Here is a 72,089-nt window from a genome sequence, read left to right on the forward strand (position 1 = left end):
AGATATAAATAAAGGCAGTAATGCTACAGAAAAAGATAAATATTAGATCACTCAAAACTCTGGTAGTTCTATCAAAATAGAGATACTAATGAAAGAATTCTGCCAACTGCTAAAGGACATGTTATTCATGTCATATGTAAACTATGGACACTGTTTTGCCACTCAAAAATATGCATCAAATTCTAGTACTAGTCTTCCATATGAAAATACATTTTTTTAAAAACAAGATTACCTAAATAATTATATTATGAACAATATATGAAATCCTGTTGACGTACAGCAGTGACAATGCTGACAATAGCTACCATGCACCAGATAGGACTGTCAAAAAAACACAGACCTTCTTTGAAGAATGAAAGGATATGTTGTAGGATTAGGAAAGTATTATCTAGCATTTAAGAAACATTTGTACATTCATGTATTTCATTTCAGCACGCTTTCCCTAATTGATGCTATTTTCTGAAAAGTCATTCAGATGCGGTGTTCTATTTGCTCAAAGTCATATCTCCTCATAATTAGAAACACCTCCACATATTTACTACATGAAGCACTTGCACCAATATGCTGATAAATACAGCTCTCAGTGTAACATGTCCTAGTTGATATAATCCATTTTATTTTCATTTTTGCACCTTAGATGTCAGGAAGCAGCACTGCAAAAAAAATAATGGTATTCAGAAGAGTCAAAATTAACAAGAATTAACTATAGAAGTGCTTAACCTATGAAGCACGCTGCTTGCCAGACAGCCAACAGAAGAATATAAAGACAAAAAACATTGACAATGACTCCTATTTTGCTTTATGTTTCCCTATATATACACTTAGGAAGGTTAGTCACCAACAAAAGTTGCATTCAGCTCCCAATACAGATGATAATAGTTCTACCAAGACCATCAGAATACCTATTTGCTATACAGTAGCTCAGGTTTATTTTAGACCAAAGCTTCTACAATTACTACTTTTTCTTCTCAATTGATAGTTAAGCTACTTTTAGATTTTTTTTTTTTTAAGTCAGACAGTACGCCAGCTTCAAGTTTAAAAATATTTACATATATTCATACATATGTATAAAATACTAAAACCTTAACAAGAGGCCTATAAAGTGAGGTTCACTGTCTCTGCACTTAGTTTGCCACCACTTAGACTGTGAATCATGGCAATCATATTGGAGTGTTTGTTCAATTCTTCCTTCTGTAGTTTTACAAGCGCTTCTTTTTCTTCCAAACGTCCCTCCAACTGGGATTTTTGAACTTCCAGAGAAGATGCCTGCAGAAACAAAGAAAATGTTAGCATTTCCTCCTTTACCAATTGAAAAACATACACAACACAGTGAAAGCTGAGTGGCCTGGTGGTGAATTTAAGTAAGCCATTAAAAAGCACCATTTTAAAATTACAAGCTTGTTTCAGAGATTTCTCTCTCAGCTAAACATTTGGTGCATATGAATGATTACAGCTACTACCACACTTCAAAAAATTAGATAACATGGGGGTTGGTGCTTTCCCATGGTCTCATTGTCCTATTTAAGCAGGAGTGTTCACAGTTAAGCCATCCACATTTCATTTCAAGCCCTGCACCAGTAAATATTTACTGAGAACAAGGGAAATATTTGCTATACACTGGATAATATTGCCTGGAGAGATTAGACAGGGAATGGAAATAGAGCAAATGCTTTCCCAGACTGCACACTTTGCACATAAAAATGAATCTCTGCCTTGTGAGTTTACAGGCAAGGACATATAGGCTGCACTGAAGTTTTGGGGATTTTGTTTTGTTTTTTTTTTAAAAATTACCCAGTTAGCTTGGTATAGCCAAACTGGTCCCTGTTTTGAAAAAAAAAACAAACAAACAAACAAAAACCACACCACTATTTCTCTTAGCAATAAAAGTAGATATTTTATTAGAATTTCAGAAGTCAAAAAGAAAATCAGATGCATTTTGGTGCATACACATGCAGCATAAGTACCTTAATTCAGGACACAAGAAAGGGGAGAAAGTAAGCCAATCCACATTTTATAGGAGTCAAAACTACAGGAGAGGAGTGTACTGTATTCTCTTGTTTAATATTGCACTACAGGTGCAATATTTTTTTTCTCCCAAATGTTATGGACTCACACACCATGCCTTATATAGCCTCATTAGTGCCTGACCCTAACTTCTTTTCTCTTAAATTCAAGCTTAGCTACTCAAAATTCAAAAGGCACATAATTAAAGCTGACATAATTTATTCTTGTCCACTACATTGACTGCTCTAGTTTCTTTAGCCACTTTACTGCTGAAGTATTGATTTACCAACTCCACCAGTTATACAGATATCTAAAATTCTGGTCTCTAGAATGCAGGCGTAATGCAAGTAATTCCTTACCTTGATACTCAGTTCTTTCCTTGCTTGTTCCGTCTTACTTAATTCCTTTCTAAGAATATCTATAGTTTGTTCCATATCTGTTTTTTCTTTCTGCTGAGCTTTCAGTTTTTCTTCCAGAACTTTTATTTTCTGTTGCAAGGCTTAAGAAAATGAACACATTAAAAGATGGGTTGCCAAACTTCAGAAAGAGATGGTGCATTATCCAGGAAACAAGGTTGGATTTTTTGTTTTTAGACTAAACATGGCTGCTAATAACTGAATTACTGAGTAGTGCCACCTACTGCTAAGTTTTAGTGGTTGCTTCCAGTCATTTGCAGAAGAGTTAAATTAAGCTCTTGTAACCTGCAGTTCCTACAGAAAATAGTTTTAATGGACATGCTGTAAAAAGATCCTGAAGGGACATACAATGTTGTGCAGAGATTCAATGAAGTCTGGGAAGCCACATTTAGGTATCCTTTCAGAAAACTGAAAATCTATATTTGTTTCGTTCAACTGTTAAATTATGCATCCCTTGCTAACTAGGATTTACAAGTTAATAAGATATAGCTGCTTATCCAGAACACTTAATAACAATACCTAGGTAAGTGACTTACTCGCTATTTTGCCATCTCTCTCCTGTAGCTGTTGCTGCAATTCTTTTCTGTGATCTTCGGCTTCTACCAATTGTGCAGCAGTCCTAAAATTGATCATTAAAACTTGTTTCTTTGCAAAAAGTGAGACACCAGTTTTGCATCCTAAGAAGCTAGAATGATTTTTGTATAATTTCAAATTGCTGTCAGGAGCTTCAAATCAACAAACCTACGAATTCACAGGGTTTGAGTACAGACAGATTTTATCCCTGCCCCCCCATGAAAAAGTCATTTCCCTTCTCTGATCACAGACACAGTAGAAACTACCAAAAAGGTTCATACCTGGATCTTAAAGACCAGAAACTGTTGTCTTTGGTTACGGCCACAAAGCATTCAAAATACCATGATAGAACTGAAGTTGTCATTCAACCCAAGTCAAAATTCATTGCCATTAGTGATTGAGTATGCTGGGCTTTTAGCATGCTCCTGAATTGACAATACCATTAGTAAAACCTGTTTCAGGTATTATCCATGCAAGCACATCTATGCATAAAGATTTTTCCAACACCATTCTGAACATCTTCCAGATTGTCACACAACACTCAGCAAAAATGACCATTTCGTAGGATATTTACATAGCCCATATATAGGTCTGCTACAGTCCTCACTAGTTAGGATAATATTTATTTTCCACAATCATTTAATGCATAGGTACTGTCACCTACCAGCATTACAGGTGTAAGCTGAGCACTTCATATACTCTGTGAAGCTGATCTACGTTTCCCCATTACTAGCTAGCCTACTTTCTAAGGTATATTCTAACTGCCACTTGCCTTTCCTAGGTGGCATCTGTCACTCTTGTTTACTTGTTTATCCACTTACTATCTACCAGTTTCTAAGCTGCAGCCTCTAGCAAGAGAGGGGATGTGTATTTCCGCAGTCTCCATTTTATTCGTAGAAGTTCAAGAATGTTGATATAACAACTGCTCCCCTGACACGCCCTTAAAAAGGGGCAGCTTTCATCAGAATATCTCCCCAATTACACTGAGCTGCATAGTGCACCAGTGAAAGTAAGTGTCCAAGTTTATTCAGTAACAAACTAATGGAAAAATACATCAGAACTCAAGGCAGTGATTTGGACTGTTCCGATTACTGACAAGGCCAGAGCCTGGGAGGATGAAGTGAACTTTGCAAGTAAAAGCAAGAATAGCTTTATTTCCAAACTGAATAGAAGGCCTGCCCACAAGCATATTTTAAACATATCTTTTGCAATAAAAAGTATTATTTAATACTTCTCAAATAGGAACCCTACTCCCTTAGTTATGTTGGTGAAAGGTACCTCAGACCTATTTTAAGCCATCAAAAAGGAAAAAAATTATAATTAGCCCTTCAGAAGATATAAGTAATGCTAGTTTTATGGTTGAGGAATGAAATTTTATATCACAGACAGAATACCAACCACCACTATTTCTTATATAGTTCTTAAGTATTAGTTTAGTAGGGTTGAGTTTTTATTCTGATCTGGTAACACTGCAGAGAAACCTTGCAGGCCAAAAGGGAATACATGAACATTCTTGGGTGATAACAGCGTGTAAGAATTCAACAACCACCAAAAAGACACCTCCCCACCCCCCCCAAACGCACCCAAGAATTGGATTGTCTTCATTACTCTTTTTAATTCCTACTGTAACTGAAGTTTGTGGGTATTCCTCCCTGCCCTCAACCAATACAGGAGCAAATAAAATAAACACCAAAGTCACTACTATGAATTTTTATCTAACATGCTTCAAGGATTGATTCATACGTGCATCTTTTGCTTTCTCTAACTCCATTTCTCAGATGTTACTCAAAGCACAACTGAAAAATTGAGACTAAAGTGCTATTTAGTTTTAATGTTTAATTTGCTTTTAAAAGACTGAATTCAACTTACCTGTCATTCTGCTGCTCGAGTGATTCGTTTAATTTCTTCATTGCTTCCATTTGTTTATTTAGTGAATTGCATGTAATCTGTAGATCTTTATATTGTCTTTCAGTTGTTTCATACCTACAAACGAATTAGGAGGTTATGGTTGAAGAGTACAAGTGCTTTTGAAGAGTTTTTACTTTAGTAGTTTGCAAATAAAAACACTTGACATCATTTGTGCAATCATCCTACTCAAGCTAAAAGCAAGGTGTTTTTGGAGGTGGTGGTGTTTGGTTGAGCATTTTTGGTGGTAGTTTGTTGTTTGGGTGTTAGTTTTTTTTTTTTTTTTTTTTTTAAATGAGCATACTTGGAGGAAGGAAAAGAAAAATCAAACCAAGCTTCAGTGGATCCCTTACATATTCTTAATTATTAAAAAACAGGAAGCAACCTTCCTCCAGTAGAAAACTCTCAGGAACTGACAAAAACATACCTTTAGAAATTTGACATACACAACACAAATTAGCTATTTGTAGTCATCTTTTAAGGGTCCCTTTGAGTCAGTCTATGACCTCCGTTGTCTGGTGATACTAAAACTGAAGATACTGGAGATAATGCAATGTGCAATTAATACCAGTTCACGAGGCAGATGTCATTCTCCAAGCAAATGTTTTCCTACTTTCCTACCAAAAGGAAAATTCTCTCCCCTGATGTCAGTTACCTGACTGTTTTTAAGGAACAGTATATTTAAACTGTGCAGAATATTAATAAAGCAAAAACTTGCTTTATAAACACATTTTAAGGATCAGAAAGCTATTTTATTCCTACTTTGGAGAATTTACACTGTTAGATGGTATACTGAGGGTGTTTTATTTCACATAAATTAGTCAAATACATGTTCACAGAGCCTATGCCTGCATGCAATTCAAGGAAAAAAGGAGGTACTTCCACAGTGACCATACTTATTCAAGAAGCCCCATAATGGACAGAAGTTTATATAGCCTCCCTTGATGACTCCCTTATTGGCAGCAGTATGCCTTCAAAATTGTCTAATATAATGTCTGCTCTCATCATTAAACCAGTTGCTCTCCGTTTTATCAGCTGCTTTGCCTTGCTGACACCTAGTGACAAGACCAACTCATGCAAGCTAAAAAGCCAAAGTTCTTTTAAGCCTTTATTCTTCCCAAGCATATTCTATTTTCATAAATAGGTTCTATCCTTATGTATGTTTTGTGTTTCACATGTCCTTTTTTTAGCTTAAGATCCTAAAGAAATAATGCTTATAAATAATTCGGGACACACAAGGTGCCTCCTTCCTCCCTACCTCACTTTTACCTGATTTCAGTCAAACTTGCTACCAAAGTGATCAAAGGTGCAATCTCCTACCTTATGCAAACATACTGTATTGGCTGCTTCTCCAGACTATTTAGAGCATTTCATGAAGACAGCATATAAGATCCAAGAGAAAAGCTGAAGGTATAGTATAATACTAATAGAAACTAAGCATTGTTAATTCTGTTCCTTAGAGAACAATGCTCCCTTTTATACAAGTTTCCTGAACTGGACATTCAATATCTACAACTTCAGTTCTCACTGCATTTAACATATTAACTTCTTGAATGAGAAATTTAACCCCATCAACAAGCATATAGAAGAAAAAATAAAATGAATTTTTCACTTAGAAACATGAAATAGGATGTAATACTGCCCTTCTAATGGGCTTAGCCCAGTAAAGGGCTTCATCACTTTGAATATGAAGTATTTTCTTGGAGATCTTATGCGCCTTACCTCTGAAGAAGATCAACAGAGGATTTTTTCAGTATTTCATGTTCTTCAGCAACTGTTTGTAATTTCCTGTTGTGTTGAAAGAGCTGTTCAATATCAGTTTGTGCTCTTTCAGATTCTACCTGCTGAGCTTTCAGCAAATCATTTAGTTCTTCATTTTTTCGTTCTGCATCCTTCAACATTGCAGCAAGAGTTCTCGCCTTTGAGTGAAAAGACACCCCACACCAAAACCCCCCCCAGTTATAAGCAATTCTGTTTCACAAGACACTTTAATAGGTACATTTGAGACCATAGATCTAACAATAAAACACCATCAGCTACATCAGGAAATGGATTTCTCTCACCTAAGATTAACTACAGATTATTTTGTTCGGTCTAAATTTCTTTAGCTCCCTTTATAGGCAGTGTGAGAAGAGAACAGAATAAAAAAAAGTAAAAGATAATACATATCAGCTATGGATTTAGTTGTGTGCAGCCCAATCTCTATTATTACCTTTAAAGAATAGAAATTATTCTGAGTTTTCAATGCACACCTCAAATATATATTCCACAGAAGCAAGCCTTATTTGAAAGTTCATCTCTGACAAGTGATTAAAAGGCACAAACATGAAACAGTTCTTTGAATACCAGCAAATGCTATATAGATTTCTAGTAAGTGGCTTTATCAATTTTCAAGATTACTGCCATTAAAATAACACTAATGGTTAACAAACAGTAATCAGTTAGTTTTCTTGACTTCCTATAAGGGAAAAGATATTTCCCTTTAAGGGACAGAAAACTGTTCAAAGAACAAGCCAAAGGAAAACAGGACATTTATGATTAAAATTAAGACTTCTCTAACATGTAAGCATAGCTTACAGCTAAGGACTATAGAGTTTCTATACATACAATCACAGTTAAAGCTACTCAGCTAATTATTACTCAGCCCCACCCCCGAGGCCCAGAAGGAAGCCCCTGCTACGTACCTCGGACTCAGCCTGGGCTCTCTGACATCGGTACTGAGCCATCAACCTATCAGCCTGAGCAAGAGCTAGGGCCTTTGCTTCCAAAAGGTCTTGCAGCCTAGTTTCTTTAGACTGTACACAGAAAGAACATTTTTCATTAACGTTTTCTGAATATACAGACAGCAATGTACCCATACACATTAGGTTGTACTCACTGCTAATGCCGACAGCTTCTGCTCATAGACATCCATTATGTCAGATATCCTCATATCGTTGACCGTTTCTCTCATCTGTGGAAATGTTTTCCAATTACTGTTACCATAAATTTGTATTTACTTCGGCAGGTAACATGTGCCTAAAGAGCTCAGTAGTTTTGTGAATCCCACCTGTCCACTAGTTTGAGTTCTTATTTTTATATCTGAGACTGTCTGCTAAAATTTACCCACCTGACTTGTGGAAAGTTCGTGAATAATTGAACTATTTAGGCTGAACAGGATTCATCTGCAGAAGACTATCAGTTCAGCACTATGAAAAGGTAACATCACCACTCTAAAACAGTTCCCCTTGGTCTAATCTTTGCTGGAGAATTAGCAGTCCCCACACAGGACACAAAGTAATTTGCTCTAATATTAACAGCACAAAATGCACGTGACTACAAATCCTTGTTCGTACTCTGTGGCCTTCTCAACATACAGATTATCAGAAAAGGTCCAGGAAAGCTGTTCTGAAAGGATACTATCCAGAACAGAGTTTACTGTGTTAACCCATTGACTTACTAGAGGAAGTTTACCATATATGGCACAACAAGTGCTAAGTGTTTATTAAAACATATGCCTGAGTCAAGTGAGAAAGCCACTTGGCGATTTCAGGATGTTTGTGGTTTTTTTTTTTTTTCATAGGCAGTGCTACTATAACACCAGTTTTGAACAGCTGTTCATATATGCTGATGCATGACCACGTGCAAGCTATCCCAGCTGTTCATACAATGAACACCTACAGAAAAGCTACCATCTCTGCACCATTTTGAACCGTTATGTAAGAATTTTTTTGGCATATTAACAGTAGCCCCAACATAGCTCCATTTCTCAGCTCATTTCTCTGTCCCTAAAGTAGGAAACAAGTAGTTTCTTTTCCTGCTTGCAAACTTGTCATCTCTATGTCCTTTTAGACATTATTACTATAAGAAAAGCTTTTGTAAGTTCCCTTCACTCTCTCTGTACAGTCATACTATTAAAAGTGTTTTCTCAATTATGTTTTTACCCACATTTGAGCTTCACAGAACATAAGGAACATACACAGAAATGAAGTACTGGATATTTTAAGTGAATGCGTATATTGATTTTTAAACTGAACTTCTACTAATTAGAAGGTCTAAAAAAAGATTAACTCAACAATTCATCAACAACTTTCTCCCCTCAAAAAAAAAAGTCAAAACAGCTTTACAATCTGTCACATTACTGGAAGCTGCTGCACTAGTACTCTTCGGCACCTGTAGCTGCGTGGACTTACATTATTATATATACAGCAATGCACCTACAGACTGTCACGTGCAGTCCTGAAAAGGATGATCAATGGGAGCATCCAGTGGCAGAGTACAAAGTAAGCCAATGAAGATTCACTTGACCTTTTTCACTATTCTAGCAGCTGACTGGAACTGGTAGCTTGCCAAGTTTCATTCTTACCAGTTACAAAGAGCGGAGGGTTGCAAAGCTAAGGCAATGCCACTAATACAGATATCAAGCTGTTATCAGGCACTTTCTGTTAATTTTCCCAATTTGCATACTGTTCTTTTAAGCCAAAAGAAAATAGAAGCACTAATCCATCATTCAGTCTAAAGCAGCTACAAAACAGCTACCTCACTTTGAACAGAAGAGAAATATATTCAGTACTTGACAGTATGGCTCACAAAGAAGCACATTGTATGTGGTGCCCGTTTGAGTGTCTCATTCACAATGCATGTTGCTGCAGAGGGAAGCAAAAACTTTCTTCTGAAGTAATAATAGTGCCTTTCCAAGAAGGCCACAAAAATTGAACTGCAAATGCTAGTCATCTACAGGCAAGAAAAGGAAAACATTCATATGTGTGTTTAGCCATACAAGAGATATGCTGCTTTAAAAGTATGGTGTATCATATCTATTTTATCACAGCCTATTTCTTCGGAAGCGAGGAGGAGGAGGCTCCTTGTATGTGTCCCAGCAAGTCTAAGCAGTTGTGACTATATCTGACACCTGCCTCCACATCTGACAGCTAGAAGAGTGTGAGCAACCCTACTGGAGAAAGGGATTTCAATAAGGAGCCCAGCTTCTGGCATAGCACTAAGAATCATCATTGACTTCTGCTCAGGAGCTCAGTAAAAGGAACACACTCTAAATAGGTAGGCATCTAAACTGAACTCAGCTGATACATGTACTACAGCCTGACACTTGTATTTTAATTTCTGTTCCCTCCTCAGTAAGAGAGTGCCAAATATTTAACAAGGGTATATAAATTCTACTAACTTCTAGTCCAGAATGAAGTTTTTGTATTAATTCCTGTATATTTGAAGTTGTGGATTCATCAGTTGCAGGACAGGATGAAGAACATCTCAAAGTAACATTGGTCATGGGTGACTGCATTTGGATTCTTTTTGATGTGTGCTCCGTTTCTTGTTGTCTGTAAGCATTATTGGCCGCAATGCTTTCACCAAGCCTGTATAAACATAAGGGCTATTAATGAAACAACTTGCTACAAATGCCATCGCAAGGATTGAAGACGAGAACAATTTCATAACATAATTAACTTCTTTTGTTACAAACAGATTACAGAACATTATCAAACACAACGTTAAGGTGTAGTATTAGACACATGCCCAAACTGAACAGAGACACAGAAAGTAGAAAAAAAATGAAAGCCTGTCACAGCTAACCTTTAGAAACAAATGCAGTATCTCACTGCATGGTGAGAAAGGGCATGGTGTTCAGCTCTTCTTGGGCAGAAGAGATTGTCTGTCTCTTATTAGCCTGAGAAAGAGGTTATTTCACATGCCATTATTAAACTTAACTAGGCCACTGTTTGTAATTAGGAAGATAGAGAAGGTATTTAGTAAATTTTTTTTTATTAGGCCTAAAAATAAGAAGATTGAATTATGAAGAGGCAGAGTGCTAGTAAAAAAACCTTAGTTTTTCCCTTGTCTGTGATGCTATTCTACAATACTATATTGAGTACAACCCATTTCATTTTGTAAGTTCTAACCAAAATTTAAGTATGCAGATAAAAGTGCAATAGGTTAAAATTTGTACAGGGATCACAAAAGGTTAGACAAAAGTTATTACAGTACCCTATTCCAGTGTCTGTATGTGACCTGTGGTTGGTATTTTCAAGGTAGCTACTAATGATGTGTTCCAAATCAGAGAGTAAGTCAAAAGAGCTGATTTTAGAGGCAGTCAAAAATCTTTTCGTCTCATCCTTAATTACTAAGTCATCCCAACCACTTCACTGAAGTGCTGTCTCAACTGCTTCCTAAGTGAACGAAGCTTATTTTTAACTTGCATTTATAAACACGTTACTTGGCTATTCCATTGTACAACTCCAGGCACACTGGATTGTGGAGATCTTTCATTCTTCCAGCTGGACTATTTGTTACTGGCTATTATAAAAATGTTTCTTATATCCACAGAAGGCATCTGATCTGGAAGTCCTTTCACACAATTCCCCTTTTTGTTTTTAAAAAGCTCTGCTACAAAAAGGGAAGTTTCAGATTGGTTTTCTAGGTTGCAAAGACTGTGATACAACTTAAGACTGTTTTTTCCTATTTTACTACGTCTACAGAAATAAGGACTCCATAAAATAAGAGTTTCTCAATATTTTTTCCCCTTATTGAGGCCACCTTAAATACTACCTAAACTGCCTCTGCCTTATCCTATTCTGCTTTTTCTTGGAAGTTACTGCAAAAGGGTAAGCAAAGCTTTAGGAACTGAAGAGCGACATGCATGACAAAGTTCAGTAGAGAGAAAAATCTGACAGAATATTAGGCACGCTCTAAAGTGCAAAGTTCCAAGCACAGACTTCACACAAGTGAACCCTGAGGGACAGAAGTCAGTCACTACTATGCTCTCTAGGACCTGATGTTAATTGAATAACATCAGCATTTGAACTATTTCCTCTGGCCTCCAAGATGACTATCTCTTAACTGAAGATAAAGAAGAAAAGTTTCTCTCTCTCATGAGCTCAAAGTAGCATGCCAATAAACACAAATATCACTAAGCCCATAAAAATGTCAAATTCTACTGGACTATCACAAAAATAAACTTACACAATGGCAGGAAAATCTGGTAACGGTGCAGCCTCAAACAGTATTCGAAGTCCCACTTGAACTTGCTCTCTATGGTCTGATGTTACAGCAAGTGTCAAAGGCGCAATCAAGCGTTGATCCTAAAACAGAAACTACTTTGGTCAAAACAAGATAAAACCGTCAACAACGACAAAAAACCCCAAACCACCCAGACATCACAATATCAAGGCCCATGAGCACAGAAGTGTTTTATTCAAAACTTAAGCTACATCCTAAAGTTTGCCTTTCTAATGTTCTGAAACTAAAGTCAATGAAACTCTCATTGCTATACATTAAATTACACAATTCCCATTCTTGAAAGAAAATCCTCCAAACCAGCATGATGTGTTTGACTGTCTGGATTACTTTTCCATCTACAAAGTAAATTGTTAAGGTACCATCTGACCAATAGTTACCAGAAACTGTTTTAAGTACGCAAAGTCACGAATTAGATGTATATATTTAATAGTAACCAACTCCACAAATAATTACATGGTTGTAATAACTTTTTTCTAGTTTGTTACCTTTAAACTGCAATCTTAATGCAGTCTTAAAAGGATCATTCTTACCAGGCAGCTGAAGTATGGTTGCATACGCACTGCTGAAATAAGTCACTGGAGTAAAAGCAAAGCTTTTATTTTAGAAGAATTAACAATGAAACAAGCTTTGAGAATTGTGCTCAGGGGACTATATTTTCCTAGAAGATTTACCACTTCAGAGATAAGCATGCAAAACATTCAGAACTGAAACTACTGTAGTGCAGTGACACTTCCCTTCACAGATACATTTTGTTCATAACACGTATTAAAATCATACCTGTAAAATTTTGTAGAAGGTGACCTCCATACCAGGTACATCCTGCTTCAGTCTGCTCATAAGATCAAGTGTTTTCAAAATAATATCAGCAGCAAGTTTGCTTTTAAACATACAAATAGAAAAGCAAAGCAAGCGGGAAAAAGAAAGGCAGGGTGAGATTTGTCAGACCAGCACTGATAAATAAATTCAGTCAATTTAAAATAATTAATAAATACCTTCACAAAGAAATTAAGTATGTCTACCAAAGCAACAATGCCAACACCAAGAGATATCACCGAGTTCCTTGGACATGCTGCTGAGCTTCTGCAGTATGCCAGGGATGACAACAGTGAGCACCAAAAAAACTCTTTCAAGTTGAAAGTGAGGAGGGTTTAATTGCAGGTCAATTATATTTACTGTTTTTTTGGCCATATAACTCTTGGGTATATAGACATTCAGGTTAATGACACTGAGCTGAAGGAACGTGTATTCCATTTTCAGTGCAGTAATTCTGGTTGCATAAAATCAAAATGAAAAATTAGGTGTCATGAGCAGTTCTGGTAAGCTTCAACTTGGGCAAGCTTAAATTACTGCATGAGGTTTAAGGTTGTTGTTCCACATAAGTGGAACTCCAGCTTATGCCGAAAACAACATCTGAATTTTTAAGGTACGTTTTACTTATTGAACTGATCAACAACATTACTTTCTATTGCCACAAAAATACTAAGTTTGATTTAAAAACAGTATTGATTTACAGACATTTAAATGGTACTTTCAACTACAATATGCTTTCCATTACAATATAACAACTCTCATACAAGTCTTGCTAAATTACATTTTAGATAAATTTGTGTGCTCACCACATTTTAGAGTCCACTACTTTCGTCCCAAAACCAGTATCAATCCCACTATAGGTAAATTGATGTTCTATTAGAGACATGCATTGGCTGGCAGTCAGTACCTTCGCGGCATGCATTTTCAGTATGTCATCTCTACAGAGCAGTAGACTGAGTTAAGAATAAACTTAATATACACCTATACTTAGGTATTGGCACCAAAAGGCAATGTTTTCTAATAATAAAGGACACAAAAGTTAGGATATCAAAGCACAAGAGCCTTCAAAAATGCTTTTAAAACCCAACTACATAAACTACTTAAGTCATGCTTAACTCACAAGCCAAGTAGGCTTTGGTTTTCAATTAACACATGCACTTACTTGGAAATAGACAGCTAAGGGAAACAACAATAAAATGAGTAGCATAAAACAAAGATGAAAAAAGGCAGTGAACAATCAGTCCTTAATACAAGAACTAGTTACCTAGGAGTGAACTAGCAAAGAGACTTCTCTACAGAACTCAGCTTAGATGCAGGACTACATCCTGCAGTCATGTCCTCCTTACTACATGACACTGAAGACTAAAGACTCCAAGAGGAGTCTTCCACACTGTTTTTCCTTGTTCCACTGATCTAAATTTGTGTCATATTTGGCTGGGAGCTGCACTTGACATGGCTAGGCAAAAATACTATACTGATCAAAGATGGCCACCCAAACTCCCCTTGCAATTTCAACAGAAAACACCTATTTTCATTTTTGATCTAGAAAAGTGCTGTTGAACAGTCACCACATTTTATCCTGCACCACTGTATTACAAAATTTCACAGCAATTAGAAAGCTACTTCAGGTCTGTCAAGATGACAGTCCTAAGTAAGATTAGGGCAGTTACTGTCATTAAAAGGTACTAAAATGACCCAAGATGGACATTTCTTCTAACATCTTAGAGCAGATCATGGTGGAGGAATAAGTTAACAGCCAATAGGCACATAAAAAGGATATTCATCAGGACGTTAATAGCCTTGACCATTCTTTCACACTTTTTCTTCACTAATAGCTCATCCACAATCTGTTCTGGCATCTGAAGATGATCGAGAAGAACAGGCAGCAAAAGATCCACAAAGTGTTCAGCTGAGGCACTGTTCCCACTATTAATAACATCCTGTAATAAAGACATTTTATTTTATGTCAATATTTAAAACTACAGAACAAGGAAGCCAAGCCTACTGTACCCCTTCCTCCACCAGCCTGTCTTCTAGCTTTCCCAGCCTCTTGTTATTTCAGGAGGAATTTTAACAAAGAGCATAGAAACAGCAGAAACTTCCTCATTTCTACAAGTCTGAGAAAGCAATTCTTGATAGCTTTGTATCTATCTCATCACTTCATGAACTAACATATCTTCCACTTAACTTTCAACACAAACATATTTCTAAAATACAGCATGTCTTTAAAAGAAAAGTTGCTTACAAAGTATGGAATTCTAGAAGAGGACGAGTTTTACTTCAGGTATATTTTTACATGCTATTTTTCAAGTAAAATACTAGTAGTTGTTTAAAAAAAAAAAATCAATTAAAAATATAGCTGCTAAGAAGCTCTTTAAACTCAATTATCAGGTTTGGTACCTCAAAAATCTCTTTGAATAGTTGCAATGCCAGAACTGAACAGTCTTCAGAGCCTTCCAATGGTTGGTTTGAGAAGTGCACCAATGCAACAGATGGTTCAAAAGTCTTTGAGCGAGTCACAAATCTGGTATTTCCAGAGACTGGCAAGCCAGATGGTTCCAGTATTGCCTGCCGCAGGGTATGACGCAGTTCTATCACAGAACAGAAGGCAAGCAGCAGCTCTAAGATCTGTGTAAAGTGAATGAGAGTTCAAATGCTTTTAAATCAAGTAGTTACACAGAAATTGCAACTCCCATAGCACAAGTCTAAAAGAGATACGCAAGTTCCATCCAACTCCTTTTAGCACTTCAAAGTTTTCTTTCCTTAAAGCCAAGTCAGCAGCAGAAACACTTTTCATTGGAGTGGTGAAGGCTTCTGACAATTAGTATCTTCCCTTCTTTTTTAAAAAGCATGACTGATGGCTAGCAATCTAATAAGCAGTAGAAATGCATATACACGCAGAAAGAAGAAAGTTATGGAAGGGAAAGTATTCTGAGACAAACAGATGCACGCATGCATACTCAGAGACAAAGAGGAAAGCTCCTTGTCAATATATCTTTCTAAACAAAACCAACTAACAACAACAAAAAAATCATACACAGAAACAATAACATTTATTATTTACTGTGACGTGAAACACATTCATGAAAACTTAAAATTTGTTTTACAGATGCATTTAGCTCAAATATTTTCACAACATTTCATATTTTAGCCTTTAGCAACAGATAGCAAATATTTCATTTACATAAGGTGGTAGTGAGACAAAGTTGAATCCAACAGTTAACTGCTTAACCAAATGTGGCATCAATTTGATAAAAGAACTTAATTCTTGAGTTTTTGAAATTAGCAACATGGCTCTCCTATCACCAGTTCAAAGCCTGAGTAGTATTAATTCAGGTTTTAGCCAGTGAAGTAGGGTCCACACTGCATTTCTGGTAGACCTCAACATTTCTTATTAGCCAAAGTACAAAAGGTGTTTATGTTGGCTTCTTGCCTTCATGCCTGTTGCCTGAAAACAGACACACATAATCTGGCAAAAAACCCCACTATTACAAATTCAACCTAACAGCCTTTTGAACAGCTAAAAAAAAAAAAAAAAAATATTTATATATATAAAATTGAGTGAGCTATGGTATTCACCAAGAGTCCTGAAGTCAATGTATTTCATTATCAGCCTTCTTACACAAAGAACCTACTTATGATTACAGAAGTGGAACTAGATTAGCAGTTGTACCCTCTTAGCCTTAAACTGAAAAAGTATAAATACCTTAGATGATGAATCAGGATCCTTTCCATGAAGGAGATCTAATACTTGACCAAGGCATGAGGTAAAGTGCTCATATCTACAGTACACAGAGGAGGAAAAAAAAATAAAATAAAAAAAATGGAATTTCACCACACTCAGACATTTATACCCAGTGATGAATGCAAGTGTCCTATTCTCCTTCTTACCCCCAAACACTTCAAGTACAGTGATAATTTTGATAATGTAATTTCTATTTAAAATAGACTAAACTTTAAAAATATTCTAAGAACGAAAGCAAATTCCTTAAAATAAGCTAAGATTTTCCAGCTATTTTTACTGCTAGATTTAGATTGACATTCAGCAACTAAATTCTGCTAGCTGGATTTGCAGCACTACTGTCTACTCTGTAACACCCTCCAGTAAAATTATTACTATTTCAACCATACTCTTCCACTTCAAGACAATATAGGCCTATACAAGGCAAGATAGCTACTCATCAAGTTGTCTGACTACCGATACTGAACACAACTATTAAAATATTCTTATGTGAAAATGAAGAAACAGATTGTGATTCACACTTCTGTGTGAAGCTAGTAACACAAGAATCCTTTAGTTTCAGGTACAGCAGTTATAATCAACTAGCAACATTCAAAAAACATCTAGGGATGTTTGGGTTTTTTTCCAATATTTGGTTCAGAATACAAATAGCATACAGCAAAGGAACTGAACAAGAGCTTCGGAAAAATATCCTGTACTTTTATGAAGTGAAGCCATACCTGGTAAGATAATCTGCAACTTTGGGGTTCTTCAGAAGATCCATGAGTAGATCAACAGAATATTTTCTTGTTAGAGTACCATCTCCATTTATAACAATATTGAATATTAACTGAAATGTCTGATGGATATTTCGAGCGTGAAAGAGCTGAATGGAAGAAGAAAGTTATATATGGCCACATATTTACTTCGCTGGGTCTCTTGCTTATTAAAGCTAGCTGGAATTAGAATTTTATTTTGCAAGTGTGACTATTAATTTTATCTTCAACTTAAGAACAGAACAGACTTCAAAGTATCACTTACTTTTTCTCCTACTTCTTCATTTAAAGTAAGGCTTGATAATACTGAAAGTGCAAACACAACCATAGTCAAACTACTATGGGCCAGGAAACTTATTAATGTACGATAGAAACTCTTCACATTTTTCTAAAGCAAAAAGGAGAAACATAAGTATTACAAATTTTATTTTGTTCTACAAAACCACCAAACTTACAGATGGTACATATAAGCCATACAAATAATGAATAATACAAAACATATATTAGAACGATAAAGAACTGTTTTCTAGGAAATCTATTTTCATGTTTTACTGCACAATACTGGTGTTGATGTCAATAACTAAATTCTCTGTTGAACTTGTATAAGGAAAAACGAAAAAAAAAAATACCACCACAAGGAAGAAATGCCATCATTATTTTAAAGAATGATGAGAAAGTCATTTTGCTAAAGTCTAATAGAAAATAACCACTGAAAATTGACCCCCAATCCCTTCTCTGATCAGTGATCAGATCTGACAATAATTCCTCCTTCCCCTGCCCCCTGTCACTTTTCTTCCAAGGTAAACAGTACAATATTCACTGCCATGTAGATGAATTTGTGTTTCTGAATTGAAAAATAAGTTATGTTTGCACTGATTTATGAAGAGACAGGAACCAACTAGCTCAGATACAGATGTGCATTTAAGTATTCAAAGGCCCTGACCTGACATCAAGATCAGTGGTGTTTTATCTTTTAAAAGGCAAATCTCTTTCTTGGCCAAAGCTAATGCAGCTTACCAAAAATCCAACTACAGTCTTTATATGTTAACAACATTTACTTTTTCTAAGGAAGAATGCTCAAATTTTAAATTCACCTTTTATTTGCAGAGAACAGCTGCAGAAACTGAATGCATAATGCAAGTTAGTGCAACAACACAGCAATGTAGAAAAGGAAAGAGAATACCCAAGTTTCTAATCTACTGGTTATTTTCTCTGATACGGGACAAACAACTGCCAACTCTGCAGAACATACAGGTCCAGGTTATTATTGCCGCAAAAAAAAAGTGTGTAAGAGAGACTAAGGTAATGCCCCAAAGTGAAGTAACTCTTTTGCCCTCAAGCCAGAGAATAATGCCACAAAAACAAAACTCTTACCGAAGATTTTATCTGAGTTTGAATAGATAAGTTCTGACGACAGAGATTTGCCAGGAGTCCTAAACATGGTATCGTTAACTCGTCTTCAGTGGATTGACTTAAGAGAAGAGTCCAGAAATTTAAACAAAGATTTTTTTATTAAAGCATACAGAAATTAGTTTCAAGAATTTGTGGGTTGGGGGATTTTTTAATTTTGTCTGGGAGTTTTTGTTTTGTTTTTTAATTAAACACCATTCCTCCAAGCAAAGCAAAATCAGAATGCAATCCCTATATTGTTGGCAGTTTTTAACTGAGCATATCTTTAAAGAAAACAACAAACCAGTATCAGATCAGTGCTATCAAAGGTCCTTTACTGCAGGTGCTTTTAAGTCATTAGACCTCTTACAAGGACACTTGCACAAAATTTGCTAATGGCCTTCAGAAAGTTTAGAGATTTAACTAGATACTTCCCATAAAAAAAGACGAAGTACACACTTACACATGATGTATTAGAAATGAAATTAATTCATCAATGTTGGCACCAGCGCAAAAGACCGGAACATTGTAGGTTAGCCTCTGCAGCAACTGAATACTCTGAGGAAATAAAAAGCTATTCACATGTCTTTCCTATAGCATCTCACTGAAGAGCGTTACAAGTTACAAAAGCTGAAACCGAAAGTACAAATAAAAAAAAGACACCACAACTAAATTAATTTTCAGGGTCTGTAACATAACAATTATATGAGCTGCTGCAAGCACATTGAGTAACGTTCTGCCACATTGATGTACTTACTAAAAGCCCAAATAGATGAGTAAGGTTTTATTTTGATAGAGGAGTTACCATTTTAGCCCATCCAATTTTCCACTTTTTACCTTATCAGCAAGTTCTCCATTCTGTCAGTGAGAGGGGCTTTGTCCTATTGCAAGATCTAGAAGTTTTACCCAAATCTAAAAAGCACTTTGCAACCTCTTGCAGAAACTTTTATAGGAAAACAGGTCTGCTGTAAAGACTGCCAACAGATCTAATGGTAGTAAAGTCCTTCATTACAGCATTCCTTCAGCACATAACATAACTGAAGTAATGTGAAGTTAATATACTCAAACAGGACAAAAATCACAGCATAGGATAGCAGCTGAAACAAAATCTCACCATGTAAATAGCTGATATAGGAGCTTAAAGGTCTTAGAATTGGATCTATTTGATAACTACAAAATCTCTCCCACTGACTGGCAAGTCACCTGGGTCCCCAAATCTTCTGGTATTCCTAGTGCTTTGAGAAATATGCAAACCATAACAAGTGTTCTTTACTAGATGTTTAACTCATTTGCCACAGATCAAGGGCAACAGAATTGCTAGCAAATTCTTTTTCTGTGTGACCGCAGGTAACCAGCAAATACTTGCTGAAACCTCAGAGACACATAGGAGAAAACCTGTGCATATTTAAAAAAAAAAAAATAAAGAAAATTTTGCCCAACTGCAGTGTTCAGTGCACAGAAAGGACAGGTTAAAATAGGTGAAGTGTCATGTGCTCACAAAAAAAAAAAAAAAACAAAACAAAACACCACCACCCACAACAAAACCAAGCAGCAATAATGCCTGCACTTGGCTCCTAAAAAGTAAGCTTCCATTAGCACAGCCCCCTGTTATTCGCTGGCAGATAGCACTGACCAGAGGGAAGGAGGCGGCATACATGCCCTGCAAACCTTCCATGAGAACTGGCAGCCACAGCTTTCCTTTCACTCCTTCACAATTACTTGTCAAAGTATTGATTAGATAAAACACTTCCAAGCTCTCAAGCAACGATTTCTTGAAATAATTTCAAAACCATTTTTTTGGTTGGTTTGTTGTTTTGGGGTTTTTTTTGGTTATTAACTAGAACAGGTGAGAATGACAAGCAAGATTAAAGAGAGAATACAAAGAACTCTATGCAGTGTTAAAAACCTATCATACTACCCTCATATAGCAAATAAAATATACAACTTAAATCAATTTTTCCTCAACACATTATTTCAGATAGAGCTTTTAAAGAGTTATTATATGCACACAGTATAATGTGTACTATGTAACAGTAGCCAAGTGTTCTTAAGCATTAGTTCCCATTACCTGTAATAAGACTGGGTCGCTAAGATTCATAGAAGTTCGGTGAACCACTCCTGCCAGCACACCGGTCAGATTGTAGGTATCCTGAAGAGCTTCTCTAGTCTCATTGTCTAAAGCTAGAATTTAAGAATTATTAGCAAAAAACCCCTATCTAATAATAAAAGCAACTGTTGTATTAGCTACCAATCTAAGCAGAAACCAAAGTCTTTTGACCAGTCACGTATATTTTACAATGCCCTGGTTTGAGTGACATAGGACTAGTTTATCTTCTAATACTTGGGAAAACTGCACTTTTAGAAGACTTAGGTATCTGAATGTGTGAAAGTATTTACTTTGTAGCCAGCTATGGTGTGTGGGTTTCAAGGTCTCTGTGTTTTCAAGCTTGCCAGGTACAGGCATGAGGAGGAGCAAGATCTGAGAACTTGACCCAAGCTGGCCACCAGGATTATTTCATACCATCAACGTCACATTCACTATAAATTAGAAAGTTTGCTGCAAAGTTCACTCTGTCCCTTGATGGCTGCGGTCCTGAGAACTTTGTGCCCTGGTGCCAGACTCCTGAGGCCTCCCCTTCCCCCTGAAGCCGTAGCACTCACAGGGTCCGACGTTTGCTGTCCACTGCTGGGAGTGCACAGCTTCCCACTGATAGAATTGGCTGAGTATAATCTTTGTATATTCTGTATTGGTATCGGGATCAGTATTGGTTCTTTAGTGCTATTATGTTAATTATCTAATCTTACTCTATTAAATCTGTTTATACTTCAACTCCCAGGTTTTGTTGTTTCCCCCCCCTCTCCATTCCCTTTCCTGGGTGGGGAGGGGTCATCAGGTGATAGAATGATTGTCTAAACAACAAAAAGTTGTTATGTGTTTCTCAAACCACAACACACAAATAAATACAAATAGGTCACAGCTCCTATGCACTTGCATCTCTACCTTCTGAACTTACAGTTAATTGAAATACTAATACTTTTCCTTAAGACACTTGGACGCTGAAGGAACAGCCTACCTCCCACCTCCAAAGTTTTAGTTCTGTTTGAGATCTTGAAACCAGAACTTAAAAAGCCTTAAAGCTTAAAATCAATGATCTCAGTTTCTTGCTCCATGATATGGTGGGCACGTAGACTAAAAACTGGTACCTTAATAGGGTTACATAAAAAAGCCAGTTCTGTTTAGACAGTCCTGAAAAAGATGTAGCAAACAAGGATGACATGCAAAGCAACAGATCAGTTGGAGCAGAACTAAACTTTTGCAGACCCAACAGGTTAGAAAAGATAGTTAAGAACCCCAGCAACATATACAATTTTACAGTAACTTTTTCAAAAACCTAAAAGGAAGCTCAAAGAGGTTCAAAACTCCAAGAACCAGAGAAAATAAACAAGAAGACATCATAAAGGACTCAAATCTTGAATAACTGCTCATACATGATGAGAAACTAAGCAGTGAAGGGATAATTCTTCCCTGTATATGTAACCTACATACATAAGTTATGGTGAGCACAGAGCTCCCTAGACAATGAAGTCCCACTTCTGTGAAATGGAAAAAGAAAAAAAAAAAAAAAAAAAAAAAAAAAAAAAGAAAAGCACCTCAAGAAACAAATAAGAGGCAGTAGAATATTGGGAAACTTGAAGCACATGGGCCCAGGCCATTGGAGACCCCAAATTCCCGCCCAGCAAACATTCCAATGGGAAAAGTAAACTGAGGTGATGACAGTTCTTGATGTAATATGGCTTCTCCCTACCTTTGCATGCCCTAGGCAGGTTTCTTCACGTCATTAAAAAAGGTAGTCCTTTCAAACTCCAAAAATCAAGGACAAGAGAATAATTCCTCACCCTACCCAGTGAGGAAACAAATTCTGACAAGCATGATCATTGTCGTTTCACAGTGATGACTTAAAATCTGCTTCTCATGGCAATTTAATACGTTATCAAGCCTTGCACGTACAGTCAGATGGCTCAGCCAAGCATTCCACTACAATGAAAAACACTTCATCGTTCACACCTTATGCTCTTTTCAAGAAGCTCATCACCAATGCCACAGAATTGGCACCTGTCTTGTATTGCCTTTCCCAAAAGATAAAAAGTTCAGACGCAAACCTTACCGAGCTGTGATAGCAAAGTAACCACAGACAAGGTTAGAGATGGGTTTATAGTAGCGTCCTCGAGGAGCTCTACGAGGCAACTGAGACATTCACTTGGGAGAATCTGGTTGGAAGCAAATAATCGTGTAAGCTTCAGTCCAGAGATAACCTGGAGATGAAGGGGCAAAAGCAGCTTCAGTTACTCAACTGCAAAGTATTTAACGCAGAAGTCAAAGCACAGAGTTATATTAAACAGATTTTGTCATATTTGACAAACCAAAAACGTAAGCAACACTCTAACAGGACATTTATATTCACATTTGCTGGGAAAAAAAAAAAGGTTTTGAAAAAGTCTGGTTTTCATTCCTGCGTATGTGTTCCCTTTACTCTTGGTAAGTACCAAGTTTATGTTGTGATCATTTCTGAGCATAGCAGGGGTTCTTTGCTTGCTCACAGCAATCATAGTAACAGCATTCTTTTTAAACTCATAGCTCTAGTAGAGCACCACTTTGTATTTCTTCACACATTGAACAGAATTAATACTATGTTATTCATCCTACATATGTTTTAGCATAGATAAGAGATAAGATTTATTTATTTTGAAAGAACAAACAGATTGCTTCACACAAACATTTAGTAATCAGCTTTCAGCTCAGCCCAACAGCCTGCTTTCTAAAGACATGGACAGGAACCCAAAGGTGCCACTGCAGGACGGATAGTCAGTAACAAGTAGTGCTGCTTTGGGAGTATGCTGTGCCCGAGATAGAAAAATGGAACCCAAGTTCAGGAAAGTCCATATAACAAGATGCTAAAAATGATACACCGGCACATAAATACAGGCAGACACAAGTCATACTTGCACAACAGAGAACATAACACTGGCTATGCATATCCCCTGTCTACCTCTTTGCAATGAATACAGAGAAGAAAGCTAAGATGAACACTAACTCTCACGTTAATGCCTTACCTTGCAGATTAAGCAATGCAGCCAGTGCGTCAATCTCTCACCACAGCGAGCCCGCCTACGGCGGGGCTGTGCACAAGGCGCTGCCGGGAGGCCAGGGGCAGGGACGGGCCCACCCCTCCCCAGCCAACACCTCTCGTGAAACGTTACATGAAACTGGCACGCAACTAGCGGCCCCGTAAAGATGGGGATCATCCAAACATAAGACCAGTTCATCCTTCAAACTCTGTTTTTAATTTGTGAACGTAAATGACCCTTGCGGGGCAGAACTTAGGGGATATAAAAAAAAAAAAAAAAAAAAACAACAAAAAAAACCAACAAAAAACAACAAACCATCCCTCACAAGGGACGTTATATGCTAGCCGACGTGCACATAAACATATTGCACACATCTGTAAACACACACGAACACCATAAAGACTTATAATAAAGGACATAGCAATAGTCCAGGGATACCGCTAAAAATCCAAACGCTTCTTCTGCCCGACGGCCCCCCTCGGCCACCAGCTCCCCTGGCAATCGGTCACCGGGCGGGTTTCCCCGTCTCCGGCCGCCGAGCCACGGGGGAGGCGGCGGGGCCCGGCCGGGCCGGCGGCAGCGGGGCCCTACAGGCAGCGACGGGGCTGAACCGGCCCAGGCTCCGGCGGCGCCACGGCGATCAGGGCGGAGAGGAGCCCACCGAGGCCGGGCTCCGAGAAGAGCCAGCCGTGCCCCAAGCCCAGGGGGACACCGCGGCCAGCCCCGCATTCCCGGCCGCGCCACCCCCCTCCCACCGCGGCGCGGGGGGGCCCAGGGCCGGCGCCGTTCTCACCTCCAGGCTGCGCTGCAGGAGCGCCGCATTGGGCGGTGTCTTGGCGGTCCGATACTGCGAGGCAGCCAGGAGAAGCGACTTCATGCAGGCCAACGCATCCATGGCGCCTCACCAACCTCCTCACACACGCCAACAGCAAACCTCGCTCATATTTCCCGCTGGCGCCGCCATTTTGACGGCAGCGCCCACTGAAGAGAAGCAGCCGCCTACCTCGCGGGGCATGACGGGAGGCACCGCCCCCGCCATCTGGCATTATGGGGGAGAAAAGTCGGCGGCGGGGCTCGTGGTAGGGTGTGCCTCGGTCATCGGCAGCGCGTCGGGCCTGGGTGAAGGAAGGAGGGAGCTACCCACCCAACTGAGGGGGAAGAGGGGAGAAGCCAGGATATGAAAACGCTTGAGTGGGGCCTCCGGCTTCAGGGCTCGCGTGCTGCCGACGCAATAAAGGAAGGAAAAAAACCCAAAACCCAAAAACGATGTGAAGGGCTGCCTTATGGGGATGCCAGCAGCACGTCGTCCCTGGTAGTTGCGGCTCCCTGGGCTCACCCAGGGGCAGGGGAGGCAAGAGCAAGAGGGCAATAAAGCTGTGGTCCGGGGCTAATGCCCCATTGAGGAGGAAAGCCCGAGGTGGGGGAGCAGTGCTAGCCCAGGGGTGGGCGAGGCGGTGGCGAGAGGAGGCACGTCGTGCGTGGGCCCCACAGGTGGGGCAAAGAAAAGGGATTGGAACCCCAAACCGCCTCGACCAGGGTCAAGTAGCCAAATCGCTGGTCTACTGGGACTCACTCACCCGGGGTCGTGCTCAGCGCCCCCATAGCCTTCACAGTGCACCGCACTCCGACGCTCACCCGACCCCCACCGCCTGTACCCTTCTCTTCTTAAAAAGGGGGGTTATGTTTCCCCTTGCTTTTTTTGGCCTATTGCTTGTTACTAGTGAGAAGAGGTCGACCCCCACCTCGCTACAACCTCCTTTCAGGGAGTTGGAGAGACCAATAAGGTCCCCCCTCAGCCTCCTTATCTCCAGCCTAAGCAACCCCAGTTCTCTCAGCCGCTCCTCATAAGACATCGTCCAGACCCCTCACCAGCTTCGTTGCCCTTCTCTGGACACGCTCCAGCACCTCAATGTCTTTCCTGTAGTGAGGGGCCCAAACTGAACACAGAAGTCGAGGTGGGGCCTCACCAGTGCTGAGCACAGGAGGACAATCACTTCCCTAGCCCTGCTGGCCACACGATTCCTGACACAGGCCAGGATGCCGTTGGCCACCTTGGCCACCTGGGCACACTGCTGGCTCACATTCAGCCAGCTGCCCACCACCACCCCCAGATCCTTTTCTGCCGAGCAGCTTTCCAGCCACTCCACCCCAGGCCTGTAGCGCTGCATGGGGTTGTTGTGATCCAAGTGCAGGACCCGGCACTTGGCCTTGCCTCATGACTGCAGGCCTTGGTTCTCCTGGTGGGCTTCAGCCACCCTGATATTTGCTGGAAAGGGAACACAGCCATCCATCCTGTGCCTCCAGCGTGTCAACTGCACCACACAGCTTGGTGTCATCGGCGAACTTGCTGAGGGTGCACTCCATCCCCCTGTCCATGTTGCCAACAAAGACGCTGCACAGCACTGGTCCCAGTACCAGCCCCAGAGGAATGCCACTTGTCACTGGTCACCATTTGGACATCGAGCCATTGACTGTGACTCTCTGAGTGCAGCCATCCAGCTGGTTATTTATCCACCGAGTTGTCCATCCGTCAAATCCATGTCTCTCCAATTTAGAGACAAGGATGTTATGCAAGACAGTGTTAAATGCTTTGCATAAGCCCAGGTAGATGGCATCAGCTGCTCTTCCCTTATCCACCAATGCTGTAACACCATTGTAGGTTGGCCCCAAATTTGTCAGGCACGATTTGCCCTTAGTGAAGCCACGTGTGCTGTCCCCAGTCACCTCCTTCATTTCCACGTGCCTCAGCATAGTTTCCAGGAGGATCTTCTCCATGAGGTTGTCGGGCCCAGAGGTGAGACTGAGTGGCCCGTAGTTCCCCGGGCCTTCCATTTTTCTGTACTTAAAAATGGGGGTTATGCTTCCCCTTGTTTTTTTCGGCATATGGGTTGTTATTTGGGAGAACAGACCGACCCCTCCCCAGCTACGACCCCCTTGCAGGTAGTTGGAGAGCACGGTAAGGTGCGGGGCCGCCCGCGGTGGGGCAAAAAAGGCTTCGGTGGGATTCGAACCGCCTACCCCTCACACCAGGGCGGAGAAGCCGAACCACTGGTCTGCGGGAACCCACCCGCCCGGAGCGGGGCACAGCGCCCCCTACAGCCCTCACAGTGCGCCGCGCCCCAACGTTCCACCCGACCCCCACCGCCTGTGCCCCGCTCCGCTCCTCCCGCCCCTGCCACCCGCCTCCCCTGCCCACCCGCACGGTCTCCGCCCTTCTCCAGCCCCCGTTCTTCGCAGCGCCTCCCTCATGTGACAAGTTGCATTTGAGCCTGGCACCAAAACTTGTTGCCACTGTTAAATTCATAACAACGGCCGAAGCACTGAGAGATGTAAAAGTCCTTTAGCAAATACTGGTGTGAAAGAAACACAATAAGTAAGAAATCTAAGTGGTATTACCCATAAATATAGATAAATAATTTGTGAAAGATCTTAAAAAAACATGCAAGCAATATAAATGCCTTCCTCAAGATCATGAACACAGAGGGAGTTGGTACTAGCAGCTGGGAGTATCAGGACATACGTTCCAGTTCTGGCTTGAGCTGCTAGCTGCAGGCCACTTTCAGAAAATAAGTGTATATTAAATATTTAAAATGAGGGGTAGGATTAAGGCAAATTCTCACATGGAAAAATAACAAAACTCACACACATTACAATTCAGAGCTACTGGCAATAATACAGTAGCAAATGAAATGCAGTAAGCATTCTCATTTCTACAATATCTATTAAAAAAAAAAAGGGATGCGTTCATACCAACATGTATGTAGAACTTGCACTCCACTGATATTGAAAGTATTTCAAACCATTTTCACGGTGTTGATTAATCCCTTATCACATGGATTACACAAAGCCTTTTTGTTTTACTTTAGATTATTCCGAACTACAGGATAATACGGGTATTCCTTGATGTAGCTGAAATACTATTCACTAATCCAACGATAAGATAACATGAATTGTGCACAAAATAACAGAGTTTGGAGGGTTTTAAGCATCATATGATCCAATAGAATTTTTATTATGCATCATTTTTATCAACACATATCAATGCTGCCATAAACTACTGCTTTATGCACATTCATTTATTGTATCTATATTGCTGCTTTCTAACAGATTATTAATTTTAGCAGTAGACATCTTGGACAGTTTGCTGACTGAAAAACCAAAATACACGTATGTGCACACAGATACCCTTCCCCCTCCCATATATATGTACATGCATGCATGTGTCTTATAAAAATCAATTCTTTTATCACTGAACAATAACATGTCCTAGCTTGTACTGGATCTGCTGGGAGAAAATACAGCTGCTCTGACAGTCTGCAAAAGGTGCTAAAATTCCAGAGGTACATGTCCACAGCAGAGAATGCCCACCTGGCAGCTCTCCCGGCCGATCCCACCTGCTGTGGCACAGCCTGGAACAGCAGCTTCAGGGTAAACCAGCAGGTTGTTCAGGGTAAAACAGCAATGTAGTCGCTTTCGTCAATTTCTGTAAAGAAATACATTAAAAAAAAAAAAAAAAAGATGACATTGCAAATGGCTCCCCTGAAAGCTGATGGTGAGCAGGATGGCCCCTGGCTGTGTTGCCAGGCAGGTGTCAGTAACTCGGTTTGGTTTCTCAGTACTCTCTCTCCTACAGCAGGGGCAACGTTAAGGCCCTGTGCCCTACAGACTGGGTCCTCCACGTGCCTGCATCGTCTTTCCTGAGCCTGCAAGCGCTGTAAATTACTGTGCTAAACAGTTGCATCCACGTGAGACCCCTTCTTCCCGAGAAACAGACAAGTGCTGGAAATCACGCCTGCTCAGTGAGTCAGACCAACAGCTGAGGTAGCTGTGACTATAGCCCAATGCAGTCTTGCTTAGACCTGGAAGAGTTTCCAGCTTGTTTTGCAGCCTGTGACCCGATGGGTACAGCAGGTATGGAAAGTGCCTTCAAAAGCGCGGGAGGGGTGCTGGCAAGTCACCAACAGGATCTCTCTACTCATCCTCCTCAAACCAAGGACATAACAGTGACAATGGACTATAAAACATGGTCTACCACCTTGTGAAAACCTCCATCTTTATCCTACCCTTTGCATAATATTTCTGTCAAGTAGAGACATTGTATCCTTGTCTTATGCCTGGGACTTGTCAGCATAAGTTAGCAAAAGATCAACCAGAGGCTGAACTCTCTGGTTCCAAAGCTGTGATTCTGAGCACAAGGCTATATGTTTCTTATTTTCAACATACTAAATTAAAAAATTAGCCATGTTTTAATACAAATCTCAACAAACCACAAGCTGGCTGGGTTTTCTCTTTTTTTTTTTTTTCTTTAAATCTCTCCCCCCCACCCCCCCTTCATTTCTAGCATTTTAAAAATAACTGAGTTGGATTTTGATATTAGAATAGCTCTCAACCTGGACAATGAAGGTAAAGGACAGCCTCAACTCCCAGTGCAGTGCAGGGGCCTGGCAGCTTGGCAGAACCACATTGAGTAAAACTGGTCCTCAGCCTTCCCTAGCCTAGAAGCACCAACACCCATGGAGGAGTGAGCTCTGGGCAACATCACAGTTTGCTGTCTGTCTCTCTTGCAATTTTAACTTGTTAACTTGTCATGGATGGGGGTATGTAACCTGTGAGCTAGGAATAATCCTTTTCCAGTGAACATAAGAGAGAATGACAGATGTTGAATTTCTGTCCGTGCACGCTGGTCTCAGAGGACACGTAGCAACTATTCACCACAGACCTGTCAATGCAGTCATCTTAAAAAAAAAAAACCAAACAAAACCCACAAAGGCAGAGCTAAATTTCTCACCATCATAAATGTTGTCCTTTCCTGACTTGAACCTCTGGCTTTGTGAGCCCTTTGGTTTCCCTACTGGGTAGCGAAGATTTATTATTAGACCTTGATTTGGCTTTTCATAAGTGTATATGAGGTCCTTTAATGTTCTGAAGACCCTCTCTGGAACACCTTCAGAAGTCTGCAAGGAAAGGAAAATAAAGTTTGTTTGCAATTGCTCTTCACATAAGGTTACCACAATGAAAGGAATGACAGGTTGTTTCTCGTTTACCAAGGAGCTCTTTTGTAAACAGGTTTGGTGACAGAATATTGTGCTATCCTTAAAACACTATGGACACCTGTTTGGTGGCGTGGTTACGGCACCAAGTGTAACCTCCCTCACTGTCTTTTTGTTTAAAAAACGAACATCAGTGTAAAATATTGGCTCAGATGTGTGCTGCAGCAATCCACTACGGCAGAGCATCGAAGGGTGACAGCATTACAGACTTCCCTCTGGTGTTGAGAGCACAAATTTAGGGGCAACTTATTTAGTTCTCACTTAAAATGTTGGATTTAAACAACTATGTGACCAGCACAAGCCAAATGTTTTACAAAATATCAACATTGTCAAGCAAAGGACAACTGCAGAGGCAGTGGACATGTCTGAGGGCCCATATGAAAGCCCCCGTCACCAGCTTTCACTTTGAGGCAGGAGTTTACTATTTGTGTCAGATTTGTGAGTTGCACTGGGGACTCCTGAGGCCAAGCGTGGAGGATGGCCGTTCTAAACAGGGGAACGGCGTTCTCACGAACTACTTTTTAGTGTGTGGTTTCATACAGCTGGACTGAACTGCTTCCACGGCACAGCCCCCCAGTGCTCTGTACACTTTGCAACACTGGTGACTTCAGGACAGTGACAGACAGTGAGCACATTAATCAGCTCTAATCACAGCATGGATTCTACTACTAGTCATTAAAAGTGAATGGGGCTTTGGTTTCACTTCATTTGCTACCTAACAAAGAAACATGTCCTTATTTTCTTTGGTTTTCTGCATCCCTTATCTTCCCTTCAGCCCTATATGGACTGGGTGCCACTGCCTCCATGTACTGGGTCTGGCTGGGATGGAGTTAACTTTCTTTGTAGCAGCTGGTGTAGTGCTATATTTTGAATTTGTGACTAAACCAGTGTTGATAACACACCCCTGTTTTGGCTGTTGCTGAACAGTGCTTGCACAGCCTTGAGATTGTCTCTTTTTCCTGCTCTGCTCCCCCAATGAGTAGGCTGGGGGTGCGCATGACGCTGGGAGGGGACATGGCCCAGACAGTGGACCAGAACTGACCAAAGAGACATCCCATTCCATATGACTTTGTGCTCAGAAATAAAAGCTGAGGAAAGTGGGGACGTTTGTGGTTAGGGCACTTGTGTTCCCAAGTAACCATCAGGTGTGCTGAGACCCTGCTTTCCAGGAGGTGGCTAAACATCTGCCTCCTGATGCAAAGTAGTGACTAAACTTCTTTGCTATACTTGCATGCAGAACTTTGCTTCACCTATTTAACTGCTTTTTATCTTGATCCAGGAGTTTCCTAATTTGTGCTCTTCATGTTCTCTTCCCCCCACCCTGTCCCACGAAGTGGGGGAGTGGGTGCTTAGCTGCTGGCCGGGGTCAACCTACCGTACTCTAGAAAGTTCATGGATGAATCTGGCCCTTAAAAAAACTAAACAATCTCCCTTCCACCATCATTGTATTATTTCAGTATATTATTTTAGAGAGCCAAAACAATCTGACTTAAGAATTTGAAGAACAGAACTCTCCTTTTACATTCTTGGCAAAAACTTGTAAGGAAAATAGGGTTTGAAGAACCTAAAAGTGTTGAGTTATTATCTGCTGATAGGCAGGACAACAAAACCCAGAAGAGTGGCTATTGTCCAAAATAGACTAATTTTTTGTCAACAAACCATTCAATTCCTCATGGCAAATTGTGTCTTTTGTACTCAGTCCAAACCACTAATAAGCAAGAAATTACCAGCATATGAGAGCTTGGTGTGTGCTTTATGGAGTGAGCTCCTCATTCCACTTAAAAGGTACTTAATTGTTGGCAGTCCTGTTGGCTGTGCTACTACAAGCAGAGGAGTGAGCCAGATTTTTAAGTGTTCTCTCACCTTCCCTAGGGATTTCATTGATGCACTCTGCTCTTATGCTTATTCAAACAATGAGCAGCATTATCTGGGGGCATCACTTCAGGTGGCCCAGAATCACAGATAATTGTAAATAGGTCTCTTGAAATCAAAAAGATCCTTCCAATATTCAAAAACCCCTACAAGATGCTGGGTGCAATGGCAGAGCTTTCAAATTAAAAAAAAAAAAAAAAAGCTAATTTGGAACAGGAGCAAGTAATGAAAGTGATAGATTTTTCTTCAGTGCTATGAAAAAGAAATAGTCAAATCAGAAAGCAGCTCATCAAGAAATAACAGATCCACTTAGGTTCTAAGGGTTTTCTACAAAGATAATAGCTACTTCTGAGCTCATATGTAGTAAGTATAACATTAAAAAGCCAAGAATTGAGTAGAGAAGAAAGCAAACTTGGAAATATTTTCTAAGGTAATGTGTTCATGTTTATTATTTTTTTTAATCATGACAGTGGCCTTTAGTGCAATCTTTACAGATGAAATGAGAGTTACTCACCTGTATTCTAAAATATCCTTGGTCTTCCCTGAAGATACGGTAAGTGTAGATGAGTTTTTCAAAGCTGTGAAAAACATTGTCGTATACATTATGCTTTTCATCAACTGTCAGACCACTGCAACTTGCTTAGACTCCTACAGCTGATCTTGACAGACATGTTTTGGTTTTGCTTGTATCTTAAAGTAAACAGCAATACAATGAGAGACTTAAAAAAAAGAAACAGACCTAAAGGAATACCTACTGCTAAATATCATCAATTACATATATGCCCATTCACTTTTCCATTTGATTCATATCTTGGAACCTTCAAAATACTTGAGATTCTCTAAGTCATATGTTTAATCTTCTGTTAGCCAAAATTAGTCACGCATGTTGTTTCCTTAAGCCTCAGAAACCCAAATATTAATTTATCATACCTTGCTAATTCAGACCTGAACCCCTATTCATCGCCATGCAGATCTCTCTGATTTTGGACCAAATTTATGGTGCTCTTTTTTGCCCTGTGTGTATGGTAAATGTAGCTAAGAGTGCTCTGTTCAATCTGCAGTCACTGCATTTTGCTGAGCATAGATCTTGGTAAAGCACGTCCAGCTAGCTCCCCTCCACATCGGCTACCTGCCTGAGCTTTCCTCCGGCTTCTTGAGTGCATTTCCTATGCTGAGTTTTGTACTACTACAGCTCCAATGAAATAGATCTGGTAAGTCAAAGCAATGAAAATGATTCAAGTTTATACACCCAGAAAGGGCTGGATGTCACTGAGAATTTGTATTACATGTTCTGAGGCAATAAAACACAAAATAGAGCCTGGAACTCCACTCCACTCCCTTGCTTCCATAGGATGGCTAAGTCCTTGCTCCCCAGCAGCAGAATTGCTCCATGGCACTAGACACCTCTTTGTGCAAATGTCAACGTGGGAATAAACTGCAGGCAAAGCAGTGGCACACCCATTGTTAAGAACTGCAGTACCTCCATCAGCAGTGAGGAGGAGAGCCGCAGCCTGGTTGACTCTCAGCCTTTACATCAAGTTGGACTAATCACCAGACAACCTTTTCACAATGGAAAGAGTGCTAACATGTGCCCCTCCTTCAAAAATGCAGCTATAAGGAAGCCTTAAATAGCTGCAGACAAAGACAAAAGTGAGGTGTCCATCTTTCCCAGAAGTCGTACTCAAGGGGAAAATGGGCTGGCTTCCAACCAACTACCACATCCGTAAGAGAAGCAGTCACTGTTCAAAAGAGCGATCTGCAGCTGAGAACAAGGACAAAAGATTCACTTGGGATATGACACAAGACTGCAATGCTGTATGGAAGCAAGCACATTGGCATGGAGTGATGCCCTGAAAGATGCAAATGTGATCTATCATATTGACAGAAGCTGGCAAGGATGCAAGGGGAGAGAGAAAGAGAGAAAACCATATTAATCTAAGTAGTGGTATAGAATGATTCTGTAGAAAACTTGCAGTTCACCTTTCACACAAGATCTACTGGCATTCCTTGGAAGAACGGAAGAGGTGAGGGGGTTGCCACAGCATACACAGGCGCGTGAAGTTGCAGAATGTTCATGTAATCTGCTTTCCTTGTGGGACCCCTCAAGTAACTGCAGCACCACAAATTCATACTCTTATTCCCTCCATGCTGCCCCACACGGTGACCCTTCGAGCTGTCTGTACCTGCAGATATTCCAGATGTGATCAAGTACCAGGCTACTTGAACCTAGAATACGTTTGATTTGACTGGAGTACAGCTAGAGATGTATATGACACTGGACATATACTGAAGGGCACATATGATATTAGAGACTTTACAGTGGGCTGAGTCTGTGAGCCCCTCTGCTGAAAGCAGACACTATGGCGGAGCAAGAGACGCCACTTTTTTAACACAGTGTGAGCCTGGAAATGTCTGCAAACAGCAGGTAGTATTAAAGACCTGAGAGGTTGTGCAGTAAAATTGAATGAGACAGAGATAGAAAAGCAAAACAGAAGGGAGCTTAGAGTTTGCAAAATGAGAGAATGTTTCGTATCTTGAAATATAAGATTACTCTAGGGTTTTCAAAGAACTTATGAACTAAACCTAACACAGACCTTTATATAAGAGTAATTTGATTCCACAGACATCCCATCCTCTCATCTATCTTCTCATCCTCCTCACATGTGATACCTCCCTAAACTCCATTTTGCAGTTGTATCACAAGAAGGCTGTTGAATTCTTGGAGAGGTGTTAGCAGAAAATGGCGTCCAGTCACCAGCACCCAGAAAGTGACTGCACAGGTCCTGCTTCTAAGAAAATCATTCTTCCTTTGGGTTTCCCAATTAAAAATTATTATTTTTAACAATATGCAGGTGTTTGGACACTAAGGCTACTGATGGCTTTGGATATATTTTGTCAACAGAAATAAAAATAGCTTTAATGGCAGCTATTCAGAAGATGAACTGGAGATCATGACCATGATCAAAAAAGGCAGTAAAGTTGCAAAGATAAGTCAAGCACAAAGAAGGGGGGATGAAGCAGCATTTGAAAACAAGGTCTTTTCACTGGTATGCATGTTCATCAGAAGGATTTCAGCTGTAACTACATGAATTGATCTGTCATGAGAGGGAGAATCTTAGGGTGAAAACCTAGCTTAGGGGACACATAAATTTAATGGTTACTCTGGAAATAAACTACTTTGTTCTGCAAAAAAAGTTACTATGGACTGCGATAAGGATGAGACTTCCAGTTAGAGCAGATTTACTTTGATTCGAAGAGTTGCATCAGAGGGATGCATCTTCTGTTTTCTTCCTCCTTGAGATATCCATGGAAATTCACATGTTCCTGGCTTAAGAGTATTTTATAAATGTGGGTGTTCATTCTTTAAACATAGACATAGAAGTGAGAAGAAAAAACCCAAACCCTACCAGAAAATGATAATTTTTGAAACTTGTTCTTTACTTGTCATCCAAATTTTGTCAGGTTACTGCCTGGATATTATTTGGCTACTGTAATTTTTATTGAATAAATATGAAACTACCTTTAAAATGGGAACTTCTGTTTCAACATTAACTGCAAAATGCTTACCAACAGCTGCATATGGTACAAATTAATAAAGTCCCTGGTCTGGGCACAGGGGAGATTCAGTGGCAGAAAAGCAGGGTGAGAAGACCTTTTTTTGGTAGAATGACATGTTGAGCCGTAAGAACAGTAGCAAGAGCCGTAGGTCTGGACTGGGGCACTGTCAGAGACCTGGGACAGCTTTGCATGAAAGCGACAGTGCGCTGTGGAGGAAGATGTGTCGGCAGAGCTGTGCACCGTGCCTGACTAAGAGAAGAGATGCTTTTGAATTGGTCCTATCATTCTGACTCCCAGACCCTCCATGGAACTCCCCTCCCCCTACGCCCTGATCAGTAGAGGACAAAAAAAGTTGTTTTCTGTAGCAAGTGGGTCAGTATCTCTGCCCACAGATCAGCTAATTTGAGAGGTGTGCATCAGTTCGTGCATCAACCACATTAGGTGCTAAGCAATGCTTTAAGATGCAATTTTAATCCAAAAGTTGTCTTGAAACAACACTGAGAGTTTCAGTGTTGGTTGCCTCCAGTTTTAGGACAGCTTTCCTCTGCCTAGGCAACCACTGACAGACAGTCCAGTCTCCGAGGGAATTCTGAGCCAATACTATCCGTTTGCTATCTGAAGACAACCTTTGCTGTCACTTCTGCAAGCCAGTATCTGTTACACCATTGCTGGCACCCTTACACTTTAAGTGTTACAGTTGTTAATGTACGAGTTAAAGTCAAATACACTAAACGCTAAAGTTTTTAACATTTTTTTTGACACTAAAAACCCAGAGCGGCTAGCTGGAAGTCACATGCGTTTTCCACATGCCTTCTGAGAACGCTGTCGACAGACAAAAGCATGTCCGCAAGCTATCACAAGGTAGATCTGATTTGGCCTTAAAAAAAAAAAAAAAGAAAAAAAAAAAGAAAAAAAAAGGAAAAGCAACTGTGTTGGTGTGGCACCAAGCTTAACCTTTACGTCAGCTTGCACCTGCCACAACATACTGTGCCCTCTGTTCCAGCAGTAGTTCAAACTCATTGTGCACACCTAAGCAGCCCCTCGCTTTCTCGTCTACCTCTACAGCAGGAGACCTCAACAGCCATCTTCTCACGTCAGGGGCTAATATTGTCGTTCTTCCTCTGTGTCGAGATCCCCATTTGTCCCTTTTGACAGGGTACGCATGCCCTTTCCCTCCCACGGTCCCTTCCCTCCCTGCACCCTCTATGTTGTCTCCTTCCACAGCATACCAAAAGCAGGTTCCTGCAGCTCCCTTCCCGAGGGCTCTGTTTGTCCTCCCCCACTTGCCATTTCTCTTCTCCTTACTTTGTCATTTCATGGACCTCCTTTCTTCTACCCACCAACCCCATAGTAGTCCATTTCCCTTTCCCTTTTTCTCCCTTCTCCTTTGATTTGTTTCAAAAGAAATGCGTTTTTGATTATTTGTAAAAACATCTTCTGATATTTTTTAATTAACTAGACATTGTTAAAAAATTTTCATGTCACACTCAAACACATTCAAGGAGAGTGTAAAACATTATAGAGTCAAACAAAGACTCAGAGTTACTAATTTATAAACTTTGAAGGCATTAAGGAACAAATCAATTATATATGAAAAGTGTAAAGCAGGCTTCTTGAAAGGGAAATAGAAATGCTATTCCCTACAGGGAAAGAAAATAATAAAATTTTAATTGTAGTAATTAAAGTTGAGGACTAGAAGTAGCAATTTTCTTTGCCCGTCTTGTTCATGGACTTGTCATACGAGTTTGAACAGGACATTGTAGCTTTCTGTCTCAGCTTATGTTCTTACCTCAGACAAAATTCCTTTGAAGCACAAGGGTAAGCTTTCATTAGATAGAAAGCCTATGAAATAGGAGCTGTTTTGTAACCTACCATGAGACTTTTCACTGTCTCAACAGTGCTAAAATGGTATTTACTCATCATTACAGAGGCACTACCTTTGAGTAAGGTTCTTACTATGTTTTGGCAGGCTAAGCTATTTTCTCTGGGTTCCCCTTACCATCTGCAGAGAGACACAAGCACCAGCAGATTACAGTTCATCTATCCTCTGTTGTATAACATGTCTTTTGCAAATGCCACACTCTCACCGCTCACTGTAAAGGAAGCCTAAGGCAACCGGCGTTACTTGAATACGTATACACGCCCCCTTGAAGTCTGTTAATATTAGGGAAGGACTATTAATTTTAGAGAAGATGAACGCTTGTCTTTGCGTCTGTCTGAAAACTCATACAAAATTTAGTATTAGAGTACTTACAAAACACAGAGACACAAGGCTCCTTCCACGCTTTCACTCTCTCGTATTAAATAGCTACCATTCTTTCCATTCTTGCCCAGCAGTTCTTCACAGGCTCTTCTTGTTATCTTTCCATGAAAAAATGGGAACTCCATGGACAAAAGAAAACAAGGTCTTTCACCTTTCAAACCAATTCCAGAGAAAGTCAGAAGCCTGGCATTGAAAGAAGACTTATTCCAAGTGCAGCTGTCTGCAGACAACTGAAATTGGAGGCGCTAAGTACACACGTGAGTTCATCTGTGTTGTTATCACTGACCTGTCTGTAATGAAGTCGGCTCTCAGCCGGTGCTTACAGCTCACGAATGCAGTGAAGGCAGGAAATTAGAAATGGTTTGTCTGCACTGGTCACAGTCCACATCAGAAAGGAAGAGTCTTTTGTCACAATATATCAACAGAATTGACATTCAAGTTGTGCAATAGCTTTGAAGCTATGCAATAGCTAAGTTGACATACAAGTATAGTTATATTTTTAAGTCAATTTATATGCTTAAAGTTGCTCAAAGCCCTGCAAATAGGCTTCTTGCTCATAGTTTTGAAAAATGGTGCTTGGTTTGATTCCTTTCCTTTCCAGACTTGCCTTCTAACACAGTTGTTTGGGTTTTGTTGTCTTTTTTTAAATTTTATTTTACTTGATTTTTCAAGTTTCGGTGAAAGTTGGTCACAACATTTTAGAATAAGATTTTTCAAAACAGAGCATCTCCCCCCCCACCCTTCTTATTTTTAAAGTATAGCTATTTTATGAAGAAGTTCTGCTATCTCTATGATGTGATTTAGGAAACATGGCAGGAAGGAGAAGGGGATCAGACAGTGCCTTTTGTCACCCCTGGGAAGCTGCTGTCAATTCAACAAGGACAGGATACAGCCACGTGTGGAACTGCTGCTCCCTGATGGAGGAAATTCTGCCCAGCTCCATAGGAGATGCTTTCCCAGGCATTTTGTATTTTCCCAGCTGGGAGCCAATGACAGAGGAGGAGCACATAGACCTGGAGAAGCAGAAGATAAGAACCAGGGTGGACGGTGTTTGTGAGGGAGAGCAAATTGAGGGAGTACCTAAAGATGTGGGCAAAGCAGTGATTCAGATGGCAAGAATGGCAAGAGTGACAGAGTCCTCAAAGGGGGCAAGAAGGACCTGGGATCCCTGCAATACAGCCCTCTCTTGAGGTCCAAATGGAGTCCAGATACATGAGTGTTGGCACTGGTAAAGGTCTTCCTGATTTCAAAATATGCTGTTTGCCCATTCACCTCTCAGCTCTGACACCTAGGGCCAACTCTTTCTTAACTATGAAGTCCTAATGATGGGTCATGAATTCCCTGTTGCCAAGCCATGCTGGTGACCCCTCACACCAAGGTAATGACCCCTGCAAATTCCATTTAAGACAGTAACATCCAGCACCACTACTGCCACTTACCTCATTAGTACCGGTGACATTGGACCTGTGTGGTGCAATTCCAGGATTCACCTTGCTGGAGAACTGCATGGAAGACAAGGGAATGCCAAAAGATGACATTTTGATATTTCCCCCATCTTCTGCGCATATACTCCCCAGTTTCACAAAACTCCAAGTAACTTGTGATGGCAAATGCTCAACAGTTAGGATGTGCCATAGTTACAGCATGCTGCTGGCAATATCTCAGTTCTCCCTTTTTGCAAATGAACCATGGTAAAGGATCAGGTGTGATGGTGGGCATGGGCAATTATATGACTTTATTATTTTTCTGTGTGTCATCTACCTCACTAAAGCCATAGATTGGGCTACGCTACAGGATTAAGTCAGGACTGTACAAGGTGAGGAGGACATTATCTATAGGAACTCTTGTCTTTTTTTGTTCAAAATCAATAGGTGAATTTGAGAAAAGAAAATGAATGTTTGTGGTGTTTTGAACTGGTCCTGTCATTCTGACTCCCACATCCTCCGTGGGACTCCCCTCCCCCCACACTCTGATCAGTAGAGGACAAAAAAAGTTGTTTTCTATAGCAAGTGGATCAGTATGGATCAGCTAATTTGAGAGGTGTGCATCAGTTTGTGCATCAACCATGTTAGGTGCTAAGCAATGCTTTAAGATACAGTTCTAATCCAAAAGTTGTCTTGAAACAACACTGAGAGTTTCAGTGTTGGTTGCCTCCAGACTGAAGCCTCGGTCATGAGGCCATGGAAAGCTCCCGAAAAGATCTGGCAATTCTCTGTTCATGCAGAGAACTCTGTTTAAACAGAGTTCATCAAAATAAGCTGTAGAACTACACAAGGATTTTAATAGAGAAACCAAATATGAGACACAGTGACCGCTGGCATCTTGACTACAGAGTGGAAGAAACATCCTGTGGAAAAAACAAGGTAAATACTGACCGAACTCTAGTAAGAAAGGACAGCTATGCTGTATATGCAGCTGTTACTTTCATATTTCTTACTCTGACAACTTAATACATACAAAAATCTTATATTAACATTAGTGCATTTAACTGCAAATTAATCATGCATGGCACAAAGAGCATTTCCAGATGACATCTTAGTTCAGGAATAAAGCAAAAAGTTACAGCTTTGTATCAAAGAAATTTAGGCAGTTAGAAAAAAAACGATACCCCTGAGAGGAGAGAGAAACCCAGAAATGGTAAATCCAAGCTGAAATTGAAGCTGAGGTCTGTGCTGCAGTGACCACAGATGACCAATAAAACAAGTTTCCTTCACCAAGAGGATAGTGAGAGTGGGGGGAAAATAGAATCATAGAATTGTTTTGGTTGGAAAGAGCCTTAAAGATCATCTAGTTCCAACCCCCCTGCCATGGGCAGGGACACCTCCCACTAGACCAAATACCCCTCCTCACCTTGTAAGTGTCCTTAAGAATGTGTGGCAAAGGTTCTTCTTGTTATCAAATGCACCTGTATTTTCCTACGGATTAAAACTGTTTGGGGCATTTGTCTACACATCTTATAAATAAAAGACTTCCATAAGCTATTGTGAGGGGAATGGCTCTTTCAGAAGCCCAGCTCTGCAAAGGAAGAGCAGCAGCAGCTCAGCGCTGCCCTGCTTCAGGCAGGTTCTCTCTCCTCTGCATCAAGATGAAAGCCGATAGGAAACAACTGCAAATTCATTTTTCAGGAAGGTAATGTCTACATATTCTTCACAATTTTCCCTAAAGACCTCATTTACTAGGTGCAGAAACAGAAAACAGTAGTTTCAGTACTGAATCTAGGAGTTCCAGATTCTAATTTCAGATCTGAATCTAGAAGTCGCTTTAAGGGAAACAGCAGCCACATGTTGCTCACTGACTGCTTAGTAGAGTATTTCACTGGTGAGAAAAATACCCAAACCTTGAGAAGGAGAAAGCGCTTGATGAGAAGTGGGGGCTGGGGGCTCTTTTCAGCAGCAGTCACCATCCACAGCCTTGACCACCTTCCTCCTCACGTAACAATAGGCACAGCATGTTTGTTCTTGCCCAGACTTTTCCTTTTCCTGCCAATGGCAGATGCAGTGTTGGCGTTGCTCCTTAAATCAGCACACTTCTGTTTCATCGACACTCTTCAGAAGCCTTGAACTAGCTCTGGGAAAGATATGGTGAGGTTTGAGATGACACTGTGTTATGGTTTGAGAAACCCACAACAATTTACTGTCATTTGGACAATTATTCTACCTCCCAATGACCCCTCCCCATCCAGAAGGGGAATTGGGGTAAAATGAGGAAACACAAGGGCTGAAATATAAATAGATTTAATAGAATAAGACTAAATAATTAACATTAATAATATTGAAGAACCACCATTGATCCCAATAGCAATATAAAATACAGAAGGATTATACTCAGCCAATTATGGCAGTAGGAAGCTGTGCACTCCCAGCAGTGGACACCAAATGTTGGACTGCTACGGCTTCAGGAGGAAGGGAAGGCCTCAGGTGTCCTGCACCAGGGCAAGAAGTTCTCTGGATTGCTGCCAACAAGGGAGAGAGAGAATTCATCAGCAAACTTTCTAATTTTTAGTGAATGTGACATTCATGGTATGAAATAATCCTGTTGGCCAGCTTGGGTCAAGGGCCCAGGTCTTGTTCCTCCTCCTCCCTGCACCTGGCGAGCTCAAGAAAACTGAGACCTTGAAACCCACACACCATAGCTGGCTATAAAGTAAATATTTTCACAAATTCAGACAAAAGAGTCTTGTAAAAGTGTAGTTTTCCCAAGCGTTAGAAGAGAAATTAGTTCTGTATTGTTCAAACTAGGACACACAGAGACCCAGGCAAAGGGCATCAGGCAAGGGGAAGCAGAGAGCAGGGTTTGGATGGAGAAGATGCACCAGTGGCAGGAAGACAAAGCGTGGCGAGGGATTCTATATGGGGCAGCAGGAGCAACAGTTGGGGCAACTGGGAGAAATGGAACAAGGAGTGAGACAATGGCGTACCAGAAAGGATACTGAGAAAAAAATTGAAAGGGAAGAAGCAATGGACTTCAAAAAATAAAGTGAAAAAATGCTTAAGTGGATTTGGGATGTAAAAGAGAGTTTGAATCAAGGGACTTGAATGACAGAGAATTTATCAGAGACCTTGTGACAATTTCAAGAGGCGACAATTTCAAGAGACTCAATGGGATCAGAAATTTTGGAATACCAGTCAGGGAGCTACAGCTGGGGGAAGTGCTAATATTGTAGTGGTATAACAAGTAAGGATTATCAGAAAATTAATGAAAAAAAATCTTTTTTTAATACTTGTAGGACTAAAAATAAGAAGGGGACAAATGGACAGGAGCTTGAAAATACTGAGAAAGAAGATTTGAAAAGGAAAAAAACAGCTTAAAGGGAGAAAGGATTTAGCGTGTGATAAAATACTTCAGTATGTAAAATAGAAAAAAGCTATTAAATAAAATGAAACAAGGGCAGCAGAAAGGTTAGAACTGGGAGAAAGCCTTAGCATAAATAAAAGGAGCTGGAACAGGCACCAAAGATTAGTAGATTCAGTAATAAATAACAGAATGTAGTGAAAGATACTACCAGCTATGATCACTAATAGATGTAACCTCCTTCCTTATTCTGTGGTCCAGCAGTTATTGAGGTCACATAGTATCAGAGCAATGGCACTTACACCGGTGAAAATGACAAATTTTGAGCATGATACTCAACTCTGGATACTACTATTGAAGATGTTCTGGTCAGTCTCCCTAGTTTCTAAGTCTGAAAACCACTGAACTGAATCACCTCTAAAATTCTCTGAGAGTGTGGATTCGGTTGCCTAAAAGAGTCCCTCGTGCCATAGTAGGCATCCTAGGACATCTGAGACAGCCACACTGGGCTGGCAGGTGTAACACTGGACTGGCACGGGCAGACTCATGACCTTTTGGAGTCGCAGATGGAGCTCAGTCAGAATAACTACAGCACCTCAAGCAGCACTAGATAGTGATGAATTGCTGCTTTCCTGTCTAAGGAAGCCAACCCCTTTACCTGTTTCTTAAAGAAATAGTTTCTGCTCCGGATACAAAAAAACATGAGACCACCAACTTCATTTTAAGAGAAAGCACAATGAGCTGAATAGCTTTCTCTGCTGAGGAAGGTTTGCTTTCCTCACTGTGTTCGTGCAACTATCCACCAACTCCCTACTACAAAACCAAGTATTGTTTCCATTCCTCTTTAGAAACACTTTTGTTGTGCTTTCCAGGACAAAGCACCTTCTGCTTCTGTCTCATCAACCACAGCACTGAGTCAGAACCTGGGACCATGAATTTTCTTAGTGGCGTGCAACGGCATAGTCAGCTTTGTTAAAATTTAGCAACAACTCAAATTTTGCAACCATCATGGTACGTTCCTGTTAGGAAAAGAACAAATTTCTTGTGTCGCTAGTCAGGTGGTCTACTTGGTGCAACACTCTCCATTTGTTCACAAGCACGGTCCTGTATCTGATGTATTTCTGTTGGCTGGAGGCAGGAGCAATGACATGTTCGATGTGGTAAGATTAGAGCTTTGCTGTGGTTAATCTAAGATCATTATTTTAAAAATCTCTCCCCTTGGAAAACATCATGATATGAAGAAGGAGAAGCTGCGTAGTGGTGGATTTTTCCTTTTTTCCTTTTAAGGTTTCCTTTTCTTTATTCAAACAAACAAGTGATATTCCCAGGCAGAAGTTCTAACTGTAAAACACAAACTTCAGACACAGAAAACCTTCCGGTGTTTCACTGTGCACTGTGCATGATGCTAGCACAGCTTTGGCAGAGTTGAGAATTTAAAGGATACATCAAGGCAATACAGTTTCCACAGCTCCCTGACAGTGTTCGATAGAAGAGGACATCCAGGAATTATTAAGTTCCTTTTGTCTCATCTTACCTATCTGTAGTATTCAAGTGGACCTGAGAATAGGAGCTTAGTTTAAAAGCAGAAATCATATAAATATACCATAGAAAGAGGTCTGGGAGGGAGAAAGAAGAGAGAAGCTGTAAATACGATCTGGTCTGTCACTAAACCAAAAATATAATTCAGTGGCCAGACACAGGAACTCCACATTGTGTCCTGTATGCGTACTTATACATATATATGCTTTGCTCTGGCACTGGTGTGCTAATCCAGGACTAAAATTCAAGGCTCTGGCAAAGACAAAACAGGACTTGCAGATCACAGCCTGGGCTACCTGTTGATGGATGCTGTGTAAATACTTAGAAGGCGGTGGGAGATGTCCTTGTCAGCCACCACAGAGCTGCACCATGAGCCTCACCACGACTTGTACCACGCAGCATCAAATCTTTACCATGTATGTCGGGATCACATAACAATATATCTCTGTGGCCCAAATTTAGCTGTAAACTCTGAGCAAGCATTTCCTAACTAGTATTTCTGGCTTAACAAATTCAGCAAGTATTTTTGGCTTACACAAACCTGCATAGCCAGGCTGCCATCTCAGCTGAGTCTGAGGAGTGGTCAGAAATCTCGTAGATGATGGTATTAACTGTGATGAAATCTGTGTGTATTTCAGTTTAGGGGCCAGGGGGATGCAGAGAGAGTGCAACACTTGGGTTTCTTTGCCGCTGTTCACTGATAGAAACGTCTAGACTGCCTGATGTCTGAGCGGCTCTTGTTTGAGTAGAGAACTGGAAGGGGTGTTGCCTCCATGACAGACAGGAGCAGAGCCTTTCTCCGTGAATTGAGGATACTGCCTGGCAAAATAGTTTTTGTGCATCCAGAGTGGAGCCGGGGCTTCTGGTGAGCGTGGAGGAGCGCTTTCCCGGAAGCTGCTGTAACCCGGCCTGGTGAAAACCACAGCGGGCGAGCCTGGTCTCATTTCTCACGTGCAGCTCGTTCTCACGTTGGCTGTGCTCGTAGCGGTGACAGAATTTGAAGCCACGCGAATTCATGCTGCGGACAGTTTGTGACAACAGGGGCTTTTCATTTCAGAGGAAAAAAGACTGAGAACTGCTCCAAGTTCTGGGTAGTTTCTGATGAGAGGCCTGGGAATGTAAAATGACAGTGATGCCCCAAAGCAGTGGGGCTTCAGTGGTTGAGGCAGTCATGCCAGGCTGAGCTTCTGGGCATTATCACTGAAATCTTAGCTACACCCAATCAAGCTGTGGAGGTTGTGAATCTGCCCTTAAAGTCATTTTACTCTGCTCCAAAATAGGACTAGTTTGCTTTTTTCTCCTCATCCACTGAAGGAGATTTCAGGTCCTAGGATAGCTTCCCGCAGTGACTAACTAACTTTTCAGATGTTAGAAAAAGCGGAAAAAAGCTCGGCCTGCTTCTGAAAAAAAAAAGCTAGATTATCACTTCCTAAAAATCTTCTATATGTCAGAACACTTACATCCTTCAGTCAGTCTTGTGTTTTCTTACCAAAATGCAACCACTTCCTTCAGTATTTCTCCACAATTCACATTTTCTTTCAATCGTTCTCTTTGTTTTTCTCTGACACCACTTTGGCTAATACTTCCATAAAATTTGGTGCCTGTAAGCGAAGAAATCTTTTGATTAGAAGAGCAGGATAGTTAGCTACTCTTCCTTACACAGAACAGCTGTTACAGAAACAAGACCTGCAACGTTTTTCACAGCAGTGCCGAGTCCTGGGTGACCGTCACTCTAATTTGTTTTCTGCCGTATTGCTGTCTTTACCCATTTTCTGTTTTTCCTTCTGTTAGTTTAAAACTTAGTGGTCCCTTTTCACAGTGACGTCTCATATTCTCAAGCACATTTGGAGCTCTGGTTCTGCCACCTCTCCTGGCTGTAGCGCTAACACAGCAAAGCTCTTGACAGCGCCTCTTGTAAGAATAGGAAATCTGAGGAAGAGCTGGGTTGCTTGACACCATGGAGAGTAAACTGTTCAGTGGATAACTGAACTGTGGGACATCAGGGTTAGGTTGAAAGCTGTGGTCAAAAGCAGCGAAAAGCAAAGCTGGTGTGCTTGACAACTGGTGTGAATAAAGCAGGAAGCTGATGGGTCATTTGTCATTTGACCAGACAGCAAAAAATACAAGATAAGAAAACAGAAAGAAAATTGAGTTCTAGCTAAGTCTCCTGAAAGTTTGAGTTCTCATTAAGCTATGTTGCTTGGACATTACAATACTGTGGCTTACTGTACCAACTGAATCAATAATGCTTTTTGCAACAAGTACTGTTATATTAACAAATTATATCTAATTTTTCGAAATTCACAACTGTAGCATGATATCTATACCAGTCTGTACTTTTGCAATATGTTGTGCCTGGGTACAAAGTTTTTTTTGTGATATTTGTTGATGGCAGGATTTACTTTAGACCAAAAGAAAAATTGTTATGAAGTAAATTCAAGAATAAAATTTAACTAGTGTGTCTGTTACTTACGGATTGCTGCTAGAACTGTCTGTACAGTGCCAGAATAATTCCCCAAGGCTCCAAAGCTCTGCCATTAGCTTTCTAATAAAATGTAAACTTAGGAGGAAAAGCCTGATTTATAACTGTCTTAACATATTGTCTGTTGTTTAGAATACAAGTGAACTGAAAATGATCCTTCAAAATGCACACTTCTTTGTGCTAAAATTAGAATTAAAAAGTCATAGAACCAAACAATTTTGAAAGGCTATATATCTATCAAGTACATGAGTATGTGTAAATAGTGGGTTTTGGTCTTGAAATTATCTAGAATTTTGCTGAAAAATTTACTTGCAAGATAGAGTCACAAAATAACATTTTCTTTCTCACTGGCAACCCTGTCATCAGGGTTCTCAGTGGTTCATATTCAATTACTCCCTGAGCATATAATATATCAAATTTTTGTATTTAAGTTAATAAACTTGCCAAAAAAAAATAAAAAAGAAAAATCAGAAAAACTGAGAGATTAAAAAAAACCCCAAAAAACAAAACAAAGGTTTCCATTGACTTAAGAGTTTTCAGTGTCTTTAAACTGAAGAAACTGGTGGCATAAAGTGGCACCTTAAAGAAACCTTGGTGACTTCTGAAAGACTTTGGCCAGCCAGGAAGGAAGAGATGCTTGAGGGATGTGGAATCCCGCTGGGACTGGAGCACTTCAGCTGCTGCGCAAATGCAGAGGAACAATTCCAGGTGCTAGAAGCCACCAAAATTCCTCTGTAGGCTTCAGTGAAACACCAGTCCCACAGTAAAAATTATTTACTTGAAGTTCATTCAATCCATCCTAAATGACATGGATCTTTGTAATAAGTACACTTAGACTTTCCTGTAACAAATATGCACTACTATGATAACATGGCCTTCAAGACCTAGAAAGCACATTCTTCAGCTTTGTTTTCACAAAAGCAGCTCCTTCCCCCAGTTTGACAGTCCTGATTCATGTTAACTGTTATAGACACTGAAAATTCCGCTCCTAAGACATCACTGGTTTCAAATACCACACAGAACAATTAATGAAATGCACTAAGAAGTCAGTTCACACCACAATGTCCCCAAAGTACTGCCTTCCTGTTAAGAAATGTGCAAATAAAGCTGTGGGAGGTGAAAAACCCCACTTACACTGCATTCCATTTCTATACTTGTGCTGTATACTACATCCAAAATAACTTCACTATAAAACTCTCTTTTGTAGCTTTTGTCTTGCTATTTGACAACAAGACAGACTCTGACTAGGGTATTCATCTGTCCTTAACATCTAGAGTAATATCAACAGTGACATTTTTCTTACCTTCTCCTTTACTCTTACTAATAGATCTTTTTACCCTTAGTAGTATTTTCCTAGTCCTGTCCAGAGCACCATGTACCTGGCCACTACAGCTTGCCACTTTGGAAGAGTGGCTTGTTACAGTGCCCCTGGTTTATCGTCTTTGCATAATCTTGAAAACAACACTTTTTCCTGTAGTAATTAGGGACTGCATAGGGTAAAGAAAAACAAACAGGATGGCAGCATGCAGACTTCATAGGGCTCTTGCATAATTTTCTAAACCACTTTGATGCCGGCATCTAATTATTATCCTTCAGCTACCAAACTTTGTTTGCATATTCCTATTCCTCTACTGATTGTCTGGGCAATGCTACAGACAGGTGATCAGAGAACTAGGCTCTCCAAATACACAATGCAGTGCATGCACAGGACAAAATGATGGTCAAAACTCTCAAGAGTTTACAAGTTCACGTACAGCTTGGGCTTCAATCCATGTCTTCAAGCAAGGCAGACAGGCATGAATGCCCATGTAGAGGCTTGTACTTGAGAGTATCAGCTAGGCTAAAACCCAAATGGGAGTTTAAGTCATAGATGTGGAAATAATAGGATCAAAAGAATAGACTAGAAGAACTGTTTAAAGCAGAATTTGTGGAGTATATCAAAAGCAAAGAAAGCATTAAAGCTGCCCACCTGGTTTGAACCAGAAGCCATTTTTATATCCCACCTCCAACAATGGCCACTAGCAGATACGTAGAAAAAGAAAGTGTAAGAAATACACTTTTTTTTGTACAAAAGCGAATACAGTTTTTGTACAAGAGAGCATGAAAACTGTGGAAGGACAGCTAGGATAAGGTCTTTATCTGTAAAGATGAGTAGGAAAGGACATGTCCTGGCTTTGGTAGACAGAACTGCAAAGTTCAGATGAAGACTGAATATGGGAGCCTAGAGATGCCCTACTGAAGGTGACATTCAGCTTTGTGTCCATTTTGTTGTGCTCCATGGTGGAGAAGATAAGGGGAGGAATGGTTGTAAGGAAGGCTGGCTCAGTAGCCAGAGACTCCAGAAAATGCATCAGTTAACTTAGAGGGGTTTAACCTATCAGGGTCTGGTAGTGAGTTGTTAACAACTTGTGGATGCATTTGTACCTGAAACAAGAAGAAGCAAGAGAAAGATCTCAGTCAGAATCTGCTGGGATTCCTCAAATAAAAGTCCAAAAGAGGCAAAGGAAATCCCTTGAGGAGAGTGCAAATCACAACAGAGCAAATCACAGGACAGAAGGGACAGAGACAGACAAAAGGGACACCGAATGAGCAAGATGCAATAGGAAGCATAAGTGAGATCCTCAGAGGAGTGCTTAACGTGGGGGACACTAAAACCATGGGAGGAGCGACAGATGCCTCAAAGACAGTTACAACCATGCAACAGGTCAGTGGATGAGGTAAAGCCAGAGGTGAAAGGAAAGGTGGAGGCAAGCCACCAGAGGAAGGAAAGGAAGGGAACTTGGGGAAAAAAAAAGGCGGGTGAGTGAGACAAAATCTGGTTTTCCTTAAAAACAGTTAAAAGCTGAAGAGAATAACATAAACGGGAAAATATCTAAAGACCATTTAAGCTTAATTGGTTTAAAGACACATGGGCAAACATTGATCGATCATACAAAAAGTGATTCACTAGAGCAGTATGAAGTGTTAGAACTATGACTTTTCATGTACACAAACCCCATGAACTGCACTGCAGTATGGTTTTCCTGCACTGTTTCAGTTTCTCTGATCAAATTCACATGGTTAGTTTTAATCTGCTCCAGCACAGCTGTATTTGAGCAGGGCAACTTTTTTCTTTTTCAAGGACACTTTCTAAAAGTGACCTGAGTGGAGGCCACGTGAGGATTCCCACCTGTTCTGTGGATTTCAGAGCCTAAGAGCAACACATTGACATCTTACTATTTACCTGCGAAGGCACCTCCCTGTCTCAGTAAGAAAAATTCTCCCTAACCCCTAACTGGTCTTCTACTAGTTTGCATTATTTCTAAAAGAATTAGATTAAGATTTAGGAAACTGGATTATAGTTTAGCTCTTCAGACAAAATTAGCTCTTCTAGACCCCCCAGGCTAGTTAGCAAGACTCTGTTCTTTTTGACACAAATTAGTAGAGGCCAACATTTATCAAGGGCTTTATGTTTTTACAGCATGCTTGGGTTTGAACTGCTGAGCCAGGCAGGAACACTTTTTCTGTCACTTGGTTAAGTGGGGAGAAAGAAGGGACTTGAACTAGGGCAGCACAGCTATAAATCACTAACTCTTGGTGATGGAGCTCTCAGTTCTGTTTCATTTTGGCTCCCTTTGGCAGATAAAGTCTCCCGCTGCTACTGTTGCTACTATCAAATTCATATTCAAACCCAAATGCTCTGTCTCACAGCATGAAAGCTGTGTGAAATGATTCTCTGACTGGGTGTCTCTGAAAATGACTCCACTACACTGGTTAAATTAATCATGAAGAAGGGAGCAGGAATGAAAATTAGGGGCATGAACACTTCCATTTTTCTTTGGAAACCTGGGAGTCTATCAACAAAGCTCACTTAACTCCTGTAGAGGAGAGAAGGGTAAGAATACGTGATCACATAAAGACTGATATAATCTATGTATAGAGATGTGCTCCATTAAAAAGCAACAAAATAGACCTTGCTATACAGTTTTCCCAGTGTCTCAACTCTTGGCTCCGCAACCTGACATGCCACCAGTGTGGCGAGCGCTCACTGTTTTCTTTTGTTGAGTCCGTCCTACTTGCAGCTCACTGCCTCACTTCTGTCATCTCGAGAAGACACATACTTGGATGTGAATTCACAGGGACCTTATTTCTCATCTGCGAAGAAAAAAACTTGTTATAGGACACCACTTAACAGATGTGCAAAAGACACCCAAATGTTCTGTCACCATAATTAGGACAAAGAGAAAGAAAATTCAATTGCAGAAACTCTTCAGTTACAAACTGCAAGGGCCCCGTGCGCTGGCATGGCTGGGGGGGAACCTGGCTGCCCCCAGGGGAGTGTGACCTGGACCCTGGAGCTGCTTTCCATTGAGGCCAATCAGGAAAACCCTGGTCCCAGCCCATCCCTGTCCCCACAGAGAAACCCCTGAACATGGCTGTAAACTGTACAAGCCCCCCCCCCCCCCCTCCTCCCCTCCCAGCCTCCAAACCTTCCTTTCCCTTCTCCTTCAAAGCACCAAGGATACGAAGTGGAAGCACAAATGACAGCACCTTTGTGGGTCCTGACTGCCCTTTTGGTGTTTACATGAAATGTTTGTATCTTCTCCACAGAGGCAAGATATGTAAGCCCATTGGTTTTGGATGCCTGATTGAATTACGCAAACTATGGCAACAAAAGATCTACAGAACCATGTTGCCCAGCTCCTGACACTGGCTCTTCACCCTGGGGCCACCTGAAACCCAAAGTTTCTGTCACGGCTGCAGGTGATTTCATTCAGGGGCAGAACTCAACTTATGCTTCAGATCTTGGGAAGATTTAGACTGGCTCCTTGTCATTACAGGACATTAAGTAAATATCTTGGGTTTAATTTAAAAAAAATTAAAAACGCTTTTGCCAACTGTTTGTTCCCCATGGATTACGGTGCAGAGCAGAAGTAACGCTCCCCAGACATTCGCCCCGCTGTGCCTGCAGCATTCCCTCCCTTGTAATAGCTGTGAAGCCGTGTGCTTGAAAACAGTGTTAGCCAGCGCCGAGCAGACAGGCTTCCCAACACAACCCTTACCAGCAAGGCTGGGAATGCAAAGTACTTCCTATCTGAGCTTTACCCTCCTCCCCGATAAATACAGCAAGGGAAAGCATATGACACCTCCATTAGCATGGAAGTTCACAAGGTTTATCTTGCGAGTGCAGAGTGCCTTCTGGTGTGTCTTTACACTGCTGCAGTTCAGGTTTCAAATACTTCAGGGGTTGGGTTTGATTGTTAGGTTAGTTTCTTCAAGCGTGCTTCCACCAGTCCCCAGTCTTCTTTGCATTTTCATATTTAAAATCAGGTTTCAAAAAAAACCCCCACAATGGCAAGAGATAGGCACATGTTCAAAACTGAGTAGTAATAACCACAAAGCAACCCATTGTTTCAGTGAAAAGCACTGTTATCAAGGAGTAGTATATTAAATGTAAGTAGGCTAACACATACTTCTCTGTTCCTCTAAAATCAAATCTGAAGCTGTTCAAAATCTGTACGTGGTCTCTAGATGGCAATGTGACTCTGTATCAATTAATCTAAAATTGACAAACCTATTAAAAAACTGTTTGCATTGCCAATTGGGTAAGAATTCACAGCTGCCAAGTGACTAGCTTCCAGTTCTTTATATATCAGATGTGCAATAATAGCTGTATTTATAGTGCTTAATTACTTCTTGGGTCACAACACAAGCTTGTGCTTCGCAAGATAGCCTCTTCAGTTTTTTCACAGCTAATACTGCAAATACAGCCAGCTGGGTACTGTTATCTTTTCTTTTCAAAGTAAAGTGAATTAGCTAATTAGGGACTCACTTGACTACCATTCAGTCCCTGTACTCTCAGGATGTAGTATCTATAGCCAGGTTGTTATGTTTTATTAGAATCACTTAACTGAAGGGTTAATTGGCTGTTTGCAATTGCCGGGTATCTGTGTGATCAATCAGTGTTAATGAATTCACTGCTAGCCATCATCTTGCTAAAGACATAGAGAGATATATTATGCAAGGTCTTCAATCAGTAGAAATAATATTTTTTCTGCTTCCAGAGTGGAAGTGAACATCTTTTAAAAGTGTTAAAATATAAATCAATTTTCCAATCTGCATTACTATTCAGAATTGCTACTTGCAGAAACGCTAGCATAGACAGTGGGTGATGCACAAACCAAAAGCAGGTTCAAGATCACAGGGATCTTCTATATTATTAGAGAGACTGGTATTTAGTCACCTTCTGATTTGTATTGATAAAAGCCTCTAACATTATATCCTTAATGGAAAGCAGCATGATAGCTGTCATGACGAAAGATCAGGCTTAGCATTTTGCATAATTATTCTGTGTCTTTGGGCTGCAGTTGGATATCAGCTCTAAGAATGTTACAGAATTAGGATGAGAGAAGAACACAGTTTTCTACAAAGCAGCTTAATCTGCTCCCACTCACTGAGAAGACCAATGCCTTATATCATCCTTTCTCATTTCTAATAAATACTTATAAATAGTGGCATGTGTTATTATGTGAGCACACTATGCTTCAACAGGAGATATAGACAAACGTTATAATGAAGACACAACAGTAGGAATAAAGTTATCAAGTAAAAATGACAAAATTCTTTGTGGTCACATACCAGAGCGTCCTAAGATGTTCTGCAACTCACTGCTAGGCTGCGAAGCTGTGCATCTTTCCTGACTTCAAGTCAAATGTTTCTGATTTGCACAAAGATGATTTCACTGCTATGAAACCAAGGAGAAACCTAAGTCAAGCCTGTGGTGCTATACCTGAGGTAGTGAGTTGATTCTGTTTCTGTCATCCAAAGAATGGACACAGACTGTGTTCACACTTGGTGATTATGATTTCTTAGCACACTCATCAACCAAGATAAGAGGACTTGGAGAAATAACGACCACAACTGAATTCCATTGAAGTCCTAGAGAAATCTCTCCATGTAGCTAATTTCTTTGCAATATCCAAGAGGGACCAGAGATCCTTAGGGTGTAAGGATAGTTCATACAAATATTGTTAATAAATACTGCCGTCTCATAATTTTGTTTCAAATTTCAGTGGAAAAATGAGAAACACCAACTGCAAGATATAATTAGTAAATTCTTGAAGAGGTTGAGAGAGAAAACTTAAAAAGCTTTAAACCACATAAACCGCAACAACATTTTTAAAAAGCAAGCCCCTCATCCTTAGCTGACTGTTAGATGATGCTGTGATATCTGCTTATCCCCCCCAATCCCCTCAACAGGGATGGAACAGCCCAGCAAATTTGGTAATTCTTCTGACATCCCTTGAATATCTTCCTCCAAGATTAATCTCCCATTTTGGGCTCCTATAATGCCAATTATCATAGCAACAAGGAGCTGTAGCAGATGTCTCCACGCTAACGGAACCCAATCAGTGCCCTGTCCCTCACAAGTGGGCTTGAACATTCCCTGACACAAACTTGTGTTACAGATACCTGGTGCCAGTGCAAGGCAGGAGGGGGGCAATGGCCATCTGGTCCCATGCGGCCAGATGAAAAGTATCAGGCTCCAGTTGATGCTGGTGCAGTGTGCAATTCTGACTGGCTTGAGCCAGTCCCCCCCGAACAGCCTAGGGAGAATGTTTTAGATCAAGAAGCGTATTTTGGTATCCTGTCCAAGAGCTAGGCATTATGTGCAATTCAGCTGCTGTATGAATTATGGAAACAGATGGACCAAGACATGCATGGAGTTACAGCAATAAACCAGTTTATACCTGGTGTTTGCCTCAGTGTTGATGAGACTGTATTCTGACCTACCCCTAGCTAGAAGCTTGAATTAAATAAGAAGCTAAGCTGGAGTAATCTAGTCAATATTTTGCAAAATTAATACTATCTTTTTACTGTCCATGTCCAGAGAAAAACAAAAGTGAAAGAACTTTTTGTTTACGGAATAGCTGTTGCAGCCTTTTGGTCGCAGTTCCCCTTCCCCACTTCTTCATTCAAAGACAAAAATAAAGGAACTGACAGTGCTCATGTAAACTAAAAAATGGCACTTCAGTAATTCTGCATCTCATTTATCAACTCACACTGTGATCCTCAGAAATCTGAAGAGTCATTGGTTATAATGAGCTGTGTCATACCAAAAAGCTACAACAAATGACTTGCTAGTAAAGTCTACCTGCTTCTTGTTCTTAAATGCCATTTACCTACAGACTTAATTTCAGTGTTGTGGCTGAAATTTAACACTCCCGATTCAACAACACAAATCCACATTTAGCTTGTTGCTACACTACAGAAAATAAACCCCAAGCTTTTTCTCTGCCAAGATAGGAAGTTTATTTTATCTATGGAAGAGAAGTAACATTCAAAGACAATTTGCAAACCAGGCTTCCAACTCAGTGGAAAATGTAAAAGGTTATTATGAAGGATAAGAGTTGTATTAAGAAAGACTTTTTGGGGAAAAAAGCCTTATTTTGAATATATCTGTGCCATGAAATTCAGATTTTGATCTACACTCACCTATTTAAATGGGTCTAGATTTTGATCCAAACCCACTTATTTAAAAGGCTCCAGATTTTGTTTCACTTCGATGATTCTGAGTGGGAAAAAAAAAAATCAACATGAAACACTTTGTTTCAGTTTGAAAATATAAAAAGATTATTTTGCTTCAAGATTTGCAATTTGAATGTTGCAGAACTTTGCTGTGAGATGCAATAACGTTTGAACCATTGCCCTGCTTCACAGTAAAAAATATATGTGTGTGTGTGTGTGTGTAAAGGCTTTTAGCATTTTCCTGCTGGAAATTCCATTTTGCAAATGTCCAAATTTGTACTGGGATTTTCTTCCATTAAGTTAAACAGACTTTGGTTTGAACTTGTTATTAAGCAATTATTGAAAAACATTCTCCAGACAACTACAGGGAAACGGATGTAAGTATTCTCCTGTTAAGTAGATGATAGAACAAAACCTCCAGCTTAAACAGAGACCTTATTTATGGTTACACTGTAACTTTCCTGTGGAAATAAACACGGGAATAATTAGAAAATCTGGGGATGTGTTTGATGGAATCTTGCATCACAGAAAAGTCATGCCATGTTTTTGAGCTTGTGCTGGCTACAGTCAGCTTTTTTTTTTTTTTCAGGTTCTTCAGGATTAACTCTGGATCAGCCGCTTTAACTGTGGTTCTTCTTGCAAGCTTACATTTTTTGGTAAGCACACTGCTAAGCAGAGCTTCTGGTTGTACCTGCTGTGTCAAGTGACATGCTGCCACCTTCAGTGAAGCATAACAAACAGGGTTCCTTGCCTGTACGCTGAGGAGTGGTGCGCAACAGCCCGCAGAAGCGGTGAGCAGCCGCTTCGTTCTTGCATTGTGGATGTATGGTTTTGGGCAGAGATCACAGGGTCGAGGTATCTGCTCCCAGAGCGCCTGCCCCATCACACACCCCGGGCATGGAGAGGAGGAAACAGTTGAATACCTTCTTTGAGAAGCTTCTCTGATATCTACCTGATATTATAAATCATGCCTACTGGCACTATGTCTGTCCCAGAACAGTTATGTTAGCTTTCTACATGCAAAATGAGACTGTGGGAGATTACACAGAAAGTGTACCAGTTTTGTACCTCGTGTACCAGTTGTGATAGTTCAGATAGCGGTACAGTAATCCCTCCTAGCTGGCAGTGGAGAACTGGTCATGTTTGTCCCAGCCATCTAATTAAGCACTCCCACACTTCTGAACATGGGGCCTGAATATTTTCTTCTCTTTTTCTGATAATTCAGATACAAATTATTGATATTCGTTACAACTTAATATTTGCTATAAATGAATTCAACTTACTAATTTTTTTCCTAAGGGAAAAACTTGCATTTTTTTTCTATTTTGTCAGGGCACTTTTCACAAGCCCAGGCTTTGCTGGAGCTGTCTAAAACTTCAAAAATCAAAGGACTCATTACAAGCTTACAGCATTTTAACTTAGAACTTTCCCTGGGGCTTTCCCTGGCTTTTACTTGAATTTCATTTTTCATTTCTTTGCTTATGATGTGATGGGGTTAGCTGAGCGCAAGTAGTTATTGAAAGGCAACAGTTTCTTGGAGTCTGGCCTATTTACCATGCCCCAAGAGTCTCAGCTACTGTTCTTGGTTCTTTTTCTGTCCATGTGTCTCCTTGTTTATCTGTAAGAGGTACTGTACTAGTACAAATTTACGGACTATTTATTTTGATGAGCGTTATTGAATCATTAATGTCTTTTGCTGCACCTCCTTCAGCAGCTGCTTCAGCTTCCTTGATGTTATTCATGTGCTTCTGATGCTTTTTGTGTTTTGTGCCGCATTTTACAGGATTTTTTTTTGTCTCTTTTACAGGTGTTCATGGAAGAAACCTTTGCTTGTTTACTTTCTTAATATAGATTTTATATTTATTCATTCGGGAAAAACAAAACAAAACACCCAAGCCATTAGCATAGTGACATTTCTCACATCACTGCATAAAGGGGGATCAGAATATGCTTGTTCAAGTCCAGCTTTTCAAAACTGGAGTTCTGCTCTCTACTACCGTTTGAAACCGTTGTGATAATGTCTTTTCTATTAGCTGATTGCTGTTAGCTGTCTTAGTGCTGTCTGACATTTTGTTCCTTAAATGTACTTTTTAGTCTTGCTGTACAGCAAGCATAGTTGCATTCGATGTCAGCTCCTTTGCACTCTAGTATTACAAGCGTGAACCTCAGGCTGCCGAAAGCCACATCCAGACCATATGTGGCTTAACAAAGCTCCTTGTGGCTTTTCCTTCCAGCACTGAATATCCCAACTGGTCACTGGAGCCCTGCCTGCTTCCTGATACAGGCTAACACTAGCAGATGCAGTAATCGTGTCCCAGCTGTAACCCCCAGGCAGGATATCGGAATAATCACAGAATCACAGAATGGTCAGGGTTGGAAGGGACCTCTGGAGATCATCTGGTCCAACCCCTCTGCTACAGCAGGATCACCTACAGCAGGTTGCACAGGACGGCATCCAGGCGGGTTTGGAATGTCTCCAGAGTGTGAGACTCCACAACCTCTCTGGGCAGCCTTTCCCAGTGCTTTGCCACCCTCAAAATAAAGAAGTCCCTCCTCATGTTTAGATGGAATTTCCTATGTTAAAGTTTGTGCCCGTTACCTCTTGTCCCATCGCTGGGCACCACTGAAAAAGGACTGTTCCCATCCTCCTGTCACCCTGCCTTTAAGTATTTATAAGCATTGATAAGATCCCCCCTCAGTCTTCTCTTCTCCAGACTACAAAGACCCAAGTCCCTCAGCCTTTCCCCATAAGAAAGATGCTTCAGTCCCCTAATCATCTTTGTAGCCCTTTGCTGTACTTTTGTCCTTTCACCTTTAAGAGTGTCTAGACCACAGTTCATTTTGTCATGGCAGAGGTTTAATTAACAGTACTTACGTGGGACCTCAGTAACCAATTTCCCAAGCAAGAAGCAGTCCCTTAGATCAAATGGCATCTCTCTCATTGAGTTATCAGAGCTCGTAAGAAGCCTTTCGTGCAGTTCTGTTGTAGTGTCGCTCAGGGAAAGTGTCTTTGCTTGCCTCTCTAAAAAGTTAAAAAAAAATAAAAATTATAATCTTCATTGCACAGTTGGATACATGCAGAAATTCCCATCAGCTAGCTTGTCACTCATTTGTACAGTGAGCAAAACTAACAGTAAGGCATATATTGTGGCATCGAACCACTAAACCCCCAAGCCCCCAAAAGAGAAATACTATTGCACTCCAGACTGACAGACAACAGCAACACCTACACCACTCCCTTGGTTGTATGCGCTTGAGTTCTCCGCAGGCTGTTTCAGCCTTGGAGGTTGGATGGTAACCTACAGCAGCGAGACCCCAGCTGGGGCCTCCCCAGGACAAGCACAAGAGGAGAACCGGGCCCCCAATCTTGCACCTCTGTCCCCCGGGCACACTGTGTGGGACTGGCAGCACCGAGGGGTCGAGGAATAGGGTGACAGGAATGGGGTGAGCCGGCCGGGCAGCTCTGTGTGGCTGGGTGCATGGCCTGGTGCACGGCCCTGGGTCACCAGGAACCTGCAGTCAGCGGTCAAGGGAGGAAAATGCACTCCTGCCAAGGGAGCAGAGAATGAGAGAAGCTGTCCCCGGCTTGACTTGGGAAGGTGCAAGAGGAGATAAGTGATGGGGAAACAACACTTCGGTGGCTTGCAGGAAGGGGACAAACAAGCCAGGGGCTGGAGTAGCCTGGTCCTGCAGAAGGGAGAGGCTGGGAGGAGGCACAATGCTCTGATGGGCCAGGGCGGTGGGGGTGGCCAGAGAGGGTCCCAGAGCAAAAACCGTGTTTTCTCCCTCCTGAAGGCAGGCTAGCATCTGAGGCACTGCTCTGGGACAAGGCAGGCATGACTCCAAAAGCAGGGAGGCTAACACCTGTCACCCAGATCAAGAAGCAGCCAGGGACTGTTTGCTTTCTGGCCTGTTCCGGCCACCACTTGCAGAGGAAATATTAACTTTAGTTGTACCAATAAAGAGAGGAAAGGTCTGGTGATTGCTAAAGTTACCTATCTGTGATTTAGGCATTAGACCTCTGCCAATACAGACATTCAGTCACAACGTTAGTCACAGCTAAATGGAGAGAGGGATTCAGTTTTCCTTTTATTCAACTACAAGTCGGGAGGTGATCTGGGAGATTAAAGTAATGGTACAAAACTGGCATAAATTAAAGACTCAGGCTCCAAAACATTTGATCTCAGTAATTTTCTGCAATAACCAGGTAATTATTATTTTACATTTAACATCTTCCATACTTCTAAGCCTGATACAGACAGTTACAATTGAGTGCTACCTATATGGTAGTCAATCCCATACATTTTATAGTACTTAATTATAAATCTTTATTTCTGGAGAATATTTACCGTGGAGTTAAATTATAGAAACTGGAGAACAGTATTGTTTCTAATTGCAGTAAGGACAAAAATCAAAGCCTCTGTTTAAAAGGAATGTTCAGTTTGCAGCATATCTGGGTGTGTTATATAGGATATTCAGGGGACAAAACCACAACTTTTTGTGTGCACAGAGAACTTGTATCTCACATGTCAAATCAAGCTCTGTTTTGTAAGAAGTAGAAGGGCCTCTTTTAAGCAATCACAGTATTTTCTTAGAGAAGTGCAAACTTATGCATCAAACGGAGGGTGCTGGCTAAAAATCTGGAGAGTTATTCTTAAACCACTTTGAGCAAAATATTTAGCACTCATTTTGTTTTGCAAGCACAGGATTCAGCAGCACATGATTGAAAATAAGGAACTGAAACTGGGGCTCTTCCTCAATTTCTCAAGCTAATCATTATTTCACATTTCAGGTTGACTTTGTGATATGGTCATTGTGTCTTTTCATAATACCTTTTACCTCTGTACCACTAACCAGCCTTTTAGATGTGTTCTTTGTATTTTGGGTTGTGTTGCCATACATAACCTTGCTAATGTCACCAAGGTCAAAATAACTCCAGGTGTCAGTCTTGAATACTATAATTATACCAGCACTGTGTGCTTTGAGACAAAGCAAAAACTTTCAGCCAGCCTTGCCGGTTAACAAATTCAGCCCTTACAGGTGTTACCCAAGGGCCATCTTGGCATACACCACACATGCAAAACAGTGATTCTACAGGCGGGCACAGCTACCTCATGGAAATTTCTCAGACGTGCTTGGGGCACAAAGCCAGTGCATTTCAAAAGATTTCTTCTTTATATCAGTGTTTTAGCGTGACACTTTCCCAACAATCCTGTTCTGCCAACTTCAAAAATATATTCCGCATTGGTGTCCTAAACTTTCCACAGTCGCCCAGAATGACTTCATAGGCTGACTATGATTACGTGCTCCAGGTCAGTAAGGAAGATCGGGTGCTTTCTGGTCTGATATGCGTTATTTACTCTTCATGTAAAAGACAATTTAACACTTCATTTTACTACATCTTTCTCCTTAGGCACACAGATATCACTGAAGCAGTTTATATACCAGACTGATTGCTTGAGCTCAATTCAGCGTAGACAAGCCCAACATTAAAATATCCTCAATAAAGCAGGACCATTTGGACTCTTTATTCCCTTGTTTGAGACTCATTGTGACAACTGTTACCATTATTGCCAAAACTTAGAGGATTAAACCCTCAAAGGGTCTGTCATAAATTCTAAATCAGCTCAGAGTTGGGCTACAGAAATAAAATATCCCTCAACACTGCTGATGAGGAAAACTTCTTACAACTCAGATTCTAAAACTTATTTTCCAAGGAGGAACAAGAGGTCGAAGAGAGACAAGGTACAGCATTCATGAAACTGGAGATGGTATCTCTTACCTTTGGTGATCGCGTCATTTCTTGTTACCAATCCACTGTAATTCCAAGCATTTCAGTTTTCATAAGGAACTGCTTCAAACAAATAAACGATGTCTGGGGCTAATGAGGGTTAGACGAACTGCACTTGGAGTTCTTCTCTTCAACTTGTACTGGTTGCAAAAAGTTGTGTGTGATCCCCTGAACTGGAGAGTTTTCTGTATATTTAACACACTAGTACAGGGTCTCTTCCTCCATCAGCACTTTCATTTGGAACACGCAGTATTCTCACTGCAGCCATGCCAACGATCCCATTGCAAGGGTGCTGCTTACAGGTGACTTTTCTGGATCACTAAAAACCTGGAAACAAATAGGATGAACCTATTGGATGGGAAAAAACAGGAAAAGCCCTGTTGGATGACCCCTTGAAGAAATAAATGCAAGCAAACAATCAGAGCATGATATTTGGTTATATACTAGACTGTACAATCTGATTTCAACAGGAAGGATAGGACCGCTAGGCGAGTTGTGATCAAGTCAGAGAGGTTCACAAACAACAAAAACCGTAACCGCTGTATATTTCCTTACCCCAATAAACATCAGATATAGCTCACTGAAGTTTATCACCTCAGTCCAAACATTTTAAACCCACAAATTTTGATTGGTAATTTTCATTGTCTGCAGCTCATAACAGTTCAACTTCAGGAAAGAATAAATGGTAACCCCTGAGAGATGGATTTGCCGATACAGCTGCTCATTCAATGTCTAAATGAAACATGATCTCCCTAAGGCTAATGGCTGCTTTAAAATTGTTTACCTACAGACTGATTATATCCAGGGGCTTATTTCATTAGTCCGCTGTTGTTCTTTACAGTCCTCTGTAAGAACAGTCTAGCTGTAAGTTTCCTCCATGGTTAAGACATTTTATTTTTCACCGAGAAGCCCCACATAAAAGACTTGTGAACTTTCTGCATTATCAACAGAGTTGAGGAAAAAAGTTAAGTTTCGTTTTGTATTTGTTAGAGATGTGCAACTTGTCTAAGTTGGCAGCTATGATAAAGCACTGTCTGAATTTTTTTATATTCTGGTGATTAAGACTTGTTGGGAGAGCTTACATGTCCAGAGTGAAGGTATGGTACCGATATATTTGTCACAAATACATTTTTTTTAGCTGCTGGCACTGTCTGAACTTTTACTTGATCATCATTATGTTAATTCTAATCAAGAACTAAGTATTATTAGTGCTTTTTAAATATATACATATATATCTAACTAATGGTCAGGGCAAACAACTTGCATGTTTTCCTCCTTTAAGAATATTTGGGTGTTTTCTTCAGTGACAGAGGAGGTTTTCAGAATTCTTATGTTCAGATTTGTTTATTTATTAGCAGTAGTCATTAGGCTATTTGAATGCTTCTGTTCAATGTGGTGTATCTAAACTTTAAGAATAATAGACTGGCTAAGGACTTCTTGATTTTTCATGGGATGTCTCATATAAAAATAGTATCAAAACTAAACAACATTGTAAAGAACAAAGCCAGATACACCAATTGATTAAAAAGAATTTTCTAGTGTTTTGTCTGAAAACCATTCTCCTTTCACCTTTTGAGGCAGAGAATGATTTTAGCGTAAAGGAAATTATTTGCTGTAAATTGCAGGCAAGTCAAGAATAAAAGATCTAGAAACAAACTTTACTGATTCATCAACAGAGGATAGAATAAGTTCTTTAAGAGAAATGCAGTGATTAGTAGTGGCATCCTAACAGAAAAAATTCAAAAAATCAAGATTTAAGTAGGGCAGGATGGTGATGGGGACATCTTCATTTAGGTAACAGCAATCTGTTAATCCAGCTCTCAATAAATTGGTCCAAATATGATCATATATATGCATTTATTTAGAATAATTCTCTCTGTTCTCAACACTAGGTAGATTTCAGTTGGTAGAAGTCTTTCTTTTGAAAAGAATCTTTATGGTAGTAACATTCAAGACTGAGACTTAAGTAGTTAGTTGCATTGCACTGTTCTGTACGCAAACACTCCCCTGTCTGTTAAGCACATATTTACAGCCTGGGAGGAACATCTGTAACTGAACTGTGGTTATATGTAGGTAGGTACTTTGGTGGTTTCTGAAGAGTAAAGCAGTGCAATCTGAGTGTTTCTGTCTTGCAAAATCTGCTACGCTATTTACAGTTAAAAGGATCTTGACATGTGAGAATTGCTCTGAATCTAATCCAGCAGAGTGCTCAAATGCAACCTTACCTTTAATGATGCAAATACCTCTGCTGAGTTCAATACATGCATATAAGAAAAAAATACATGCTACTAAGTGCTTTGCTGAGTCATGACCAGAATGCACAAACCATGCAGGATTACATCACACCAGGCTAATTTCCATTGTCTGCAATATTTCTACTGATATTTATAGAAATATCACTTCTAGGGCCATTACAGGCTGCAAAGTATAACAACTTAGTCCAAGAAATGGAGCAATTTAAAATTTCAACGGACTGTATATTGCATGTTTCATCACTAGGGAACACATGTACATTATAGAACAAGGATCCCAGACAGAAAATTGCTTCTACACGCAGCTGGATACTGTTTTTTGCAACTTGAACTTTTGGTTTTTGGTGATCTCTACCAAACTAGCACAGTCAGAGACCTTCTTTCACTTGACAAAACAAATTACAGCCATTTGTTTGATAAGACCATCTATTACAGGTTTGATATGGTGTCGTGGTTTGGCCTCAGCCAGCAACAAAGAACCAGGCAGCCGCTCGCTTGACTCCCACAGCCGTGGGGGAAAAATCAGCAGAAAAGGGCAAAACTCGGGGGTTGAAACATTATAATTTAACAGAACAGACAAAGGGAAGAAGAAAGAAAAACAATAACACCGGTAGAGGAATATAAGAACGCGATTACAGTACCGCCGCGCAGCGCGCCGACCGCACCGGCAGCGCCACAGCCCGCCCCCGAGTGGCGACTGACTCCCGCTCCCCGGCTCGCGCCTCTTATAGCGGGGCATGGGGCACGTGGGATGGAACACGTGCCTCCCCTGCCGGCTCCTTGGGGAAATTAACCCCATCCTTGCCGGAACCAGGACATTATCCACCCCTTATTCCATACCATCTATGTCATGCCCAGATCTTTCAGTTCCCATAGTCTATGAGCCATCCCTTAAACATGTCCATTAAGCTCACGTAGTCCATGACGGTAGGCTCCAGCAGTGAGAACAGTCTCTCAGGGCACATAGGATGATGTATAGTGCTGAACTGGTGGGTGCTGTATTTGAAGCTCGTGACTGGGGAACCCAATGCAGTCCATGCCCACAGTCCACAGGTTGAAGATGTCGATCTCAAGGAGACTGCTGAGCGCCAGCTATGGGCGCCAGCTGCTGAGGCTGGTGTACCTGATGCAGTCCATGTCCACAGTCTGCAGATTGAAGATGTTGATCTTAAGGAAAATTGCTGGGCACCAGATACTGAGATCAGTTCTTATTACACCATCACGCACTTTACTCAGTCTCATCAAAATCCATCTGTCATTGATTTGGGTGATTCTTCTGTAGTACCATTGATAGCAATGATAACGATAACATACACCAGCAAGGTTATTTAACATTTAACATCATAAAATTATTCATTGGCTATTCTCACCCAAAATCAAATCCCCATGAGGTACACATCGGACCTCCCCATCCTCTCGCATCACCCACCAAGTGCACCCGGGTCCTTGTGCAAAAGCAATCCCACGGATGGGCTTGCCTTTGCCTGAGGCAGGGCTAACCCAGACTGTCTTCCCTAACATATTCTTCATATGCACTACAGGGACTTTATCCCCTTCTACTGTACGTGGAAGTTTTGATTGGGCAGAGCCAGCTCGATTGGCAGATCCCCTAGTGTTAACTAACCAGGTGGCTTTTGCTAAATGGGTATCCCAATGTTTGAAGGTCCCACCCCCCATGGCTCTCAGGGTAGTCTTTAGCAGTCCATTATATCGTTCTATCTTACCCGAGGCTGGTGCGTGATAAGGAATGTGATATACCCACTCAATGCCATGCTCTTTGGCCCAGGTGTCTATGAGGCCGTTTCGGAAGTGAGTTCCGTTGTCCGACTCAATTCTTTCTGGGGTGCCATGTCGCCATAAGATTTGCTTTTCAAGGCCCAGGATAGTGTTACGGGCGGTGGCATGGGGCACAGGGTATGTCTCCAGCCATCCAGTGGTTGCTTCCACCATTGTGAGCACGTGGCGCTTGCCTTGGCGAGTTTGTGGGAGTGTGAGATAATCAATCTGCCAGGCCTCCCCATATTTATATTTTAGCCATCGTCCTCCGTACCAAAGAGGCTTTAACCGCTTGGCTTGCTTAATGGCAGCACACGTTTCACATTCATGGATAACCTGTACAATAGTGTCCATGGTCAAGTCCATCCCTCGGTCACGAGCCCATCTATATGTCGCATCTCTTCCTTGATGGCCTGAGGCATCGTGGGCCCACCGAGCTATAAAGAGTTCACCCTTACGTTGCCAGTCCAGATCCACCTCAGACACTTCAATTTTAGCAGCCTGATCTACCTGCTGGTTGTTTTGATGTTCCTCAGTGGCCCGATTCTTGGGGACGTGGGCATCTACATGACATACTTTCACAACCAGATTCTCAATCCGGGCAGATATATCTTGCCACAGTTCAGCAGCCCAGATGGGCTTACCTCTGTGCTGCCAGTTGTTCTGCTTCCACTGCTGTAACCACCCCCACAGAGCATTTGCCACCATCCATGAATCAGGATAGAGGTAAAGTACCGGCCATTTCTCTCGCTCAGCAATGTCCAAAGCCAGCTGGATGGCTTTTACTTCTGCAAACTGACTCGACTCACCTTGTGCTTCGGTGGCTTCTGCAACTCGTCATGTCAGACTCCACACAGCAGCCTTCCACTTTCGATGCTTTCCCACAATTCGGCAGGTCCCATCAGTGAACAGGGCATGTTTCTTCTCATTTTCTGGCAGTTCATTATACGGTGGGGCCTCTTCTGCATGCGTCACCTCTTCCTCTAGTGATATTCCGAAATCTTTGCCTTCTGGCCAGTCCATGATCACTTCCAGTATTCCTGGACGACTGGGGTTTCCCATTCGAGTTCGCTGGGTGATCAGTGCAATCCACTTACTCCACGTAGCATCAGTTGCATGATGTGTGGCAGGGACCCTTTCTTTGAACATCCAGCCCAGCACTGGCAGTCGAGGTGCTAAGAGGAGCTGTGCTTCAGTGCCAACCACCTCCGAAGCAGCTCGAACCCCCTCGTATGCTGCCAATATCTCCTTTTCCGTTGGGGTATAGCGGGCTTCGGATCCTCTGTAGCCCCGACTCCAGAACCCCAGGGGTCGACCTCGAGTCTCCCCTGGTGCTTTTTGCCAGAGGCTCCAGGTAGGGCCATTCTCCCCGGCTGCAGTGTAGAGCACATTTTTAACGTCTTGTCCCGCCCTGACTGGCCCCAGGGCTACTGCATGAACTATTTCCTGCTTAATTTGTTTGAAAGCTTGTCGTTGCTCAGGACCCCACTTAAAATCATTCTTTTTCCGCGTCACTTGATATAGAGGGCTCACAATCAGACTGTAATTTGGAATATGCATCCTCCAAAAACCCACAACACCTAAGAAAGCTTGTGTTTCCTTTTTACTAGTCGGTGGGGACATAGCTGCTATTTTGTTGATCACATCCATTGGGATCTGACGGCGTCCATCTTGCCATTTTATTCCTAAAAATTGGATCTCCTGTGCCAGGTCCCTTAACCTTACTTCGTTTTATGGCAAAGCCAGCTTTCAGAAGGATTTGAACTATTTTATTCCCTTTTTCAAAAACTTCTTCTGCTGTGTCGCCCCATACAATGATGTCATCAATGTACTGCAGATGTTCTGGAGCTTCACCCTGTTCCAGTGCGGTCTGGATCAGTCCATGACAAATGGTGGGGCTGTGTTTCCACCCCTGGGGCAGTCGATTCTAGGTGTACTGGATGCCCTTCCAAGTGAAAGCAAACTGTGGCCTGCACTCTGCTGCCAAAGGGATTGAGAAGAATGCATTGGCAATATCAATCGTTGCATACCACTTGGCTGCCTTCGACTCCAGTTCGTATTGAAGCTCTAGCATGTCTGGCACGGCAGCGCTCAGTGGTGGTGTGACTTCATTCAGGCCACGATAATCCACTGTTAGCCTTCACTCTCCATTAGATTTTCGCACTGGCCATATGGGACTATTAAAGGGTGAGCGAGTCTTGCTAATCACTCCTTGAGTCTCTAGTTGACGAATCAACTTATGGATGGGAATCACAGAGTCTCGGTTAGTACGATATTGCCGTCGATGCACCGTTGTGGTAGCAATCGGCACCTGTTGTTCTTTGACCCTCAACAACCCTACCACAGAGGGGTCCTCTGAGAGACCAGGCAAGGTGGATAACTGTTCAATTTCTTCCGTCTCCAAGGCAGCTATGCCAAAAGCCCACCGGTATCCTTTTGGGTCCTTGAAGTATCTTCTCCTGAGATAGTCTATGCCAAGGATGCATGGAGCCTCTGGGCCAGTCACAATGGGATGCTTTTGCCACTCATTTCCAGTTAGGCTTACTTCAGCTTCCAGTACAGTCAACTCTTGGGATCCCCCTGTCACTACAGAAATGCAAATGGGTTCTGCTCCTCTGTAATTTGATGGTATTAAGGTGCATTGTGCACCAGTGTCCACCAGAGCCTTATACTCCTGTGGCTCAGATGTGCCAGGCCATCGAATCCACACAGTCCAATAAACCCGGTTGTCCCTTTTGCCCCACCTCGCTGGAGGCAGGGCCCCTCTAATCCTGATCATAGTATACGTTACTCACTTGTTGCAAAAATGATTTGGAAGTCCCTTCAAGAGGATCGGAGGTAAGATCAGGCCTTCCATTCTGTCTGGGGAACTGTCTGCTGGAAACAGGAGCTGCACTTTTCCTAGAGGGATCCCCTTTTGTGATTGTTCTTCCTTGCAGCTCACGTACCCGTGTCCGTAGGGTTGAGGTAGGTTGTCCATCCCACCTCCTCATGTCCTCTCCGTGGTCACGCAGGTAAAACCACAGGGTGCCTCGTGGTGTGTACCCCCTATACTCTCCCTCTTGAGTAGGGAAACGCCTGCTCCTAATAGCTGAGATGCTGGCCTGTACAGGTGGGGAGTAGGACATACTCTCTTCAAGTCGCTGGACGTTCTGGGACAGTTTCTCCACAGCTGAAACGAGGGGGGAAGATAGGCTTTCTTCATATTGACAGAGTCGTCCAGCCACCTCATCCACCGTTGGTCCCTCTTCACCTCTCCATTCCATCACTGCCAAGGAGTTGGCATATGATGATGGTGTGCTCCGTACAAACTTCCGCCATATGGGCCTTGTGCACTGGACTTCATCAGGATCTGTGGGTAACTGCGCGTTATCTGGGTCGAAGTAAATCATCTCTCATACGGCTAATTCCCTTAGGTACTGGATACCTTTTTCCATGGTGGTCCACTTGCTTGGACGACATAGAACATCTTCACTGAAAGGATACCTTTCCCTTACACCTGACAGGAGTCGCCTCCAGAGGCTGAGGGCTTGTGTCTTTTTCCCAATTGCCTTGTCAATGCCCGCCTCCCTAGACAGGGATCCCAGCTGCTTAGCTTCCCTGCCCTCTAATTCCAAGCTACTGGCCCCATTATCCCAGCATCGGAGCAGCCAGGTGACAATGTGCTCACCAGGAAGTTGACTGAAATCTTTTTGCATATCTCGCAGCTCACTCAGGGATAGGGATCGGGTGATTATCTCTGGTTCTTGTCTCTTCCTCCTGTTCCTTGGATGGCCCTGGTTCATCATCATCCTTTACTATGCGAACTGATTTCTTGGTGTATTTCTTCTTCTGTATAGGAGCAACTAATACTGGCACAGGTTGGTTGTCCAGTTCAGCTGCAGTGCCTGCCGCTGGGGTTTGAGTGGCTGCATTGCCTGTCACCAGGGTTTGAGTAGCCACAGTGCCTGCCACCGGGGCTGGAGGAGCCTCAGTGTCTGCTGGTCTGGCTTTCCCCTCTTTCCCCTGAGGGTCCTGCATAGTACTGAGCAGTGTTTGGTAGATACTGTCCAGGGCCCAACACAGTGCCATAAGTTGTGCCTCTCTGGAATAGCCATAGCATTTTCCTTTCAAATATTCTATTACTTTATCAGGGTCCTGTAGTTGTTCAAGGGTGAAGTCCCAAACCATTGGAGGTGAGAAGTTCTCTAGATACCTGCCCATGTTCTCCCACATCCCATGCCACCCCTGACTATCTGGCCTTGGGACAGACTGCTGAGTGGTAGTCTTAAACAGCTGTTTTACCCTAAAAAAGACTTGAAAAACATTCAGGAGACGTAGCAATAGGAACACGCTGGTTTGAGCGTCCCAAGGATATTCAAAATTCTCAAGAGGTGTTATACCCGTCCCAAAGGAGAAAAGGGAGGCAAAAGAGCTGGGGAAAGTATCTCCCCCTGTTTCTCCCATAGATTGGGTGTGATTATTGATAACTTCTGAGAGACGGTAACCAAGGTATGGACAGGACAGCAATACTGCATAGAAACCCCAACAAAGCCACTTGAATGGAGATGTTACCATATCATAAGCTGATATTGCACAGGACAGCAAAATAATAGTCCTGATCCCTCTCCCCGAGATAACAAACAGCATCACAGGGAGTACATACAGCATATAAGAATTTACATAACACAGCCATGTAAACAAACGAAGCAACATTGTAACCAGCGACTATTTAACTAATAGGAGAAATGCATATAAGAAATCCGTTTTAACAAGCTCTGGTCAGATCTGTCGTTATTGCAACCCTTCGTGCCCCACGTTGGGCGCCACAAAGGACTATTGTGGTTTGGCCTCAGCCAGCAACAGAGAACCACGCAGCCGCTCGCTTGACTCCCACAGCCGTGGGAAAAATCGGCAGAAAAGGGCAAAACTCGTGGGTTGAAATATTATAATTTAACAGAACAGACAAAGGGAAGAAGAAAGAAAAACAATAACACCGGTAAAGGAATATGAGAACGCGATTACAGTACCGCCGCGAAGCGCACGGACCTGACCCGCAGCGCCGCAGCCCCCCCCCCCCAGTGGCGACTGACTCCCTCTCCCCGGCTAGCTCCTTTTATAGCGGGGCATGGGGCACGTGGTATGGAATACTTGCCTCCCCTGCCGACTCCTTGGGGAAATTAACCCCATCCTTGCCGGAACCAGGACATATGGTTATAGAACTATGGCAAACATGCACGCTTAACAGGTAGAATTCATTTCACTACAGATTCAAAAATATATATCATCTTTCTTCTTCTGGTACTCACAACTTTGAAACCGCAAAGAATGCCATAGTGGATAGGAACCTGTCCAGCCTGCTTTAGACTCTTCCAGTGCAGTAGTGACAGAAATGGTCAGTGACCCAAAGAGAAAAGGATTTTAGGCTTCTGCCACATGAAAGACATAGGGCTAAAAGCAAAACCTTGATGTGGCCAGGCTCACGCATCAGCTTCTCTGCAGCTGGAGAAAGCACAGTCCCCACAAACAGTTTGTCTCCGGATCCATGAGATTCAATAAACAGCAAATCAATCCCCATGTCTACAGTCTAGGATGGGTGTCAATCTTTAGTACTTTTCATGGCTCAACTTGGAAGGCAAAAAGCATAATTACAGCTACTTCAGTGGTGTGAAGTGTTTTCACATGAGCAACTATTTGCAAAGCCATTTCTATTGGCACAAATACTGCCTGTGGTCTTCTGTGTCTCAGTGGGAGCCAGGATATGCTTTTGTATTCAGCTGTAGGATAATAGCAGTCTTCAGAGATTCTGCAGTTAATCTAGTAAATAGGAGAGATTTGTTTGGTATAGACTGTCCCTCAATTCTCCAATACCTTTGCCATCCCTCACCATGCTCTGAGAGTCTTTACTGCTTACACACTAGCTTTTCCTTTTCTCTTCTGGCCTTTTGCAGGAGGGCAGAAGAAAAAATCATCAGTTGGGGTGGGTAGGAAGAGACTGTGCAAGATTTTAGGCAGGAAAGAGTAGAGACACTATTAGAGGAAGGATAAATCAGACTCTTCATCCCTGCAGCTTTTGCAGAGACACCCTAAAACCCCAGCACAGCCCTGCCCTACCTTGTCTTTAGAATCTCCTTCCAGCCACAGGTAGCTTGGCTGAATTGTGTCATTGACAAGGACATCTGGCTCCACTCAAATTGAGCTGCACAGAAACAGGTTCCTGTGCTGACAGAGATGGCCATCGTAAGTCATAAGTAGAAAAGCACGTACATTAGAGAACAGGCTCTAAAGTTCTTCCAGTCTCTCAGCAAGACAAGCTGGGAAAAGATGGCCTTAGCAAAGGGAAAACTTAACATTTCCATCCACCAGTACCTTACATCTCTTGCTCTTCCATTTGCCCTTCTCTCAGTTAAGGGTGGTCTAGAGATTTTGGCAAGAGAGAACTGAAACTGATAAATGAGCTTAACTCACCACAGGAAAACTCAAACTTTTCTTCTGCCCATTTACTGAAACATGATTAGAGTTTCAGTGAATTCATTTCTCTCACTTTTGCAATGACTCATCACCACAATTTTCTCTTTCATATTTTCAAGGGCATGAGAATGGTTTGCTAGTCAAAAAAAAAAACAACAAAACACCAAAGCTGTTTGGTGAAGCAGTCTGAAGTATCTTGGGATTGGTGTGGAGAAACGTGAATTAAAATGTCATGAAGCAGTGAGATGCAACAGGACGCACACTGCTTGGTTCCGGGCACGCTTTCTTTCAGCCAAGAAGTACACACTAGCCAGGAAATGACCTTTTTAAAATCCTGCAGCTTCTAGGAGATAATCAAGAAGATGACACCTTGAAGCATTCATACTAGTTAACTTCCCCACTAACTAAAAAAGCATTACTCTGTGGAGAAGAGGATTTCATACCACCTAGTTTAGACAGAGAGTTTTCCCCTCTCAGGATGAAAAGCAGTAAATAGGCAGGTATATTTTTCCTTTCACTACTCTATATTGATGGAACGGCCCAGAACAGGCCAGCTCATAAAAGGCCTTCGGCGCTGACCATTGAGGTTTGTGTCTGATATACTTACCAAGGTCAGAGTAACCACCGTTACTTAGCCACTGCTGAAATGGAGTCAGCAGTGTTTTGTTCTGGTGTCCTATGCTAACATTAACTCAAGCAGCAGTTAACAAAACAGACAGAGGCCGGAGGAATCATGTCTTTAGTCCCAGAAGCTGATAGCAGTACTGATACAAGAGTTACTGGCCATTTGCTTTGCTTGGCTAGGTAGGGGTGAATGTCAGATTAGAAGTGACAGATCAGATGACACTTAAGCAAATAGATTGCTGATGGGATCTAAACCACATACAGCCAGCCCCTCTCTTCCCTGCCCCATAACCCTAAGAAGTCTATAAAGAGGGAAGGAGATAAGCTAAAGAAGAGCCGAGCCATGCAAGGTATAACCTGAGGGCTCTCCAATTTAAAGAAATCTTTGTTTTTTAGGAAGC

The 72,089-nt window shown here is 41.4% G+C and overlaps 2 protein-coding genes across 2 annotated transcripts; both read right to left on the minus strand.

The window, feature by feature from the left end:
- Window positions 1–208: 208 nt before the first annotated feature.
- On the minus strand, window positions 209–24,632 carry CIP2A (cellular inhibitor of PP2A). Its single transcript, XM_082482437.1, has 21 exons — window positions 24,526–24,632; window positions 22,772–22,919; window positions 20,674–20,786; window positions 19,069–19,163; window positions 18,591–18,687; window positions 17,482–17,604; window positions 17,181–17,326; window positions 16,426–16,501; window positions 15,120–15,347; window positions 14,487–14,659; window positions 13,526–13,672; window positions 12,687–12,786; window positions 11,853–11,971; window positions 10,060–10,249; window positions 7,777–7,851; window positions 7,583–7,693; window positions 6,621–6,817; window positions 4,863–4,976; window positions 2,957–3,039; window positions 2,364–2,503; window positions 209–1,266 (listed from the first exon to the last, which is right to left on the minus strand). The coding sequence occupies exons 1-21, from the start codon at window positions 24,625–24,627 to the stop codon at window positions 1,096–1,098; spliced, it is 2,748 nt and encodes a 915-aa protein (XP_082338563.1). The 5' UTR covers window positions 24,628–24,632; the 3' UTR covers window positions 209–1,095.
- Window positions 24,633–27,790: 3,158 nt separating this feature from the next.
- LOC309686053 (SH2 domain-containing protein 1B-like) lies at window positions 27,791–38,924 on the minus strand. Its single transcript, XM_082498582.1, has 4 exons — window positions 38,915–38,924; window positions 32,169–32,232; window positions 29,521–29,686; window positions 27,791–28,215 (listed from the first exon to the last, which is right to left on the minus strand). Exons 1-4 carry the CDS (start codon window positions 38,917–38,919, stop codon window positions 28,178–28,180), a joined length of 273 nt encoding a protein of 90 aa, XP_082354708.1. The 5' UTR covers window positions 38,920–38,924; the 3' UTR covers window positions 27,791–28,177.
- Between the last annotated feature and the right edge of the window lie 33,165 nt (window positions 38,925–72,089).

This window comes from Vanellus vanellus (assembly GCF_965231255.1).
Source record: "Vanellus vanellus genome assembly, chromosome: 1".
NCBI lineage: Eukaryota > Metazoa > Chordata > Aves > Charadriiformes > Charadriidae > Vanellus > Vanellus vanellus.

Coding starts and splice junctions, on each gene's coding strand:
- CIP2A (XM_082482437.1), bottom strand. CDS start 24,627: ATGGATGCGTTGGCCTGCATGAAGTCGCTTCTCCTGGCTGCCTCGCAG. Junction 13,673..14,486: donor CTGATGAATATCCTTTTTAT/GTGCCTATTGGC, acceptor TTCTTAACTCAG/TCTACTGCTCTGTAGAGATG. Junction 2,504..2,956: donor GAGAGATGGCAAAATAGCGA/GTAAGTCACTTA, acceptor CATTTTCTTAAG/CCTTGCAACAGAAAATAAAA.
- LOC309686053 (XM_082498582.1), bottom strand. Junction 29,687..32,168: donor AAGGATATTTTAGAATACAG/GTGAGTAACTCT, acceptor CTTTCCTTGCAG/ACTTCTGAAGGTGTTCCAGA. Junction 28,216..29,520: donor AAAGGACAACATTTATGATG/GTGAGAAATTTA, acceptor ATTTCTTTACAG/AAATTGACGAAAGCGACTAC.